Raw genomic sequence first — 52,369 nt, 5'->3', positions numbered from 1 at the left:
TTTCATGTCAAACCTGGAATGAGAAGTATTGAGCATTTAATCTGTCCCTGCTACTATTCTGTGTTTTTAATTTTCGTTTTTAGTAAACTTTAAATATAAACATTCAGCATGCAACTGGTGCGTAAAAGGCTCTTCTTTAAGCATGATATACAATATAAATAGAACAAAAAAATAAGGAACCTGTACATGGCTCCAACCAAGACAATCTTCATATTTCTGTAATTTCTCCCCTTTACTAACAGGAAGTTAACAGTGGGGGGGGATCAACAAAATATTCCACCATTCTGTATATCCACGCAATCATATTACCCCCCCCCCACACACACACACACACACACACACACAAATACATTTTTAATTCCAGTATTAATAAAATTAAATAAATAACCAAATAAAGCATAAAGACAATCAACCAATGTCAATAGGCTCACAACAATAACTACTATTCTAAAACTTAGAGAGTTCAGCTGAACAGTAATTGGCTGCCTGGGCGTCTTAAACACCCAAGTAATTTTGTTGTAACTTGTAACTTCAATAACTTGTTGCAGTGACAATAAAGACTATTCTGATTCTGCTTCTGATTCCCATTTGCCTCTGAGCTTATTAAAAGCCTGAGCTGCCTGTACAGAGTCAGTCCACATTGGCTATGACAGCATTGTTTTCCCAAATAATTACAATATTAAGGTTAATCAAAAACTGGCCATTTTAACTACTTAAAAGTGGGCAGCCAATTTATTTGAGCTATCAACTTAAAAATCTTGCATTTATTAAGTAAGCAGTACTTAAAATGATCTTTGACTGATGACAAAAAATGAATTCACCCAAAGCAATATAGTTTGTCGGTTCAATGTAATTTCTAATGAGGTTGCCATATCTTAAGAAGACTAATCCAAACTGCTACGTTGTTTTTTTTAGTTGAGTCTAGACATTTCTTTTTAGAGTGCCTGTAATCTGAAGGTGAGGACTCCACATTTTGTGTTATTAATTTCACTTTTAGATGATTTTTGTGTGTTTTTCACTGTAAGATAGATGAATAAGTAAAGTAAGATGCTAATGTAAAAATCCTGCTGTTAAAAAGCTCCTTCACTGCACTGAAGAACCAGATGTTAAAGAGAGCAATATCTCTCCAAGTCTCATCTCTACAAAGAAAAAGAATCGACATAGCCAACAAAAGCTAGATGACACTTAGAAATACACCTATTGGACAATTAGAAGGTTTCTTTCCACTTATCTTCATCCAGCATCAAGTCACATATCAAATCAGTTTAGCCGGTCAGAGGAACAGTGTGGGATGAGCATGGCTTGGTGCGGTGGAGTTACTGTCCCACTCTGTCTGTTTGGGAACAGACGCCCACTGCTGAATAATTATGTGTTGCATCCAAACAGTACCAGATGCTATAAAATCAACAGCGCAGAGAAACACAAATACTGGGAGCCAACAGGAAAGGCGGGAGCTGAACGGCGCGAGGGAAGGGCGGCGTGTTTGATGACGGGACGGGGCGGACAGGACATTGATTTAACTATTGATCGTCTGCAGGGTGTGTTGCTCCTCTGCCGCTGTGCTTTCAGCAGGCCTCTCATTACAGGGATTAGATGGAGGAAACACTTCAGACATGATTCCATAAAAAAAAAAAAAAACCCTGAAGAAATCCACTTACTGTAATACCCCCTTGCAGTTTTAGTAAGTAGAATTAAAACCGTTTTCCATCCTGATTATTTGTGATTTTTAAATGAAACAGCCTGTTTAACCAGTTCAGTATGATTTAGGTCACTGGTGAATTAGTACATTATCAATTAGTGAAACATTAAATGTTCAGCGCAGACATGAAGGGTGGCGGGGAGGGTCACAGGGACACTGCTGTTGAAGGCAAATTTAATCCACTGTCACTAGTTTGGTCTGCCGACGCAGGGTCACTGAAAACACTTGTTTTAAAGAAGCTTTACAACAATAATATGGTTGTAAAGGTATTTGTAAGAGTGGGGCAATCAGGAATCTGTTAAAAAATATTGTACATTTTATGAACATGCAGGAACTCTGCCAGTGACCAAAACGCTATGTTTCAATTTGATTTTAAAAATATATTTATGTGAAGTCTTTTGTGCCTACAGGTGAAGTAAGTTGAATCACCATACAGAGGAAATGCATTTCTAATCAACACTTTACTGGGGCAAGTCTAAAGTTTCTAATAATTAGAGAACAAAACTTTTTTTTTAATGTTTGATTGGGGGAGATGTTTTTCCCATTTAAGTACTGTATTACTTATAAATTATTGTATAATTTTGTCAATTTTACACTTTCCATGATATTGCTATTCCATATAAATATGATTTCTTTGTGTGACTAATGTAAAATGTAGAAAAGATTTTGGAGTGTTGAACATTTTCTTTTCCAAACAGTTAAATGTGTGCTCCATAAGAGTTAAATAGAAGGGTCAATAATATATAAACCATAAGATGGATGCATTTCAGCATCCCTTCCTCCCTTCCAGAATGGTTTTTCTAACCAAAGGAAGAAGACATGGTACGCAGACACGTCGATGATATTGAAGGTTAGAACCAAGGACTGACGGACTGTCCTGCAGCAAAAAAAAAAATCAACTATAAGCCATTCAAGTCTCTCTTCTAAGATTACAACATAGATCCTTACAAGCTCGAACATCAGAGACGTTCTCAAACAAAAATAAGTCAAAGTGAAGATGTGCTTCAAATCAACACAAAGGCTTAAGGAGAACATTTGCATCACTTTGCATCGATGACAAACATTCAGTCAAGAAAGGAAAATAGCCTGCCTCTTCAAGATTGTTGGCTCCCGCTTTGCATCTTAATCCAAGAAATTTATAGAATTATCTTTGACAAGAACAACGAAATCCCAGAGTTGACATTGTCAACACAGGATGTTGGATATGTTGTTGTCTGCTTTCTCTGTCTCGTTTTGTAGCCATTTATCACTGTCGGCCATCTGGAATGAAGGGTAACCACTTCAAACTTCCATTTTTTTTTAATGGAAACTATTCATTGCTGCAGGTTCCTCTTCCTCAGATGAAATGAGAACTGAACCAGGTGGTGTACAGGGTCGCACTCCTGCCTCACAGCAACTTGAGTCTCGGCTCCTGTGAGTGGAGGTTTCTGCAGGTACTCCAGTTCCCACAGTCCAAGTCCATACAGTTGAAATAAATTAGTCATTACAGGAAATAGTGATAGTGATGTTCATTTCAAGCAACAGGACAAACTGTCCAGTTCAGCCCATCATTTCCTCAGGCTTCTACACGGATCCTGGGTTCAGGGTGAAGGTCGGTACACTAGTAATACACAAGCAGCCAGAAACGAAAACACCCAGGAGGTAGCCTCATGACCCCAAGGCCAATGTGCTGCTCTGCAGATTCTTTTACACTGTGCTTCAGATGATTCAGCCTCCACCCACAAGTGTGAAATTGGAGGTGAAAGTAGAGAAAGTTGATTGTCTTAGAGAAACCAGATTCAGACCATCAGACCACCTGACCAAACGAAGAAACTGAGGGATGGATTGAAATAAAAGTTTTTTTCTAATCAGCCAATAAATTGTCATTCATTCGTGGCCTCCTTATTGGATCTACAATGCCACACATTTATTTATTTATTTATTTATTTATTTATCAGGGGCAACACAAATTAATCAACTCTTCTTTTTACAGCTGTGTAAATACAACAGAGTTAGCCATGAGCTAATTTTCATCTGTAGTCCCTGAGCAGAGTGGCCAATTAACCTAACATGCATTTTTTTGGACCATGGGAGGATCTCATCTCAGACTGCATGGGTGGGAGTGGGCAAGACGATGGATGCCTCAATCTATTTGATGATCATAAAATGTTTTGAAAGATCAAATCTCCCCTTCCGTGGCCGCAGTGCGGTGAAAAACCAAAGCGGGGCTTTTCAGGCCCTGGATTTGAACCAGGTTGGCCCCAGGCCCCGGTTCGGCCCGGGAACTGGTTTGGTGGAAAAGAGGCCATAGTGACTGCACGCATGTGTGGTTTCATTACAAAAACAAGCAGCGTCAGCATATCATGGAATTATTGTTTTCAGTATTTCTGCAATTTCTGTGTAAATGGGCATCGTTGTGGTTTTTGTTCAGAGGTATCCTAAATTGGCCCTTTGTGCGATTGTGTGTGTGCAGTTGTCTGCCTCTGTGTGTTTGCCTTTTGATGGACTGATGACCTGTCCAGGGCGTATCCTGCCCTCACCCATAGTAAGCTGGGATCGGCTCCACAACCCTGCACAGGATGAAATAGGATAGAGAATCGATGGATGGATGGATGGATGGATGGATGGATGGATGAACTCAACTGAAATGAGTTGAATTTGGAGGGCTGCACCAAATCATGGCATGCTGATCTGATGTTGGTTGAGCTACTGAATCATCTGCAACAGAATTATGCCTATCCATGCTAGTATTTCAGAGAAACTGTATTTTTTGGCAAGATTTAGTTTGCTGAAACAGGTAAAAACTGCATGAAATGGCCTGTAAAGATACTGTTGATGGGCTGCGTGCTTCATGGCTTGCAGTGGCTGTGTAGGTGGTGTGGTGGGAGAAACAGACCTGCTTGTTATAAAGTATAAAGGCTTGTAAAGAGAAAAAAATCAGTGTAACCCACACAGAGCTGTGTCAGCTGACACGAGGGTGAACTCAGATACGACGGCAGCGGCCTCGTGGAGACAGTTGCCACGGAGACCGGTGCACGTCATCCTGTAGCGGTTGCCATGGTCCTCCTGACGTCAAAGCCCCTTGCAAGGTGCTTAGTAAACCCCGCGGCGCGGTTGCCTTGGATACTGGCGGGGGGAGGGGTGGGGCTTAGAGGAAGCGGAAGTGTCAGACGAGGCGGAAGTGGTACTGCCCTGAATAGCCCGAGCAGCGAGCGGAGGACGGCTGGACAAACTCATCGTTCACAGAACCGAACCCGGACCGAACCGGACTCCTAGTACGCTCCGAATGTGAGTCAACGCGCAGATCGTTCGAGTTTTGCTCCATATCCGTGCCGAGCGGGGTTTTTGTCGGCAGCCCCGGCGGCGGCCTCTGCGGCGGAAGGTGCCTATTGTGGTTTGGGGCTGGGTGCGAGGATTTAGGCCGTGAATGTGACCAAACAGAAACGAGAAATAACCCACAAAAAACGACCAATACCCGTCTGCTCTGAGGTTGTCGGCGGTCTTTATATGCCGGCAGTGTGGTCACGGGCGTTTTAACGTCGCAGGCCCGGACTCCCGTCGATGCATGTTGCGCGGTGCTCGTGTGAGGGGAGGGTGAAGCCAAGTTTGGCCATTTTGACAGCTTAGCGGGAGCGGTGGGAGCCGAGCCCCCGGCCGCGGTCCGGACATTGCATTAAACGTTAAACACAAGCGTTGAACTGCTCCTGTATGGTGGGGAAAACACGGTGGAGTACACGTTTAACCGCATGAGCTGCTCGGGGGACTGGGTGCAGGTTGTGAGTCGTCTTGAGCCGAGCTCCGTCATGGCGTATTGAGGCGTTGTAGGAGCTAACATCCTCCATATTCCACGGGAGTTTGCAGTCACATCCCAGCTCGGGTTCCTCCCCGTACCACCCGTGACCTCTAATGTACTTTGAGCTCTGTCGTGAAGCATTTGATCGCGCACTAGCGGTTGAAGTGGGTCAGGTCCCGTTAGCCGCTGGAGCTAACGGCTAACACCGTGACGTCCAGCTAGCTCCGTGCTAGCTGGCGCTAATCTATCTCTCCATCTTAAAATTCCGCAGGGGAATGCGACAAGAGGGCGTAGCTGTTAGCACACTGACTCCACAAGCACTGCAACCTCAACATTTCACAGCCCTGCGGATGCTTTTTAAGCTTTAGTGTCTAAAGGTGGAAAATACATTTCCTCTGGCGGTGGATTTTTTTTTTTTTTTTTTTTTTTTTTTTTTTGTCTAGGCGGTGGGTGGATGCATGCAGCGCGGCCGTTTGAAGATGGTGTCTCCCGGTTTCTCCTCTCGGTGCGGACGATCCGTGTTAACCGTGTCAATCGGCACGATTTGAACGAAATATGGAAATATAATCGTAATGAAATAGATTTTCAGCGTTGTGGGTCGATCGTAGCTCGGCTGAAACGGATCGGTTTGAACCGGTATGTGAGGGCGGGGATGCGCTCGGGACCGTGAGGAGCGGCATTTTCCCCTCGCGCTAAATGCTAACGCGATGCTAATGTCACAACACGACTGTACAAATGACACGAACGGGCACAATAAAGTCAGATGTTTCAGATGCATCGAGGGATGTTTGCCAGTGTCTCATCTGATCACTCTTACAACCATTTCTTTCCAGTGAGAAGTATCCAGCACGGAATTTCTCTCCTTGTTCTTGTGGTTGAAAATCGTATGGAAATATGTCTTTGTATCACATTGATAGAAATGATTTCCCTTCAGTGTGTCACTTTTAATGATTTAAAGTCATCTTTGCTGAAAAAATGCGTATTTAATGGTTTTGTTTGCCCTAATCCCAGCTGTCTGTGATAATCCTAATTCCAATCCACTGTGATGTGAAATATTAGCTCCTGTAACACAAGTTCGGTTTCTTTCTTTTGATTCTTTCAGTCTTAATTCAAAGGGAAAACCATTTTTTTTATATTCCTCCAGTAGTAATCATTTTGTTTACACATAAATTCACTGTTTTCTGAGTATGTACAGACGTTGGCACACAAATTCTATATATTTTTTAAGGTTTATCACAGGTTTTTTTTCTGCTTGATGATGGAGGAAATGTAGACAGCATTTCAGACAACATAACTTTGCTTCTGTTGCACAGCACTGGTGATTCTTAAGGGATTTTGAATGTCCTGATAATGGACAGAATGGGTTTCTGAATTCATAATGACCCTGTGGCTTAATGGTCTTCCCATTTTGGGTTTTGGAAAACTAATGGAACTGCACTCAATATCGGCAGATAATTGATTTCTACTTTTCAGCCCTTGAATCAGCACTCGACATGTGCGATCAGTGCACTCCCTGCTGAGAGGCTATTAATTACTGGGCAGAGCCATTGGGGTAGCACTATAATCACACTGCAGTTCATTTGGAGATGGCAGTTTTTAGACTTGTCAAGTTGTCTTTTCGCCTTCTTCAGATCAATTCAAGGAAAACGGTTCCTCCAGTGATGCTGCAGTTCCCATGTGCAGGAATAAACGGGGTGCTATTTATTTGTTCGATGAGCAGATTTTTATGGGCCGTATTTTAGAGATGTATCTAACAAAGCTGGCATTTGTTTATGACCACATAAGAATCATGCCATGAACAGAGATTTGCCACCAACATGTATTTTAAGGCCTTATCCTGTAAATGTCAAATTTTAATTTGATATTTTTGTGGCTAAAACACTCAAACCTTAAAGCATATTTTGATATTTTAGTATTTCAGTGAGATTCTGGAAATACTTTGGAATTACATAATCAAAGAGAACTACCCCATGTAATCAAAAATAAAACTAACATGTCCTTCCCAGTTTGAAATGCCCCCCCCCCCCCTCTTGTGAGAAGTGTTTGTGAGTGAGGCTTAAATCAGTATTGATTGAACAGTGATTATCAGCAGCTCACAAGCATCTGCAATTAAACTGGCCGGGCATGAAAAACAATCTGTCCACTGATCTGACGCCACCAATTAAATGCAAGCTTTCCATCAAAGCCTCAGTCCAGCAACTTTTAATAAATCTAAATTGTAGCTCCTGGATACGCCACCATTAAATGGGCATCTGATCAGTTGCCATGGTTTTTTCGATGCCATCTGGTGGTGCTGAAGTAAATTTCCATTATGTGCTTTTCATACACATAACTGCACTGCCAGTGTCTGAATAAGACAAGATGTGCTGATTCCAGTTTCATCAGCACCCATTTGAAGGCTGCACAAATGCTGCTAAATCTTCAAATGACACCTATCTTAAAGAAACCACACAACACCTTAAAATAGCAGGTGGGGGGTAGAATCCCTCTGTATGCTTAAACTATAATACAGTGCTGAGCTCATATCGCAGTGTTGGTACGCTGCCCAGGTCTCCTCCCCACGTGAAAAGGGAACTCGTGAGTGAGGCTACAAAAGACCAACTGCAGCTTTCTAGAAACTGACAGTTTCCTGTGTGAAGGCTGAAGTTACAGTCTTTACACCACACAACTATTCTGAAGTGCTTCACCTGTTTCTGCTCAGGGAATAAAGACATCACACTCCCTGGTCGAACTGCAGCTATGGTTGCCACTGAAACATCTTCTTTTAGAATTAGATGGCCAAGCCAGAGACTTGAACAGACGGTTTAAATGTTGTGGATTGAAATGCAATAGAGCTGGAAGACGCTGCAAAGCACAATAAGGCTCGGTAGGTGTGTTCTGATTGGAAGAGGAGATAAGCAGTTCCAGGTAATGCAACTGTCTGCAGAAAGCTGACATGGTCAGCTACAAAAATTAGATTTTCCATAAACAGCGCTCATAGATGTCTTGGTTCCATCTTTTTTTCATAATTAACAGGTGGATCAATATTATCTAACTTCAATTTGAAGGGAACCAGCTGATTGAACTTAACGGGGAAAGTCCACATTTTCTTCCACTTAGCAGCTCTTGTATTGGATGGAAAAATTATCTCACAACAACTTTTACCCTCCATAGGGAAACATCTTTCTCACCCCATGCTCCCACAGGGAGGTCAGAGGTCAGGTAAGCTTCATGGATGCACGAACTCAGGTGGTGTCGTTTTTATTTTATTTTTTTTTTTTATTTTTTTCGTGTCCGTCTGGTGGAAGGCTGGTTACTGAACTAAACATCTAATGTCGCCTCACTCGTCAGCGGTGAGGCTGGTTTCTCGAGTGGGTGCAGGACCGCAATTTAACGCGAATGACGACGCTGTGGTCTTTTCTGAAGGACTTTAAATGGAGATTAAACAGCGCAAAATGCTGCTGAAAGCTGGCTGAGGAGTTGGTAGTGCGATGTGAAAGATTCGAAGGCAAGGCTGTGGCCTACTTAGACCTCCAGATTCATCTGGAGAGCAGAAAGCCCTCGGGGATGAAGTAACAGGGAGCAGCCATTTCACTGGAATCCAGTTTTTGACATTTTCTGATGAGCCGTTAAGTCATTGCTGTTTTTCTATACATGATGTGTTTTGATCATCTTTTGCTTACACTTTTACCACTTCTGTGTTTTTTTTGTTTTTTTTTTATAACCAGGGCACGATTTGTTTACCGATGGTTTAACAGAATATTTCTCCCAGCTCTGGTACTCCTGGATTTTGACATTCTACTGGCTCATCCTCCCTGTTTCTTCTTCCTGGTTCTGTAACATGCCCTACTTAATATCTCGGGCCCTCCAGGTTTCCACACCTCCGTTTCTTGCACTTGTTTTTCTACCGTTGGTGTCGCCTCTGTATTCTGTCGCCGCCTCTTACCTTCTGTTTTTTTCCCGGTTTAGCTGGAGCACAAACAGCCTCCCCAGTGACGTTCTGACTCTCCCCGGTCTGGTCGGACTCTAACTCTCTGCCGGCTCTCTGCTTCTTGCAGCCTAAAAGATGGATAAGAACGACCTGGTGCAGAAAGCCAAGCTGGCAGAGCAGGCTGAGCGCTACGACGACATGGCGGCTGCCATGAAGTCGGTGACGGAGCAGGGCACCGAGCTCAGCAACGAGGAGCGCAACCTGCTCTCCGTCGCCTACAAGAACGTGGTATGGCATCCGTCGACTGCGTTAGGTTTAGGCATGTAATCACTCCACTGGAACAGCAGGCAACCACACTTCACTCAAGGTTTTGTGTATTCGTGTGCCCGGGATGGCTGCTGCTAGCATGGCTAAAAGAAAATGACAGAAAAAGATTTTGTTGTCGACAAAAGCAGAAAACAGTTATCTCATTGAAGATGGGTGTTCCTGTTAGAATCCACGTTGTGAAGCAAAATCCCGATGTGGCATGAAGACAAAAGAAGTGAGGCTCGTCTGCATCGTGTCCTGCCTGAATGTTATGACTTCAAGGATAAATACGACAGGAACACAGAGCAGAGCCGTAACAAAGTTAAGAAAAATGGAAGTTAGCAAACCTCCGCTTGTTGTTGCAGCTCAGGACAGCTTGCTGTCGACCTCTCAGGGCTTCTGAGTAAACAGTTTACCTCAGCGATTGATGAAATTACGTATGCATGAAAGTGAGAAACCTGCCTGGGGTTTTATTTGAGTCAGACACTAAATAAATCCAGCCTATTTTTAAGGTAAACCTCGAATCTGGGGCAGGTTGTTAACTCTTTATATCAAATCTTGGCTTTTTTATGCCATAATAAAATATGGTATTGGACATAATTCACTCCAACAATGCATTAAATCAGATCTGTATTCCCTAAAAATCAGTAGTCACACATGACCAGGGAACAGATTGGTTGCAGTATGAGGTTGGGTTTTTTTTTTGTGTTTTTTTTTTTTTTTTTTTGGGGGGGGGGGGGGGAGTCTCAGTCTGTTTATCACAGCAGTGAAAGATGAAAACACTTAATTCTGTTCTTAAACACTACCCTTCTTTTCTTTATTTAAACACAAACATTTACTCGGCACGTTGGGGACAGCTGGAGAAACTGCAGGATGAGAAGACCCCCTCTAACCTTATCTTATCCTGGCAGCCATCACTCACTCCGTGCTGCACTGCAGAGACCGTGGCCAGTTGTGCTGTTTGGACCATTTTATAGTCAAACTTTGAGGCACAAATTATGTAAGAGTAGCCTCAGGTTTTCCAGCACTGCTGCTCTATTTATCATTGAGGTTTCTCATTTCTTTCTTTTCTCTCCCGGGCCTGCCAGCATCGAGAACACTGGGTTGATTTTGTGGCTTGCTTCATTATGAGATGAGTGTAGGAGGGATTTCATAAGTCACTCTGGGATGGATGTAGTCATACCAGCCTCAGCGGCTCTTACAGGTGATTGAAGTGGTGTTGGGGCTCGTTGGCGCGGTAACCATTTCCAGTCAAAACTTTCAGTGTTTTCGGTGCCGGTTTCAGAGCCACTGAAAATGAAACTTTTTGAAAATGTCTCCCGAGGTGGGGCTCTTAAAAAAAAAAAATAAATAAATAAATAAAAAAAACACTCCAGCCCAATCTCCATGGAAACAGGCGAAAGTAAGACTTTCTAAAAACACTCGGGCTCCGTCTCCATGGAGAAACAGACGTCGTTTTTGAAATGTTGCCTTGTAAACGTGACATTTTTCTGAAATGAAAATGCAAAATTAATCATTTGAAACGTGTAGGCATTAGTTGATTCCTGCTGCTATTTTGCGTGACGTGGATTTATATAAACACTCACAGCAGTCTTTGAACTCCTCACATTGTGTGACTGCAGTCTTTATACCATCATCAAAGATTTCATCACGACTTTAAATTGAAATGGCCGAAGTCCGAACTGGAGCCACCTTGGAGGAACAACATGAATTTGACTGAATAAAGCAGATTCAGCAGAAAATAGTTCACTGGTTGAAAAATGTTCTATTTCTGCATCGTTGGTAGTTTAAACACCAGACTTCTGTTCTGACACATTTTCATCAACCTATTTAGATTTATGTCTCTATTATATGGATGTGATTCAGTTTTCCAACGTTGAAACTTGATGTCTCTGATTTCAGCCGTGTTTACCCGACCGTATTTTCTAAGATCTTTTTTTTTTTTTTTTCTCCCCCTCCCCGCTGTGGTGGACGTTAGGTGGGGGCCCGCCGTTCATCCTGGCGCGTCATCTCCAGCATCGAGCAGAAGACGGAGGGGAACGAGAAGAAACAGCAGATGGCCCGCGATTACCGCGTGAAGATCGAGGCTGAACTCCAAGAAATCTGCCACGACGTGCTGGTATGGACGGGAGCGGGGACGCGAGGGGGTGGGAGGAGTGGGACAGACGGTATAGGAGGAGGGAGAGAGAGAGAGAGCGAGATGGTAGAAGAAGGAAGTGCGCTGTGGCCGATTCCTCCTGGGCGAGGAAGGAGCGGTCACATGGTGGAACTTGTGGAGACGGTAATAACGGCTCGCCGTGGAGCCGTCAAAGCTCACATTTTACTGTTTTCTCCTCACTTCAGCTAGTCAGCTCCGTTATTTATTTTTTAATATTTGAAGAGGCAGCGTGAGCTTGATGGTGTTTTGTGCATCAAGAGGTAATCAGAGGTGTGTGTGTGTGTGTGTGTGTGTGTGTGTTTTCATAATATGCCTCCGTCCGTTGATGCTCGTCCCGGACAGAAATAGAGCCGCAGTGGAAAACAAAAGCAAGAGTCCTCGTTAGTGGGCGTGTCGCTCTCACAGCTCATGGTTTCATTCTCTGTTTCTGACTTAGAAACAATTTAGATTAAGAAATCTGCCCTGGATGGGTTTCGTTTCTGGTCCGTGTTACTTATTTAAAAAAAAAAAAAAAAATCTTTGTAGAAACGTTACTGATGCAGACGGTGGGCTCATCAGTGTTTTTCCTGCATTTCACTCGATACGTGGTCACGTCAGCAGCCGATCTGAAGAAGGGAGAGGTTGTGGTGTAAACGGGTCCCGACGCTCGGCTGAGCCTGAACTCTCATCCGGCGCCTAAAAGAAGCCGTGTCGGAGGAATTGACCCCGTCAGTCATTTTTAAACGGTTACAAATGCCGCGGCTGTGATTTAGGCCTCACGAGCAACTGTCAGGTCCCAGGGAGGGGGGAGCAGCAATCGCTCAAGGTCACGCAGACTCCAGTTTTTTAGCGCATGAGCAGACTTCTAATAATATCTTGAAGGTCAAACTGGAGCCTCTGCAGTGATGTGTTGCTGTAGGAATGAAGGGAGGAGAGGACGGGTGGAGACGAGTCGTCCTTAAAGCAGCAGGAAGCCCGGATGGGCGAAGCTTTGAAGCATCTGCAGGACACGAAAATGTGTCAGCGACGCTGACCTCGAAGAACCGGGCTGCCGATCGCAGTCAGAGTAGGAAAACGGCCTTTCTCTTCCTCCACGGTGGAAACCGGATCGCCTGGCGCTCAAACCCAAAGCGATGAGTGGAGTCATTGTGAGAGTCAGCTGAAACTCTGCAGGTCAAGTCTTTTATATTAATATCCGTCTGCTCCCTCCTCCTCGCCACCCGCAGTGTGTGTGGAAATCGTTTTCCTCACAGGATTGTCACGGCGTTAGCTCTTCAAGGAAGAGTGGTGTCTGAGCAATCAGGTTGTTTTAACCCTTTTCTCTCTTTTTTTTTTTTTTTTGTGTCTTCTGTGTTTGGTTCTGTTCATTCACGTGCTGAAACGGACCAGAATGTGACAAGTGACCAATCAGAACCTCTGATCAGCTGAACTCCTGTCATGGGAAAGATGCTCCACCTTCTGATATGAATTATGACAACAATGTACAACTCTTAACTAATCAATGGACAACAATGGATTCCTGCAAATGATGAAGACAGATTTGATTTCATTTTCAGCGGTTTTCTGGATTCCTGATGAAACCTTAAACGCTTCATGGAATCCTCACAGGCAGCACAGCGGCAGCCCTGCTCCTGCTTTAGATGTGTAAAATAAAAAACAAGAATCCTAGATAACGGATAAATGATTAGAATAAAGAATCTTAATTCGGTCATGTGTTGTTTGGTAAATCTGAGAGCTTTTTATCCAAAATAATTCCATCGATCTTTTGGAAAATAAAAGTTGGCGACTACTGCAAATATATTTTGATGGTTGACTCACTTGGGTTGAGTCCGTGATCAGTTTAAGCTTCCAATCCACCCTCTGTGTCAATTCATTATTTATATTAGTAATAAACTGCTTGACAATCGAGTATCGGATGTAAAAAGTTCCGTCTCACTTCAGCTCGGACTTGATTTCTCTGAGTGGAGACAAAGCGACGGTGCGAAGATTTCACGGCTGGCGCCGCGTTTTCCCGGGACAGGTTGGCGGAGTCAGACGGCTCCCCGGCTGCGGGGACAAACAAAGCCGTCCTCAGTGAGAGAAGCTCCGGGGTAACTTCAGAGCCGATCACATGATCGGCGTAAAGCCCTCCCTGAAGTGATCACAGGTTTCAGGCAGGGTGACGAACCAGCTTCAAGAAGCTCCATTCTTTCTATAAATGCAGATTTGATGGAACTCTGTTGGAGCATGCTTTTAATTAGTCATTTTTATAAAATAAAGGAACGTCAATGAAGACGAGACTTTGTGAAACTGCTCGTCCAGTCGCAGCCTCGTCCACCTTGTGTGTCGTTTGTGTTGACGAAACCTTTCTGCCGGTCCGTCTGTTCCAGAATCTGCTCGACAAATTCCTCATCGTCAACGCATCTCAGGCGGAGAGCAAGGTGTTCTACCTCAAAATGAAAGGAGACTACTTCAGATACCTGTCGGAGGTGGCCTCTGGGGACTCGAAGAAGGGTGAGTGCCAAGTCCCCGTCTTCACGCCGTCCCGAAGGCAGAACCGCCAGACGTGTTGCTGCAGGTCTTCAGGGATTAAAAGACGATGGAGCAGAGTGATGTTCTGTTGACTCAGAGCCTGGAACTCGTTTAAAGGGAGAAGGTTTTCCTGTTTGTCAGTCTGCTAATCGCTGCCCTCTTCAATTCCTCGAACTGAAGTCGATAGTTTGCTGAGTCACGTACAATAAATACTTCTCTGTGTTTTTATTGTTGGTTTCTCAGGAAGTTTAGAAACCAGAGGTTGGACTTCGATTGTGACGTGGTGTAGAGGTGGAGGATCACTCACAGCCCAAACCTCTGCATGTCAACAGTTCGATTTGGTGCAATTAGAAAAAAAAAATAAAAAACTTGAGGAATGCCAGTTTTCATAGTAACGGTAGCAAAAGGAGAGTATCAAACTAGCAACCTGTGAGGGAGACAAACGACCACAAGGAGGAGTCTCTGAAAGATGAACTTTAAAGTGTAAAAAGGTTAAGAAGCGCGCTTTCTTTTCAGTCAGTTAATCATAAAAGGAGTTATAATTACAATTTAGGGTGAGAGTAATTATTTTTGTTATAAAGAAGGTAAAATTAAAGGAGTTAAAGTGTTTTAGTCACAATACTGGATTCTTTTTTTGACCGATACTGTATCTTATTAAAACGAGCGTCCAGAACTCCAAACGCTCCAGATGGGGAGTGGTCTGGTGGCGCCGGCCTTTTGTCGTCTATTTATGTCCCCTTGCTTACGCTGCTGCTCTTAATAGGCCGACCGACTCATTCAGACTGTTGCCAAGAGATTGTAACCCTTGGAGCCTGTTGCCAGGGTTATTAATCATTCCTCCTCCGGTTGTCATGGCGATAAACTGAAGCTACACACTGACTCAGCCGCTCCGCTGAGATCCCTCTGATCAAACCCGAACAAGGAAATGAACAGAGCTGTGAGGAGGTTTCAGGGGTGTTTTTCACGTGGAGGGAAGATGAGATGTTGAGTGTGTGTGTGTGTGTGTGTGTGTGTTGTGCAGACACGGTGGAGAACTCTCAGCAGGCCTACCAGGACGCCTTCGACATCAGCAAGAAGGACATGCAGCCAACACACCCCATCCGGCTGGGCCTGGCCCTCAACTTCTCCGTCTTCTACTACGAAATCCTCAACTCGCCCGAGCAGGCCTGCTCTCTGGCCAAGCAGGTGGGAGACGATTCCAAACTTTAGAGCTGCAAAGCAAAGCCTCTCTCAGTCGAGCGGTAATGAAATCTGTTTCCTGGAACGTCTGAGTTACAAAAAATGTGTTCAGTCTTGATTGTGAGGAAGTGTGTGTCAGCAGCAAGGTTTTTCCACAGGTGAGGAGCACAGGGGCTAAAAGCTGCGTCAGCTTGTTTCTTCCCAGTTTGATTCAAAAGAAAGATGCTTAAACATTCAGCAGCCCTGTGTCTGGAAATCGGTTCTCGCAGCCTTTTGCCTTCAGAGCGAAACAAGGAAGACAAACGGAGGCTCGAGGGGAAATGAATGAGACGCACATGAAGACGGCGTCCTGAGCCGAGAGCGTCTGTGTTCAGATCTTCTGACTGGGTTTAAAAATGTCTTGCAGGCCTTCGACGAGGCGATCGCCGAGCTCGACACCTTGAACGAGGACTCCTACAAAGACAGCACGCTGATCATGCAGCTACTAAGGGACAACCTGACCGTGAGTCGCGTGACGCGCCACGCCGCCGCACAGCAGACCGGGGACTCGCCTCAGAACGCTTCAGCGCAGATTCAGAAAGCCGAGCTTCCTCTCAGATCTCACACCAAACTCCACAGGCGGCTGGTTTCCGCCTGTAGCAAGTCCAGAATCCTTCAGCTCAAGCTGCTTTAAAACACGCAGTTATTTTAAATTATTTTCAGTTATTTATTATCTTTTTTTGGTACCTCAGACAACAAATGATACATGTTTATCAAGTGGCAACAAAATAATCCAACTGAAGCAGACTGACGTGAGCTGCCCCCTGGTGGCAGGAAGCAGTAACATGAAATGTGGAGTCATGTTTGAGTTTAGTTGCAGGAACTGGAGATTATTCAGTTTTCAGTGTGTTTTCCCACAAGTGGGATTAAATCCAGCTTCCAGTCAGTTAATTCACTGCAGGAAATATACGGGATGTTTTTATTAATTGAACACTTCCACATTTTTCTGTAGTTTGTGGTGTTTCAGGCATCAAATGGACATTGGATTTAAACACACAAAAAAACGATCTTTCCTTCTTCTTTTTTTTTTTTTTAGAATATGAAATACTTACGTAAAGAGTTGACCGAAGGGGAAAAACAGATCAATTTATGCTTGATGATGTGAAGGTGATTGAGAAAGTTGGGTTGACCGAGGTGTTTTTGTGTCTTCCAGCTGTGGACATCAGAAAACCAGGGCGACGAGGGTGAAACCGGCGATGGCGAAAACTAGAGAGCACTTCACTGTTGACCCATCCCCACACTCTTCCTCTCTCTCCCTCTCCCTCCTCCTCTTCCTCTCTTCGTACACATAAACAGCCCGTTTCATTCCCTCGTCCCACTTTTTCGAGCCCAGCCTCCCGACCTCCCTTCTGTATAACCTGCAGCATGAATAGTACCTGACCTCCAAACACTGATATTTAAAAAAAAAAAAAAAAAAAAGAAATCAACCGATGAGTGTGTGTGGAGGGTGAAGTCCTCCGTCACCCCCCCCCCCCCCCTCCTTTGTTTCCGCCCTCCCTTTAATCATGGCACTCCAGCGGACGGCTCCGACTCGTCTCCGAGCACGCAGGGAGGGTTTTTATCACCGACCACAGAAGAAAAAGATTCTCCTCGTCCGTCCCCCCCCCCCTTCCTCGTTTCTCCTCTCCCCCTCCCCCGCCTCAGTACGCTTCTCACCCCACCCACTCCTCCCCTCTCTAGTGATTTAATGCATTTATATAGTCGTCCACCCCTTCTCTTTTTGGCTTTTCTTAGTGTACTGGCAAAAAAAAATGGCTGGTTTTATTCCACTTTAAACAAAAACGAAAAAAAGGTTATTAAACTGTCCGTTTATTTTCAACAAACACTGTGATGCTTAGTTTTTCCTCCAGATTGTTGTTTGATGGCTTAAAAACTAAAGCGAAGGCCCACCGCGGAGGGATCTGGGAGGGTGTGTGTGATTGTGAGTGACAGTGTGTGTGTGTGTGTGTGAGTGTGTGTGTGTGTGTTGGACGCAGCAGTGCTGTTCTGCTGAGGTTTATACAGAAGGGTCCTCCTACAAGGCTGTATTGTGACACTGACGAATCTAAAAACAAGCAAGCAGCTGTGCGATCCAACACCAGGACTCCCGTTTCATCCAGCGTTCAGAGAAAGTGTTAAAAATACATTCCACCTTCACGTTCCGACACGGTTCTCCACCCAGTCCGGTCCGGTCCGGTCCGCCTCGTGTCCAAACCCCCGCCACAGAGAAAACTCCTTCACACATTCACCCCCTCCCCTCCCCTCCCCCTTTTTTGCAGTTGCTTTTTTTTTTTTTTTTTTTTTTCAGTTTTATTTTATTCTGTGTGTTTCTACAACAAATCAAACTTCTGGGTTTTTGAAAACTGTAAAATTGTAAAACATTTTTAGAGTTCAACTGTAAATCTGTCTTTTTGGAAAAACGGTTCGTCGATGTTGTTCGTGAACACCCGCTTGCAGAAGAAAAAAAAACAAACAAAGAAACCGTTACGGTCAGCTGCTCTTTTCATGCTTTTTCATTTTAATTTTTTTTTTAATTTTTTTGGTACTTTTTCTGACCCCGCCGCTCAGAGACGTCTCGAAGTTTCCACTCGCTGCTGAATGGTGCGATCGACCAGCCAGAATGCATGCCTTCATTTCTACTGCTGCAACGAGCGGGAAATTCAAAACACGCCCAACCACTGGTTCCAGACGTCCATCCTGGACCAGATCACTTCACTCTGGCGCGTAAAATTAATGAATTGGCAGGAAAATCATTTCAAAAGCAGACGCATTTATCCAACCCTCCTGAGAAATGGAGTCAAATTCACAGGGAGAAAGGTAGTTTATGAGAAAAATCGGGCTGAGGAAGCGTAACTTTGGTTCAATCCCAGAGAGAACAGGTGACGGTTCTGTAATCCCCATAAGTCATTTGAAAAGTAGCCAACATGAACATTCTCAGCCTGAAACCTGACGAGGCTGCGATCCCCATTCCCAGCTGGGGGGCCGCGACGGGTCCGCGTGTCGACGGCGCCGAACCGCAGCCGATCAGCCAATCGCGGGAGAGCACCTGTGGTTCGGCCGGCGGTCATCACCAGAACACGGACGTATCGAGGCTGCCGTCGGCAGACTGAACGGTACATTTTCCAGATCCGATGTCTTTTGCAAGTTCATTTCCTTAACTTTAATTTTTACTTGCAACTGGCAAAAAACGTCTCCTTGCAGTTTCTCTCGTGTTGCATTCACTGCACACTGCCAGTAACAGATACTGCACCTGCTCCAGAAGCTATTGCAAGTCCCAACCTTGTAGGAAGATCGTTGGATGTCTGCAAAAATCTTTATTTTTCCAACTTTTTCTACTCAGTGTCACAATAACCTTGTCATGAACCATCTCAACATTCCACTCTGTAGGTGTAGAAAACTCATGTGTCTCAGTGTTTTGATTTTTTTTTTTCTTTTTTGCTGGGGACAAAATGTTTTCATGCACTGACGTTTAAAAAAAAAAAAGGTTAAAAAAAGACACCTCCCTGCCGCTTTTTTTCTTGTTAGCTGAACAAAAAAAGGCAGTTATTCTACGCATTCTAAGGAAAAAATGATCCCATGCAGTAGTGAATGTGGCACCGAGCCTGTCTGTATATCTGGTATCTGAAATCATTTTGTTTTTACTGACCAGTATTCTGCTTAAAATAAAAAAAAAAGGAATAAAAAAACAACCTAAAAATAATGAAAAAAAAGTTTGCTTCTGTGACGGATTTTCTTGCTTAGCGCACGTGGTTGTGAAAATTTAGAGTTAGCTTAAGGACACCAATAAAAATCAGAAAATGTCAGAAAAAAAGACCCCCCCCCCCCCTCTTCGATACCACCCCTCCCCCACTCTGGTTATTGACGTAATACTAGATTTGTGTATGTCTTTTAAAAAACAAAACTAAAAAAAAAAATCCAACTCTAGTTTCACCTTACATGTTATAAACAGGACAAAATGTAAAAGACGATTTAAAGTGAAATAAAGGTTTTATCAGTTCCGAATCAGCACTCCTTCTGTTTTTTGCTGCATGTCCTCGGTCTCCACGGTGATAGGGTGGCGGAAATAGTTCGCTTTTCACACGATGCGAACAAATTACGCTGTGCTGTAAAAGCGTTTGGTGCTGAGGTCTGGTGGATTTATCACAGTGTGGCACATTGGTAAGTCATCCTGGAGCCCCGTTTGGGTGATTACTCGTTTATTTGCATTTCCGTTTCAGGTTTACGCTGCAACGTTTTGAAAACGATGTCGGTTTACACGGAAATGGTGGAAAAGCTGACAATGATATAGTTTTCTTAATGAAAGCACCAAAGTGTTGCAGAGAACAAAACGCTCTAACAGAACAGGGGCATTCGGTGGATTGTTGTTTCCCACTGGCCAGAAAACCCATGTAAACCCGCTAAAATCGGCTCCTCGTGGCAGTGGGGAAGGGTTTTAATTGGCTCGCCTCTGATCAACTTCAGTGGGAAAGCCACATCAGAATCGAAGCGGTAATTTCCGTGACAACGTCGACGTAGCAGTCCTGCGTTAGCGCGCTTGTTTTTGGACACAGCAGTGAGATATCCTTCGTCAAGATGACCCGGCGTTGGTGAGATCACAGAGCTTCTCTTGATCCGTGGGGAGAAGGAGGTTTGTTGACAGGTAACGGGACTTCTGTCCATTGTTTACTTCGCTGTGCTCCGTCGCGCTGATGATGTCATCAACGTGGGACATCATCAGCGCGGGAGACCGAAACCGCAGCAGCTTGGCTGCAGGCAGTGGGACAGGAGGCAGCTGCCGATTGTTTCAGTAGGAAAGGTCTGTTGGAGTGACTGTCAACTGAATCTGGACCTGGACCAGGACTAGGAGAATCTGCCCCCGGAGTCACGACCCTCAGGAAGAAAACATCGTTATTTTCCGCCGTTGAGCTTGTGGAGAAGCCATTTACGACCGTGGCGGTGTTCATGTGCAGCAACGCAATGCTCAAAACACTCTACTTGGAGACAGAGCATTTTCCAAAAGTTCCACCTGAGGAGACGTTGTGTGAAGACACTCCAACAAGGAGATTTCACTTGAAAACGGGCCTTCGCTTCCCCAGACGGTCATGATTGGTGTTTGTCCAGAGCTGCTCCAGGCCCGTTGGAAACATGGCGGACTTCACCGCCCTCCAAACCCTCACGGTCAACTCTTCCCCAACGAACAAACTGACAAGGACAGAAATGGAGCACCACGACACAAATATGGTTCAGATCTCACAAAGATTGTCTTTACCTTATACCAAAGGGTGTCAAACATATGGTCCATGGGACAAAACTGCCCCCCTTAAGAGACTCCAGTCCGGGACGACTTTAGTTAGTCCTTAGTTTCTTCAGTTTAATTACAAAAACCGTATAAAGCTGAGTCAATCATTCTTAGTTCAATTTATTTCATGAAGGGAGCAGAGACTCGGGTACAACATGCGACATAAGGTATCCCGCTGTGATATTTGTCAGCCGTTTGTTTCTATTATCACATGAGGCCAGCTGGGAGGCTGACATGATGGAATTCTGGAGCCAGAGATGGGGAAAAAAAGACAGCAAGGGGGCGGGGCTGAGAGCCCAGGACTGCGGCGTTGTGTGATCATGTGATGTTCTGCTGTCAGTGGTTCCATGGTGTTTGCATATCATTTACTTGTCAATAACATTTGCAGTGTTGATGCATTTGCGGAGCTTCTCTCCGGCTGGGTTTTTCTCCGACACCTCAAGCCTGCGGATTTCCGAACCGAGCCGTGATGCTGAGCGTTGGCCGTGGTTAACGAGCCGTGGTTAACGAGCCGTGGTTAACGAGCGCAGCTGGTTTGGAGCCACATGTTGTACCCAGGTCGTACCCCAGTGCCTCCACTCATCTTGTCAAATTTTAGAGCAACATTTTTCCAATCTTTTGTATTCTAACCATTCTTCATGTGAGCCAGACTTCTCTAAATCGGAACTAGTTTTGATTTGCTGGAATCAATTTTCTCGGAATCTGTCTTGAAATTAAGTCAATACTGCAATGCAAGCCAGTACTATAAACCGTTTCTGCCTGAAGTTTCAAGTCAAGTTTACCGAGCGTGGAATCCCGCCTCATGGATGTTCCACACCAAGCCCAGCTTCATTCTGGGAAAATAGTCAACCTTTAAATTTAAACTTTTTCTTTGATGTGGTGAGTGTATGTGATGAAAATATCTATTCTCACACCACCAGCTCGCTGACGGACCTCATGTTTGACCGCTGTGATCTGCGAGGTGAACCGGGCTCATTCAGAGGCGCCATGTGTCTCAGTGGCTGCAGCATGCTTTCTTCACTCTGGTGTTGTAGACGTGGCGAGGAGAGCTTGAACATCATCCTGCGTCTCTCAGCGTTTAAAACTCCTCTTCAGCCACGCCTCCCCACTGCCGTCAGATTTTTCACCCGTTTTCATGAAGGAGCCGGCGAGTCCAGTCAGGCAGATGTCTCACTTTTATTTGCAGTTAAAACAGAAGCAGGTGACAAAATGTAACAAATAAAATCCAACAGGACTGTGATTAATCGGAGTACAAACAAACATATATATTGGTTTCCCATGCAGTCTCGGTGTGGACGCCCAGGCCAAAGGTCAGCTGGGCAAGCGTGAATGAAGGAGCACGCCAAGTCTGATCGCTCGCCGGCAGGAAGTCAGACCGGAGACGCGGCGGGCGCGTCAGGCAGGATGGGGAGCGGCGGCAGGTTAATAATGACGGTACTGAAGGTTTAGACGACGCCTCCTGACGATCAGACGACCAGCTGAGCAGGGAAAACCGTCGCTGAGGAGAAGTCAACCATCAGGGTTCAAGGTTCAGCTCAGACTGGCCCCGGAATGAGGAAAACCTTCCGTTCAGCATAAAACCTTCACAGCTTCGCTCACAAAAGGACAAAAACTTTTTTCCCGAAATCAACAAGACACATTTTTCATTTTTTTTCGCGAGCGGATGCTTCAAAAGTGAACTCTGTAGCATCGAGCCGCGGAGCCCCGCTTGCTGGCAGTGAAGCCGGAAGCCGGTGGACACTGTTCCGGGTGAGACCTCAGGTCTGTGGCGTCGCTCCACCGCTCACTTCAAACACAAACCCAAAGTCCTCACAGCTCAACGTGTGTCTGGCTAATTCCAGCGTTTGTTTCTGTCCCCGTATCTTTTCCATGTTCCCAAACCTCAGAAGGAGAATATTAATAAGTTGACTACCTGAGAGGAAAACATGTAGAAATTGTCACAAACTGAATAAAACCTTCACCAAAGTTTGAGACGAGACAATCGTTCCAGTATCAAATCAAAGTTTGGAAATTTTCCGCTTGCTGTTACAACTAAATCTGTCACGCCTGCTTCCATTTCTCACACACACACACACACACACCAAATTAAGGATGTGAAGGTTTCACCTCGCTGTAAATATAAAGACTGCGTCAGTTTTTTTCATATAAATAACCATAAATACCGACTGATTTGCAATTTGACAAATCGAATGTGGTCAAAATGTTCCTGTACACACACTCGGTACTGACCAGGGGAAGCAGAGTGTGTGTGTGTGTGTGTGTGTGTGTGTGTGTGTGTGTCTGTGTGCAGGAGCTTCTGGGGCACAGACCGGGTGGAGTCGGTGGAACCCCCCTCTACTTCTTCTGCACCTCCTGCAGCAGCTTGAGGGCGGCGCCGTTCTTTGGTTCCTCCTTCAGGAGGCTGTTCAGGTCGTCCACGCAGGCTCGGAGGTTCTGTGGAGCGAGCGCAGGACTTTAGGAGGTGGAAGCTGCCCTGAAACCGTCCGGACGCCGCGGTGCGGCGGATGCTCGCAGCTCTTACCTGGAGCTCGCGGTGAGCCTGAGCTCTCCTGTAGAGGGCCTTCACGTTCCGGCCGTCCATCGTCAGAGCCTTGTCGCAGTCTCTGACGGCGTCTCTGTACTGCTTCACCGACAGGTAGCACAGCGCCCTGACACACACACACACAGGTGTCATCATGCTTTCCAGGCCGAAGGTGTTCACCTGGCCGTGCTGGCTCCTCACCGGTTGGTGTAGGTCGTGACCTCTGTGGGGTTGTGCTTCAGGCTCTGGCTGTACTTCTCGATGGCCTTCTTGTGCTCGCCTTTCTTCACCAGCGCGTTTCCTTCCTCTTTCAGGGCTTGGGCTTTCTTTACGTCTTTTTCACTGGGAGCTGAAGCGAGAGGAGGATCGGACGAACTGAGAGGTTAACAACAGCTTGAAGAAACCGACGACCCCAGCTTTATTGGTCTGAACGGCAGAAGACCTGCCGGAGGTGGGCGGCACCTGGTTTGTTTGGCTTCGTGGTGCCGTTCTGCTGCTCTGTGGGCTTGGGCTGCGCGGCGCCGGCCGCAGTCTGGGAAAGCTTCTCCTTGACGGACAGAGGCACTGTGGGGATGGGAGGAAGCTTTTCTCTCCACGACGGGCCGTCTGCTTCTGTCAGCGCCTTCGTCATCCTGAAACAAACAGTTTGAGGTAGCATTTTTAAAAAGTTGCATTTTCAGTAGATCTGAGCACTGCTGTCTTGTGAAACCTTCCCGGGGCAGCGCCGAGATGTTTCCCCAGTGTTTCCTCCACACCGCAGGTCACCGGAGCTCGCTCACCTGTTGGTGCCGTCCTGTGCGGCTGTGATGTTGCAGTCGATCTGCAGGGCTGTTTTGTAGTCGATGTACGCCAGCCTGTAGCGCTCCAGAGCTTCGTACGCTGCAGCGCGACGCAGCAGAGACTTCACATTGAAGGGGGACAACTCCAGGGAGCTGAGACCGAACACACACCGTCACATTCCACACACACTTCCTTAATATGCCACTGAATGAACAGTCACAGCTGCCTGCAGACACATGCAAGTTTCATTTTAATCCCAGACTTTTAATCTGATCCAAAAGTGTTTCCCCCCAATAATCTGATGACTCGTTGATTAAGACATATTGATCTAATTTAGTTTAGTCTTTTTTCTAATTGTCATGTTTATAAAGAAGACTTTCAGAGACAGAAACAGAAGATAAAGATGCTGAGGAATTTCATGTTAGATAAAATGAAATCTTTCAGCATAGTGACTCTAATCAAAACCATGTCAGCAACACAAGGATGAGGTGTTTTAAAGGAAAAAAGAAAATTTGGATCTTGCAGGGGTTTTTCTCGAGTGTATTTGAATATGTCTGAAGTGATGATTCCAACTATCTGATCACTCCCAGCCAGAGTCCTGCACGGGGTCGGGTACCCGCAAAAACAGCTGATTTGCGGGTGGTTTTTAAAATCTTTTTTTTTCTCGGGTTCGGATCTGGGTGGGAAAAATAGCTTGCGGGTCGGGTCGCGGGATGTAGATTGACTCATGAGAATCAATATAAAATAATAAAAAATAAAATAAAAACGTTGTGACGTGATCCATCTGCTGCGACTGTCTGCAGCACCGCCGCTCTTCTGCATCCATTTCCGGGCTTTTCAGTGAGTTGAGCAAACTACAGAAAACTATCTTGGTCATTATTTACTCTCTGAGGGTCGCTTCCGCTATTTTGTGACAGTCATTGGCTCAGCTGTTTAATCGCGTTTTGCCATCTAATAACACAATTTGTGATTGGACGAGAGCATCAAACGGTCTGCCGCCATCTGACAAGCACCACTTCCAAAACAATTAATAACTATGTATTTAGAAATTTGAGAAATAAATGGATAAAACGTAGAACTATCACTTTGTAATGTTCCTGAAGTGTTCAAACATTACACAGTGTTTCTCTGATGGATTACTTTTCTCCTCGATGGATTCTAAATATGTCACGGCTCGTAACTGCTGAACGCCGCTCAAGTCTGGACAGACAGTAAGTCTATTACACACGTAAAGTTCCCTTTAAGAGATTAAAAGTTTAAAAGCATTAAACGTAACAAACGAGTGTTTTTACAGTTGTATGGGAGAAGAACAGCAGGGCTGATGATTCAGGACTGAAGTCAGGCTTTTATAGGAAGAGCTGCTTCATTCAGGCGTTATTTAGTCCCTGGCAGCTGAACTGTGGCGATATGCTGTATGCATGCAGACATCGTGACCCAAAATGATTACTTTAAATACGGGTTACGGGTCGGGCTGCGGGTCGTGTTTCAATGGGTCGGATCGGGTCGCGGTACTCATCGGGCTGACGCGCGGGTTTGCGGTTCGGTTGCGGGTTTGTACGTCCCCGGGTCGGGCCGGGGCGGGTCTTGAAAATTGGACCCGTGCAGGACTCTGCCCCCAGCTATCGGATCTTCATGGTCATCAATACTCGATCACACTGATGAAGGGAGTTTCGACTGACCAACAAATGAAAGTGATTCAGAAGATCAAACTGGGATCACTTGATTCCCTAAAAGTTAACAGAATAAACTGACAGGAACAGAAGCGCCGTACGAAACCGGTCAAGTCGAATGAAGCACTCACACGTTGCAGTCTTTTATACATTCCCCACAGTTTCCGTCCTTCAGGTAGCTGGCTGCGCGGTTCGAGTACAGGATGGCCAAATCCTCCGGGTTCTTCTTATCTTAAATCATAAAATCCACAACATCCAAATCATCTCCAAACAGAGCGACATTGTTTTGAAACTAGAATAATACTCTAATGATGACAGATTCAAAAACTACAAGACATGAAAATATTCCTCCATAGTGACATGATCGTAGCGATTTGCCTGAAGCTCAGTAATGAAGTGAAGATGAGAAAACTATGTGTTTTCATTTGAAGACCTTGTCATGTGAAGGGGCCGTCAGCCGGCGGCGTGACTACTCACTGGATTTTTCCAGCTCCTTGATGGCCTGGTTATAGAAGTTGGTGGCGTCTCCATACTGACCCGTCTTGAAACATTCGTTACCGGCTTGTTTCAGCTCGGACCAGGACCGGGACTTGTGTTTCTGAGGCATGTCTCCTCCTGAACTGGGAACAAAACAAACACCTGTTATCATCTTTGACAGAGAATCACAGAGTAGAACGAAAACTAAAAAAAGATGCGTTTTCACTTGACATGGTGTCATGTAAACTACGCTCGAGTTGACTTCAATGGTGGTCTGACTTGAATTATTAAATACCTGTTAAAATATTGTGTATTTTTGCATCTATAATGGAGTTAACCATGTTTAAGTATCCTGTACACTTCAATCAACAAAGAGAACTTTAAGCTATCAGAGTATTAAACTATTAACTAACCAGCTCGCTGGTAGAGTAGTTTCGGTTTTCCTTGTGACATCAAGTCGAAAGCAAACAGTAAAATGTTATGTCGAGTATTCCTGCTCAGAAACGACATTTATACTATCAAGAGCAGCTCGATTTGGGGCGAACCACGCCGGTGTTTCGCTTTGACTGGTTTCACTGTCAACTGGTGACCGACGTAGCTTCTGCCAGAAACAGCAGGTTTATAGTAGGATACTTCGTGAATTGATTACAAATAAAGTTAGACGGAGCAGTCGCAGATTTTTTTTCAGTTTTTTTCACACTTGCTGTTAAAACACGAGCAACTGCGGACGCCAAAGGACGTCGGCCACCAGTTCAACAGGGAAACCAGTTAATCCGAAACACCGGTGCTAACCATGCTAACCGGGCTAGGCTAACGCTAGCAGCGCTTCTTACCGGATATTTGCTTCCTCTTCTTCTTCTTCACCCAGACGACTACCGGCTCTGTAAGCTGTCTGTACCCTGAGTGAAAGCTGTCAGTGTGTACATCACTCGGTGTGCTGCCCCGGCTCGCTGTGTGCCTGCTGCCCGGCTCTGGAAGCTCTGAATGCGGGGAGACGCGGAGAACTCTCCCGAACTTCTCCGACTCTTCTCGACTGCATATCGGTTTCGCTTCGGCTGAATGCTGCGTTCAAGACTTCCGAAAGTGTGGGGTTTTTTTCCACTGGCGGCATGAACTCTGCCGCTACAATCGTATAACACCATGGTAACTAGACCTGATGACTATAAAATCAATTCTGAAACTATAATATTATATGGAATTATTTTTTTTATCATTATTTGTTTGTTTCGGTTCAATAAAATGAATCTGACTTCACCTACCTCATTTGTACCACAGCCTATAAACACACCACCAGTCAGAGCGCTGCAGTTGTTCGGTTTCTATTTTAATTTCCAAACTCTCGCGTTGATTCAAAAGAACTGCTGTTTCATGCTCTAATTTACTCATTCTCTTTTAGAACGTCTCTGGGGCTTGTTTCAGGCTTTACCGTACAGTCCATTAAAAACATCATCCTCAGTTATGAAACAATTAATGGTGCTTTGCATTGACATCATTTGAAATAATAACCCTCAAATATGCGTAATTAAAAAAAATCCCATCACTGAATCCACAGTTTAACTCTCTGAAATACATCTGTATGTTTAATCTGTTTTCAGATGCCATTATTCAAAATCTTTAAATGTTCATTTCAATTTCTGAGTGAGAAAATTTGTTTATCAGAATTTTCACCCATTATTCCAAATCTCTACTCAAAATAACAAATATGAATTTACAAAAAATCCTTGAAAGAATTTAAATCTTTTTTTTTTTTTTTTTTTTTTTTTACTCTTTCAACAACAGCTGCAATATATATTGTGAAAAACAAGATCAGAACTTTTGGTTGATAGTCAATATAATGAAACTTTGGATAATTTTGGTCAGAAAATGCTTTCACACTTTATCGAGTCTTCTAAATTGCAGATTTAAGAAAAGAAAATCTGGGTCTGTGGAAGACAATAGCTAAATTTTGGAAGATTTTCTTCCAACCTTCAAAGAGAACAAGGAAGATAAAGGACATCTTCTGCAGCTAGTTGAGCTTCTAAACTCTAAAAATCTCTGAGATATCTTTTAAATAATTTTGTTAAAAGACTAAAAAAGACACAAGCGACTCTCAGCTCTCCAGAAACCGTTTTATTTATTTTCCCAATCCATTTAGAAACAGAGTAACCTTGGAAAATGCTTTTTTTTAACCACACGGAGGCACTTTAACACCAGTTCACTCACAGCTACACACTCCAGAACTTTAACGTTGAGTGAAAAAAAAAAGAACTTAAAAAAAATCACTGATGAGCACCATTAAGCCTCTTGTTAGGAAACATGCATCAACCCTGAGTATGAAAATATCTGTGTGAGGGTGTTTTCTCTGCCTCCGACCCTCTGAGGGAACAAGCAGGCAATTCAGTTCAAGCTGCAGGTTTGGAATTTATGCATACAGGAATAGAGAGAGGTACTGCATGTGTCTTCTTCTTTCAGGTTTAGCTGCATTGTTCTGCGGTGTACTGTAATGTCTGATTTGTTCTGTAATGTGTGGTTACTTAATACTGGCGTTCACACGTTCCCACAAACCCCAAAATGCAGATTCAGAGTACAAGAGAATGTTTCTGGGCTTCATTCCTTTGGTTTTGTTGGAAAGCAGCAGACAGCAGCAGTGAGACACATATCTAGAGAAGCTTCGTCCACAGTGTTGGAAAAAACCAAAACATTACAGCCAGAAAATACATCCACAGCTCCGTCCTTTACACGTCCATGCATACAACACATTTTATTCTCCCGGAAAGTCAGAAAGCGTGAGGGGAAAGAGGAACAGCAGCTGCAGCGAGACGTCAAGCCGCTCAGATTATGACGTTGATGGCGGCGCTGGCCTTGATGTCTCTGAAGTGAGAGCAGTCAAAGTCAGCCAGCAGAGTCTTCTCTCCTCTCTTGTAGGGAACAAAGAACACCTTGACACGAACCCTCTGGTTGGGCCTCAGATTTGGAAGGCTACAGGCGATAAAGACAGGTCAGAGGAAGCCAATCAGTAACAGTCTGATGATGATTATTGCATGAAAACATAGCAGCTGATTTTCAGATTTGAATATGGTCTTTTTTGGATTTCGGGCCATTCTTCAAGCTTCAATGGAAAAATTACTTTTTTTTTTGCTACTGTCAAATGTCAAACTGGATCAACTTTGACCCAATGGGTAAATGAGGGTTGAAATGACACTCACTCGCAGTTGAATTCATCTCTGAGCAGGCCGGTTCCACTGACAGTCAGAGTGCAGTTCGTCAGTGTCTCCTCAACCGGGTTCTCAAAGATGACGTCCACAGAGGACTTGCGGAACAGTTTGAACTCTCCAGAGACCTGGAATACGCATTTCACATCTTTATGTACTCAGTCCACACGATAATGCAGTTATATTGGTGTTTGAGTGTGCATATTGACAGGGTGGATGCAGCTAAAAACCCTGAAGTGTTAAAAAAAAAGCACAACGTAACAGCAGTCCATTTAACATTTACAAAATGTTAAATGCACCCTCACCAGTGCACGCAACTTACTCCACCTAACTACCAGCACTATGCATAAATATGTATTCTGTATCAGCTGACCCTCTGCTACACCAACCTGCCATGACCACATCTACCTACCTCTACTTGACCCAACTACATTTACTATGCTATCCCTATGTTTATTATAACGACCTACATCGACTGTGCCAAAGTCCTGACATCGGACTCAAACCGGGACTTTCCTCACGGTGTTGGGCACAAACCACTACACCACACGCAGCCTGTCCGTCGTCAAGCTGGACAGGCTGGTGGTGATCTGCTCACCTCGAGTTTCATGTCCGGGTCCAGCAGCACCACGTCACACTCGGCCAGGTACGTGTTTTCTGGAACGTCTTTCTCCGTCACGATGGCGTCGATCTTCATGCTTTCGCTCCTCACCATGTGTTTGCCATAGACCGAGTACGGGATCACGATGGGGACTGTCAGTTCTGCAAGACACAAAGACAACCGGGACGACGTAGAGTTGGTCCACAGTCCTCGGTACATTACAGAGCAGGACAGAAAGCGTGTGTGAGAAGACTCACCTTGTCCAGGCAGCAGAGTTTTTATGAACTTCTCGCTCTGGATGTTTACGGTCGGCACGCCGTTGTATTTCATCGCCTGGACGCTGATGTTGATGGTGAACTCTCTGGGGTCGGTGCTCTTACTGTTTATCACCAGCTTCATTTTCACATCTTTGCCGTTTATCGGCTGCGTCTCCTAAAAAGAGGATGGAGATGGGAAGAACGACGGACCGTCTCACAGAAAAGAGGAACTCTGGGATAAGTGTGGCGTACCTCTTCAAACCCTAGGGTCAGTTCTGGCGGCGGGGTCAAGTCAACTGGCACTGTGACTGGGGTGTCCATCTCATCTTCAGTATCTTCTTCATCTTCCTCGTCCCACTCTTCGACCAGGGAGTAGTCTCTGGTCATGGCGTAGCGAAAGACTTCCCTCTCTTTCGCCGTTCCTGTGGAGTTGATGGGTTTTCATGACCATGGTGCTCTTTCTTCATCGCAAGTGTTCTACTCTTGATCCACGTTAAGTTTGAAGTGAAACCAGTGAAACGGCTTGGAGCACCAGAAAAGTCGCTTCGAGGATGTCTGGATTTGGGTGCGTACACTAAACGCGTACTGCGTGAGCCCAAAATGTAGCAAGAGTGGAAGTGTGTGTGGGCGAAGTGAACACACCCTCTTTGAACTTGTAAGTGTCCGTGACGTCTCTCCTGTGTTTGGATCCCACCGTTTTGGTGGAGATGTTCTGGCCGACTCTCTTGGTGTCGGAGAAGACCTTCATTATCGCGTTCTCGCCTTCACCGAAGACCTGAGAGGACGAGCGGGACACTGAACCGTGAACGACTGGCGTTCCGTCTCGAGGTGAATGTGAAGCCGCAGGCCGCGGCTCCGCTCACTCACCAGCCAGTCGATGCAGTCCGCGTTCACCTCAGCGAACACAAACGGGAGGTCGTAACTCAGGTGTGTTTCGCCTTTCTTGATGGCTTTAACAGGGGCTGGACCACATTGATAAACCCCTGCGGGACGAACAAGAGCCAACAACATGCATGAAACAAACACAAATTACTGAACTTACACACACAGAAAACATTTTAGTATTTTGGATGGGAAAGCTATTCATGAAGGCTACACAAAGTTATAATTTGTCTAATTTTAAAATGAAAGAAGAAAATTTACCTTCACTGGTCTCCTGAGGTGTTGGATCCAGAACCTGCCAGCCACCATAATCGCCGTGCGCTGACAGATCCGGTCTGGTGAACCATCCCTCCACCCAAACATGGAAATTCCTTCAAAAACCAACAAAAAAAAGCTTGTTTTTAAGATCCCAATGAACATATATATCATGGAAAGGATATTAGAAACACATCCATATATTTAGTCTGCTGAAACTGTCTTTTTTTTTTTAAAGATTTTACTTAATCTCCATTATACTGACAGCATATCTCTGATCAATAAGTTTTAACCTGGCTGTCACGTGCCGGGGTTGGACACATTCATACTGTAGTGCTGATGGGTTGGTTAATTAAAATTTTTTAAGCCTCACCAGACGCTGTCTGGACTCGGTCTCTCTTCTATCCCTTTGGCAGAGTAATACGTATCGATGGTCAGGTTCCTGTCCACGTCATGAGCAGACACGAAGTTGGTGATCACACGGCAGGGGATTCCCAGCAGGCGCATCACTGCAATCAATCAATCAGTCAATCAATCAGTCAATCAATCAATCAATCCACCTTTATGTTGCTCAGAGAAGCGGATTACCTGAGCACATGACCCCGGCGAACACCCAGCACTGTCCATATTTGACCGGTGTGCCCCCGCGCTTGTACCACCTGCTCAAGATGGGATGGCTGCCACTCCAGTGAGTCGGCGATCGACCGTCTCCATAGTAACCACTCCAGTTTCCTTCCAAGATGCCCTGATCATCTTGACTGTTGATCTAGATTGAAATGGAAACCGTCAAGACTTTGGCAACGATGCTGCCACTGTTTTGCTGAGACCGGAACATCAGTCAGGAAAGATTCCACTTTCCCTCACCACATAGTTTTAACTGCACTTCAGAACTTAGCAGTGTCATTTCAAATCGAAAGAAACTGAGGTTGGGTTGAAGATGCAGTATGTCCTACCATGGCGCTGATCACACGGCCTACGTAGCCAGGGTCACCGCGAGAAGCGACGTCACGAGCCGGGTCTTCCTTGTGGTGCAGATTGCTATCCAGGATCTTCATACAGATGTCCACCATGTCGTCCTCAAACTGGGTTCAGAGACAAAAAAAGAGAAGTTACTCCACAATTATGGTGTGTGTGTGTGTGTGTGTGTGTGTGTGTGTGTGTGTGTGTGTGTGTGTGTGTGTGTGTGTACCTGCCCAAAGTCCCAGTCCAATGACATGATGGACCTGGCGCTCCCTCTAAAAATCACTCCCTGTTCATTTAGCACATATTCTTTGATCTTCCTCTCGAAGGGCAAATAAACGGCATCATCTACAACGAAAGTCAATCGTATCAGCTCAGTGGATCAATTTTCTTTGCAACTCAGACACTGAACTCTTCCCCCTGGTTAAATAAACCTGGAGCAACAGAGATGAGAGACCTACCAGGACACCAGGGGTTGAAGAGGACCACCAGGTCTGCCAGATCAGTCTCCTCCCCCTTGTATTTGACGAGCAGCTTGTACTTCCCGATGGGGCAGTTGGCCGGAGGGGTGATCATGACAAGCAGGACGCCCCTTCTCACAGGGGAGTACCTGTGCAGCTCTCCCTTCCACACCACCTTCGCTGAAGACGATGCCCCCGCTCCAGGTGGGATGTTGAAGGAGGATTTGGTTCCCAGGTCCTCGCTTGGCTTATCTCCTGGAGAACGGCGCCAACAGGGACTCAGTCACCCGTGAAACCAAGGCTGCCATCAAATATACACTCAACGCAACTTGATTTATAACAATCACAGCTGAAACAAAGGGCTGTACACAAAAACAAAGCACAGACAATATCTTGACAAAAAGCTGTCAGACATGAGGAGAGATGCTGTGCCTTCTGGGAAGGGAACCGTGAGGATGTACGAAACAGGACCCTAAAAGTGAGTCCTGTGGAACCCCACATTCATACAATACAGATAGGATGCCAATAAGAGTAAAAAAAAAAAAAGCCTAATACTGCATTTCAGTAACCTCAGATTTATGAGGGAAGACAAAAAGTACTTTCTTCAGAGAAAACAAGCTTTACCTCAGGCCAGTAACTACCATGTAAATATTAATATATTAATACTGCCAAATGACATGCACTGAAAAACAGACAGATGTGGTATAAGAAGGATAATTTTCTGTAATCAACATCACTACTATTAGCCTGAAAAGGCCAGTTCCTAGTGACTCTTTGTGTTTGTATCACACTCAGAGGCAAATCATTAACTGAAAAATGTACTGAATCAGTAAGAAAGATGAACAAAATGCCTTCTTTGGAAATCGTAAAGAGAACAAACAGCTCCTTTGTGATTCTTGTTTTTCCACAGGATTCCCTCCAGACATCAATCAGTCCTCACCCACTAAGTAACCAGCTCCAACTCGCTGTTTAGTCACCTCGACTGGTTTCACATTATGCAACCTGCTTCTTTATTAGCTTGAAATTCCCACCCTTTCTTTTATGTATTAAAAAAAACTGTAATGACTATAATCATGTTTTGTGTGAATGAGCGCTTATGCTTCATTAGGCTTAAACCACAGTGTCATCTGCAAAGAGTCGTAGTTTGATCCATCCAGTCACTTTATTACTCATGGAAATGAGAAATACCCGGCTTTTCCCCCCATTGTGCTCCTTTACTTTAACAGTGAGTTGCAATACATTTAGTCATATTTTCTTTCTGCAACTTGAGAACGTTTAATTTGTCTTTGCATCAGATTTTTCAAAAAGTGCTGTTGATTTCTGACAAACCCTGATTTAAGTTTCCCATCTACCAGGCACACAGGTCTTAAAAAACATTTACGACATTGCGCTCATGGGTGTGTCGCTAATAAAATGAGGTGTGTTCGAGGTGCATTGCGTTCATGTGGGAAATTATGGCATGATTCACCCAGAAAAACCGGATCCTAAAACAACGACACATTGTTTAATAGTTTTTTTTTTTTTTTTTTTTTTTAGGGATGTTACCTGTATTTAAGTAACAACACTGAACGGTACATAAACAGACCACAAAGCCTTCAGGGCTGATACGAACAAGACAGGAGAAAGGAGAATGCTACAGGTGAAAATGGGTCAAGCTCTTGTCGTGCCAAACACACACACCCAACTGAGCTAATTGTACTCTGCCATACATTTCAAACATGCACCAAGCTCGTAAAAAGCTGCAGTGTTTCTATTGTTTAGTCAGGGTAAATGAGTTCACTTCTCCACTGAACCCGAATTACTGCAATTGGCACAAAACGGACTCAACACTCCGACCAAATGCACAACAGATGAATGACTTTCATTTCAACTCTATTCATAAAGTTGGAAATGATCTGCTGCATATTGAGAACTCTGCAAAAAAATAGGATCTCCTGTATCATGCATCACTTATTCCACATTATATCTAAACTAACTATATCTACATTAGAATACTAACTCAAGCTCATAGCTCATCACATAAAACAAAGCAACAGTGTTACGGTAAATCATGTGGAAAGTGTCAATCTTTTTCACTTCAGAGTATTTAGTCATTCACGACTGTTGAGACCGATAAGCAGGGAAATGTATCGTTTGTCTGATTGTCATTGATCACTAAGGACGGCTGTGTCCAGTTGAACCACTGAGACTCAGATCAGATTTCCTCCATTTTTAAAAAAGTATTCATAATATTTAAGTATGTACTGTATCTATCACTTAAAGTTCTTTTTTCTTACCTTTATGCTGTGAAGCTGCTCTGATGACTGGATTTCCGAATGCATAATAAAGACTTTTTTATTCTGTCCACTTCTCACCAATTATGAAAAGTTTGCACGCTCTTTTTTTAATGTGAAATAATGAAATAAAATAACTTTGATATACAAAAACTAACTGTATTTATAGGACTAAAAAAACTATACCATCCAGTTTCAAGCTGTCCTTGCAGAGTGTAAATGCGTCAGCTAAATTAAACTTTACTCGACTTTTCAAGTGAAAAAGCTTTTGTGTTTGAGAACATGATCAAGTTTACACGGTGCCTTTCTGAAAACGGCGTCCAGAAAGTGTCGTTTTCGGGTGTTTACACGACGACGGACTCAGAGCGTTTTCCAAAAGTTGAGTTTTTCATTGGCTCTGAGCGCCGCTGTCCTGTAAACGGACCCTTAAAACACAACGACAGTTTTGTGTTTTCTCTTGAAAACATTTTTGTGTGAACAGACCGTCCATCGGATTCAAGCCGTCTGCATGAACATGTAAAAACCAGCCGTATGTGTTTATCTCGGAGGGATTTGAGCAGAAACAGTGTAAGGCGGGCTGACCGGTCTGAGCCGTGATGGTGAGCGGGTTGAGGAAGGGGTTGAAGGCCTCGTTCAGCCTGATGGTAGCGATGAATTGTTTGCCCCGTCGCACGATCAGCTTATCGACGGCGATCTCCTCCGTGTGGTGGGCCATGTTGTTGGACTCGGTGTGGAGATACACATTCTTCAAAACTGGAAGAAACACAAAAGAAAGATCACAAAGTCAATTTGTGCCTCACTTCTGGTTTTAACCCATGCAAGTGAAGCGCCAGTGCCAACCACTTCTCCACTATGTCAGATCAGTCAAACTGAATGTTAGCAGACTGTTATTACAATATAATATAACAATTACTCATTATTAAATCATAGTTTGAATCTGTGTTGCAGTATGGCAAGGAAGAAGAGTTGGAATTAAATAATCTGACATTTCTCTTTTTCAGACATACAATCAGTAAATATAATGATTTAGTTGCTTTTTAATAAACACTAACAATGGAGAACAACAAGAGAACTATTGCAGCCTCTCTTGGAACCGCTGTGTAAACTGAGCCTGAGAAGCATCACTACAATAGGATTTCTGTGCTTTGTTGTTTGTCGTTCTCGGCCCAGATATTGAGTTTGGATGAAATTTGCCTTGCGGGTTAAACCCTGAATCCTTTAAGCCACTTCTTCTCCTGCCAAAGCAAACAGAGCCGTGGCGAGGGCGGGGCCTGCCGGGGCATGTCGGGCGTGGGGCAGAGGGCAGGTTAGGGCGAGGCGGCAGAGTGTTGATGAGCCTGGCAGAGCGGGACCGGGACCGAGCCTGCGGTGCAGTTACAACATGGCGGAAGCCTGCTTTGTGTTTGTGCAGCAGGGGATTAAAACCTCACAGATCATCTGACGTGACCTCATGCTCTTTTAACATTTACGCAATAATCCCAAGTTTCAGATTCCTTTGTTTTTACTGTGCATTTTATTATTTCATGAATATTCTGATGAGGAGGGGGAAGAAGTTTACTTTCTCCTTTCAGGATTCTTTATGATCATCTACATTTACACATCTCCACTATAAAGCAAAACATGAAGAATCTGGAATTAAAATTTAAAGTCAACGTCTATTTTAAAACCCAAGTTTAAAACTTTGGGTTTTAACATTTGCAGCCAACGGGCCGAAGCCCATCCAGGTTCACTGGCTTCACCTGCGGGGCGAGAGAGACGAGGGAGTCGAACCGGTGAACATCACATTGATTAGCATCAGATTTATGTGAATAGTGCATTTTATTAGATTAAGTGTGAAACACATGATAGAAAGCATTTTTAGTTTTAAACTGACATAATAAAGTCTAAAAGAAGTGGCCCACTGATGCTTCAGTCATGAAGAATCAGACCAAGTTTTGTTTCCATACATGTCGTTTACCTAAAGAAACTGGGACAAATTTAAAACAGCAGGAGAGATATTCAAACTGGGACAATATCTGCTGATGTGTTTCTTTCATAAGTGTGTGTGTGCGCGTGTGTGTGCGTGCAAGCTTCAGGTTTGATGGACAGAAGAAGCCATCCAATATCTTGTTTCCATCGCTGGGTGTGTTTCCCTCGGGGCTTTGGTGTGCATGAGACACTCTCATAAAAACCTTGATGTTGCAGCTGGTATGTTGCTTTGATGTAACCGGTTTTCTCTTCCTGCTTTTCTCATTTAGGTCACACATCCAGTGTTTCATAACTATAAATATCAGACAGTTACAGACGGTGTCCAATGCTCCTCTGAGGAAATGAAGATCACTGAGAGGATAAAGACTCAAAAAATTAATACATAAAAGATCTCAGCTCTGTGAAGCATCATTTATTAAATATGATAATATCATAGTTTTCAAGAAATTACACACAAGCGACTATTGTTTAACTGAATGACATAATAATTGCAGAGAAATGTCAAAGAATGCAGAAAAAAACTGATGATGTGATTTTAAGGTGTGTGTGTGTGTGTGTGTGTGTGTGTGTGTGTGTGTGTGTGTGTGTGTGTGTGTGTGTGTGTGTGTGTGTGTGTGTGTGTTTATGTGAATGTTTGCTTTAAAGGTCATTACAAGTGAAAGCAAGTTGGTAGAAACGGTAGGAACCCCCCCCCCCCAGCTTTGTTCAGACTCGTTTGTTTTTCTCACTTCAATTTTCCCTTCACTTCAGGATTTGTGTGAATGCTTGACAAAAAAAAAACGAAGAATAAAAAAGCACCTTTACAGTTTTTCTTTGGCGCATTCCTCACTTCTCTGTCAACATTTTCACAAGAGTTGAAGCTCATTTGTGCACATCGCAGTATCGGTTTCTCATTCCTGCTCTGCAGGAGAGACTTTCCTCGCTGCAGTGAAGAGATAACGTTCGCCCCGATGGAGATGAAAATGTGTCCAGACAGGAACGTCTGGATGCACATGAACGACTGACAGTACTGTGTATGTTAGGTGTTTAATTCTAGTATTTACTGCTGTACTGGCACAGTTCTACCCAAAAGGAGTTTGTTTGTTGTAAATAGAGGTGTTTTTTTTTTTTTTATTTTGCAAAATGCTGTGAATAAATTAGAATAGCAGAGTGCAAATGCAAAAAGAACATGAAACATACATATTCAGTGTTTTCTGCTCAGTTTGTGCTGAGCTGTGTGATACTGTGTGACGAGTCTCCGGTGTCGCCTGCAGCGTTTTCAGGTGGTGAACAACACTTCTGCAGGTTATCTACCAGGTTTTCTACTAATTGTTTTGAGAAATGCATCAGCTGTGGTGCAAATGTAAAAAGTGGTGCGAGAAATAAGTGTGATAAGGTGCAAAAAAACATCAACAAATTGAGACTAAATTAGCAGTAATTTCCTCTTTTCGAAGAGGAACTATAAATAACATGCTATCATGTACAGTTCACCCTTCTTGGCTGCACAATCCTCTTTCATTTCCTGCTGAATTGAAGATTTACTTGATTTTGTGCACATCCCGTGAAAAATGAATGAATGATTTCCTCTTGTAAGCAGCTCTACTGAGAAACCCTGAAAGGCCATGTGACCCTTGACCTCTCACTCCACCCAGACATTCTGAATGACACTTAAAATAGAACCTTTTTGAAATATCCTGCAGGAAATCAGAAAAGCGTCCTCCTTTTGCATTTGGAGGATGCTGCAGTCAGGAGTGGAGGTTCCATTCTCACACCTGATCTGGAGTTGTTCTGAAGTCGGGGTACTCACAGGTCGGTCTGGACTCGGTGGCCATTTTCGCAGGCTGGTCGTCTCCCAGAGAGAAGCAGTGTGTCCCGTCCGGCTCTCGGCTTCGCTCTCAGGTGACTCCGCCACACCGTGACCTTAAAACACCTGCCGGGGCCCAACCCAGCCGGGAGAGCATCGGCGGTTAACTCCTTCCTCGCCGCTGCTGCAGCCAGTCAGGACGTTCCAGCCGAGGCGACTCCCTCCTCGCCCATCACGCCCGATGCAGCGGAGTCTCAGAGGAAAGCCTCTTATTTCTGACTTCAGCTCAGTTTACAGTCATTCTGGACCCACAGAGGGGAACCGCTGCCTCAGGAACTGAAGTTCAGTGAAAGAGTCACGTTGGCGCTAAAGGCAGAGAGGAACGAGAGGAGCTCCCTCCAGATCAACGCAAACTATTTCAATTTACAACATCTGTATGAGAAAGAACTGAGCTCTGTCAACACGAACACTGCAGAAAGTGGCAAACCTCCTACAGTAAAGAGGAGTTTACTCAAATAGTAACAGATTTGTTCTGTCAGTTTTCAATGGAAATTGTTCATTTTTATTGCAGCATTGAACCTGCTACATTTTGCTTTTTCAATAATTGTCACTGATGCAACCGAGCTGAAGGGTTTAAATGTTTCACCGGGAACGCGCCGAGGGCGGATTCACCCTGCTTTTCTTATGCAACACGTTTCATGCCAACCGACTGGCCCGTCTGCTTTTTTCTGTTCTTTTTCTTCAGGCTGCGCAGGAGCTGCAGCATCTGAGGAAAACTACTGCCGGTCTGAGGAATGAATCGGTCTCAAGCCATCATTTCATAATCTGAAACACAATAAAGTTTGCAAAACCTGCATCAACCAGGAAGAGTTTGTGGATTAACTTGCATTTTTTTTGCTATGAAATTACAGTGTAGTTGTGAATGTGTCTGTACTCGTCCATCATTATGCTGACATGCCGCCAGTCCGGTTCAGCTGAGATCTACAGTGGCTTTAGCTTTTATTCCAACAACCTTTTTCCAACATATTAAAAGTTCATTGGCTGTTAGAGGAAACACAGTAACTGTGTAAATATAGAAGGGTATATATAAAGTATTATTGTGTAAGTTGGGAAGAAAAAAACAATGACTTTACATTCATTGCAGTTGATTAAATGTAGATCGAGTGCCTCTGTGATATTGAAATGTGTCAGTCTGCATTGATTCATGACTCAGGTGTGGGAGGAGAGCGATCTGCACCTTTAGGTTTTACTCCAGGTGAAAGCAGCTCAGAGGGCGGGTAACGTGACGCACGTCAAATGACCCAGAATTCTGAGTCAATCACTAAAAATCAGCAAGCAGAGGAAAGATTTCATTTCTGGCAGAGGTCTGCAGAGTTGTGCAAGTTTCCTGTAAATACTGAATACTCATTTAGAAATTTTACGCTTCAGTTCAGTCCTTCATCGGGAATTCATTGAAAGATGTTTAATTCAGTTTCTGATTAACATCAGGAAAAATAGATATAATCACATATCTATTTGAATTTGATTAAAAAACCGACCAAAGCTCATGTTAGCTGAAGCTACATGAGAGGGAGGAAGATGCTCTATTGTCTGGATGTTGGCACTGAATTAGAGAGAACCAAATGATTAAGCAGCAGTCTGCATCTCTCAGGAGGAGATCCTGCCACTCAGAGCTGGAGGCTTCAGTCGTCCGAGTGGTTTCCAGCCGCAGACGCCATGAGGCCGACCTCTGCTCGACCACTGCACGGTGCCACGGTGCAGGAAGGGTCGGCCATTTCCTCTGGAGACCCGTTATGCGCTTTGCATGTGTAACGGTGAGCAGGTGGATTTGGATTTGGCAGCAAGTGGAATTCAGCTGACTGTGATGGGAAAAAAACTAAACTGGAATCGGCCAAATGAAGCAGTGAGATGATGAGAGATGATCTGCGCTCAAGCTGAGACATGAACGCTACTTTTATTATCTGCATGTATTTGGGTTGACACTGTTATTCTCTTAGAAAACCGCACGCACGCACGCACGCACGCACGCACGCACGCACGCACGCACGCACGCACGCACACACGCACACACGCACACACGCACACACGCACACACACACACACACACACACACACACACACACACACACACACACACACAGTCTAACTGTCCTCCTGGATCAGGTCTCTGGCTTTCTGCAGGTTGTGGTCCACGGCTCCATCTAAGAACTGGATCCAGGTCAGTTCAGACTCCCCACACACATGGCTGGACCTGCAGGACCCACAGAACCGGATGAGGAGGTGAACACAAGAACCGAACCTCTGCTCATTTTTCCCAATCACTGATTACAAACTTACATGTTTCCCAAACTTCATCAGAAACACCAAACAAAGTTTCTTCGCCTGAGGACGTTTGGCGTTCCCTGCTCTAAGTCCCCCCACCCCACCCCACCCACGTGTCCTTACTGTGACCCCGTGACCTCGGCTGCCTTCTGCGGGTTACTCCTTCTCACCTGATAACCTCCAGAACCTTCTTTAAGAGTGCAGCCAGTTTAGACACCTGAGGAAGAGAAAACGTCTTTTAAGTGCTTTAATTCTAATAATTAGTGTTCCTTAAAGTGAATGAAGAAAGCAAACTCTCCTGATGAAGGAAGGGAAGTAAGCCTATACCTGATGAGACACAACACTCATTCACCATGTCATTTTTAACTTCAGTTTTTCTTTGACGCTTTATGCAAAGTAGTTTTTAAGCTACTTCTTACAAGCTGGACATTTGTGTAGAACAGTAAGAAAACCTCTAAACTGGGGAGATGTTGTTCTTTACCGAGCCACAAAAAAATAGATTTTCTAGTCTGGTTTGTTGAAGACTGAAATCAAAACTGAAAGCACACACACAGATTTTGAAGTTGCAGCAATTATCAGCTGGAAACTCATCATTAAACTCAATTAGCAACTGGAATCATAATGCGAACCCACACAGAAAACCTGAGTAATGAGCCGGGACGGGCTGAGGAGATCACAGCTTGGCGTAGCTGTGGATGCTAATGGCCAATCCTAATGGATAATGCTAACAGCTGTTAGGCCTCTTGATGGAATTCAACAGTATGTCATTAGATTGAGGTCTACTTATCTTCACGGTGGACGTGACATTTGGAATAAAAAATAAAAAGTTCAAGCTGAATTTGAGTGATCGAGGAAGTGAGGCGGATGTTGAAACTCCGACGTGAAGAATGTTCCAGAGCGGGTCAGAGTAGAACCGTGGGCGGTCAACAAGGTGGGGACTCGCCGGAGGCACAACTAAAGCCACGCAGCTCCGGTCCGACGGGCCCGGGCCCACTCCCGCGCTGACTCAGGGGTCAGAGGTCGCCTCCTCAGCCAGGTTTCACGTCACGGCTCGTTTGGGGGGAATGTAAAAGACGTCAGCGGAGCTCCCTTCTCCTGACGAAATCCTGGATTTCACAACTCGTGAGGACAATGATTCGGTTCTACTTCTTTCACCTCATGACTTCAAAGGAAAAGCTGGGAAACTTTCACCACTTCTGGTGTCGCCGCTTCCTGAATTATTATCACAACCATGAAAGTCTCCATCTAAATAGACGAACCCAATCCTGCATCCTCACAACAACAAAGCAGAACCCAGAGAACTGGAGTGCGGTGCACGCTCCCCGCCGGTGAGTCAACATGTTGGAGCGTGATAAGAATGTATGGGAGGTGAACTCAGGCCAAGACGGGACGGAGAACAAGGTGAAGAGCTGTCAGAGAAGGCTCTTCTTAAGGCCTCAGTATGCTTCCCCGTCGCCGCGACGTCGTTCTTACGACGTCTTCGCCATAGCCCTACGTCGGGCTACGGCGGGGCTTGACGCGCACATCCCAAAAATCCTGACTTCACGTAGAGGCGACGAGTGGCGACGTGAACGTCGAGGGCCGTGATTGGTCCGCTTTCGCGTTGTTTATAGAATGAAGTAGAATTCACCCCGAATGCTTTTCTGATCCGAACAGTGCTTCGGGAGGCATTTAGATCCAAAATGGATCACTCCTCCACGACAGCCCGGTGTCGCCTGATATGTCATATATGCAGATATATGTTTGGTAAATGCACGCGTGTCAAGATATCTATGTCTATAGATCTAAGGCGGAGCTACGGAAGCCGCATTGTTGTTGTGACTGCCGATTGTGAAACAAAGACACGCCACGCCCGCCTAGCGGCTTGGCGGTGAAATTGCAGAGGAGGGCGTTCCCTTGACGCAGAAGCAAGATATCTTCAGTGGCGGCGCAGGGTTGCCGGCGTAGGAACGACGTCGCTGCGACGAGGAAGCATGCGGAGGCCCTTACACCTCGTGTGTGTCTTACGTGGTTTTCCACTCCGCTGTAGTCCACCGGAGGGTAGAGACACAGAGCCAGGTCGTCAACGCTGAGGGGGACAGACAGGTCTGGTGAGACGCCGGGGCGGCGTGGAGCGTTCACAGCAGGTGTGTGTGTGTGTGTGTGTGCGCCCACCCAGGACTGATTTCCCGGACCACGTCGGACAGCTGATCGAGCTGGGCCACGTTCTGAGGCGCGCCCACGTCGCCGTTGGCCCTGATGGCCGAGGCCAGCTTCCTCATGCAGGCCGCCGCCGCCTTCATGAGGCCCTGACACGGACCAAGCAGCCGCCGGTCCCGCTCCGACCAGGCGGCGTCCCCGTGGTCGCCGGGGTCCTCGTCGTCTTCGTCGTCCCGGTCGCCGTCGAACGGGTCCTGAGCCTCGGTCAGCGCCTGTCCAGGTTCCACAACAGAACTGAGAAGCTCGTGGTGCTGAATTTCATCTCTCAAAGCTCGGTAACAAACTCGGTTTTATGGCCACGAGAAGCAAACATGTAAAAAGCTGCCCGAGGCCAGACGATGAGAAAATAAAGGCTGTAACCAGGCAAACATGAAAATGAGTAAATAGAAACTCTGGGATCTGACTCTTCATGGAGGCAGGAGATCAGCTTCCAGTTCTGTTTTCACGTTTTCAGTTTTATTCTCAGTCCTGAGGAAAAGTGAGCGACCAGAGCGTCTCTTTGAGCTTGAGAAATAAATTTCTTGTTTACCTGCTCGAGCTCCTCGATGGCGTCTTTCACCACGCCGATCTGAGCAGACAGAGCCGCCAACGCCGCCGCTTTATTATCTGAGGAAGACAGTTTCTCTCCGTCAGTGAAATCCTGAGAGAGCTGAGAGACGTTACGACGAGTGATGAAGACGCATCGTGGATTTAGGGTCAATCTCATTAAAACAAAACTGTAACACCAGTGAAAAAGAACATGATGATTGGGATAAGAAGCAACTCAATACAAGTTCACCCTCATAAATGTATATCAAGCGAATGTGACGACGCTTGTAGATGATGCACAGTTTGAAATGTCATGACTGACCAGCTGAAGGTCGTCTGAAACCGAAGGTCATTCGGACCAAAAGACGAAAAACAAAAGCGGCGGATGACAAACTGTCTGCGCAGCTTCACGAGTCACACGGTGGACGTGTGTGTAATCCAGAGTGGAGTGATTCACCGCGGGAGGTTTCACATCTAATCCACATCCTTCAGTCTGGTTCTGATGAAACGAGACGACGACGCCTCAACAAGGTATTGTTGATGTTGTTGGTATTTTTTAAACAACATGTTGAGAGTGGGTATCTGGGCCGCACCTGCGCTCACAACGAGGATCAACGCCACAAAACCTGGTATTGTTACTGGGAAGAGGACATTCATGCTGGAGCTCTCTCCAGAAATCACTAAGATTACAGGAACTTCTCACCAAGGATGATTTGAAAACTCCTGTTTCAGAAATTTTAACGAACAAGAGGAGTGTGTGTGTGTTTTATTGTGTCATCATATTTTGGTCTTCAATCTCGTTTCCTAATTCAAACACTGATTCAAATTTCAGGTTCTTGATGAGATAAAATCCACAGAAGAAAACACTTTCAGAAGTTAGAGAGCAACATCGCCACCTGCAGGCCGCCTAGAACAACACAGCTGCTCCCAACTCACACGACCTCTGACTGACATCTGTGTGTGTGTGTGTGTGTGTGTGTGTGTGTGTGTGTGTGTGTGTGTGTGTGTGTGTGTGTGTGTGTGTGTGTGTGTGTGTGTGAGAGAGATGAACCGACCCTGTGGGAGGTGGAGGAAGTGGTCGCATGCGGCCCACACCCCTCCCGTTGAAGTCAGCTGCTCCTGGCTCAGGCTGAAGAGAAAGAAACACGACGGACGGGATTAAATTAACATTGCTTCATAGTGTGTGGCGATGTGGGAAGATCTGAACGTTAAGGGAAGGTTGGTGAAAACATCCCCTCCACACTGTTGACCCGCATGTTGACTGATTTGCACTGTTTTGTTTTGCCGGTGTGGAAATCGACTCTGCAGCTCTGAGATTTGTTCTTTTCTGAACATTTCCTTCATCTGCTGTGGATTAGTTTGATTTAAACAGGAGTGTAAAACATGTTCGACTGCGTGGTGATTACGTCTGTAGAGGGGAGCTCAGGATCGTCTCCAGCAGCCGCATGACTTCCTCCAGGACTTCCACCGTGGCGTCTCGGACCTGCCGGCGCAGACTCAAGCCTGAGCGGAGGAGAGGAGGGAAGCAGTGAGACACGCCTGGAGGCGAGACCAAGACATCAGCTCTGCTTCAACACTGCGTCAACCTTGACTCTTCGGCAGCCAGTAATACACCGTGGACAAAGTGAGAACACTCTTCAGGGCTGAATCGGACAACTTCTCTGCATCCTGCAGACAGAGAACGCACAAAAAGAGACAATTTTCTCAACAGACATACAGCTTCTTCATCTCAATGAGTCAGTCTCATGCCGTGTATGGAGCAGGGGTGTCATGATTGCCAGCGGGGAAAATCTAGTGCGTAGATTGAGCTGGACACAGTTGCCCAGAGCTGACCGAATAGTTTCACTCTATTAGTTGAGATATTTCAACAGTGAACTGACCTGCTGTGAAGGCACTGGGGCTTTAGAGAAAGCCAGGCTGAGTTTGGTTGCTTCCTGGGACACTGCCTTTGCTGCCTGGTCTGACAAAAAAAAACAAGAGTTCAGTTTATTTAGAGTTTAACTAAAGATCGTACACTAACTGCAGCCGATAAAACAGCTGGTGAAAACTTTTATCAGAGGTGGTCCTCAACTCAAAGTGTCCCAGAAGTTGGAGAGGTTGAAAGCTCCATCGGACTCGTTTGATTCCCCATCTGTGGTGAAAAACAAGCATCTGGTTGTTAAATGGCCCAAAACCAATGTCAAGGTTATGAAGACATACTGGCCTCAAAGCTGAGAGATGCGCCAAAATAAAAGATGAGGCAATTCCTATATAAATCAATATAATTGATAAAATCTTGATTTTAAATAAGGACAATATTGGAAAAACAACTTCATTGTGACAAAGCAAACTACGTCAATGTTTTCTCAGTTTTTTCCAATTTGTTTATGAAACGCACAAATATCTTAGGAACAGCGGTTAGCTCCGTCAGCTCACAGTGAGAGGGCCCTGGTTCACAGGATGGATCTTTCTGTGTGGAGTTTGCGTGTTCTTCCTGCATGTGTTCCCTCCAACAGTCCAAAAACATGCATGTGTGACTCTAAATTGTCTCTTGAGGTGAATGTGAGTGTGTGTGTGTGTGTGTGTGTCTGCCCTGTGACGGACTGGAGGAAGGATGAAGTGGTCTGGAAAACAGATGATAGTGGGTGGTAAACTGAGAAACTAAATGAGGGTTCTGTTTTTGTACATATTTCCACGGAACCTACAATGCTTTTTTTCCAGATTCTTTTCATGTGCTGATCTGCATTGCTGTTTTTTACAGTTTAATTTCTTTTTTTTCTACGTTTAAGGATCTCTCACATTACTTTTTTGTACAGAGGTGAACAACTTTAATATATTTAGATCCCACAACCACAAGCATCAAATGCAAAACAGGTGGTCAAGTGTTGACCTTCTTGATTACTGTATCTGTACATATTCAAGCCACATGAGGATAGATACAGAAAGTTTAAGACTTATTCCACCTCCTCTAATCTCTATATCTGAACATTGAGCCTTCATTACGGGACCATCTTTCTAACTACCTGGTTACGGCTGCTCGTTCACGATATAAGCCATGTAAAAGTGTGTATTTCAAGTTCTTTTCAGAGAGGCATTTAATATGATTCGATAAAATAAAATCAGAATTTTTAAAACTTACTGTAAGTTAAATAAGTCAAATTTAAAGACTTAATGCTAAAGTTAGCACGGTCAGCTAGCAGTGGCTAACAGCTAACTATACACGCTACGTGACAGAGAAATGTGTTCAGTCTACCTCTTACTCGGTCTCGGACACACTCGACGGAGTTCAGCAGATTCCGCAGAGGCACAGAAACGTCTCCAGCACTGCTGTCAGCGCTCATCTTGTCAAGAGTTTGAGGAAAACCTCGCTGTGTTTACATGCGTGTAGTGGAACGCAAGACAAGACCGGAAGTAGAGTGGGGGACGCTAAATGATGACGCACGCACAGCCGGCTATTCTTAAACATTATTATTATTATTATTACTATTATTATTAATATTAAACATTATTATCATTATTGTTATTATTATTATTATTATTATTATTATTATTATTGTTATTATTATTATTATTATTATTATTATTATTATTATTATTATTATTATTTATTATTATTATTATTATTATTATCTTTATAAAATCCTAAAATAGGTATTTAATTGAAGCTAACATCAACTAAATGAAAGGCCCCATCAAAAAACAGCAAAACTAAACAAAATATGTTTATAATATGTCTATGTATATGATATCTGTACATCCATGGCTGTATCTCCCTCTATCACCGTATCACTTTGCACCAGTATGGTACCTCTTTCTGTATGATGACGTCATGTAGAACGTTCCTGACTAAGGAGTTGCAACAATGTATCTGTTTAAATGACGTCATTGTCTAATTTGACCTCGACGTGCAAATAAGCAGCTATGCAAATGAGATGACATCATTCAAAACTTCCCTGACTGAGGAGTTAGCAACAATGTATCGGGTTTAAAGCAACACACAGTAAAGTGCATCATATTTACTTTCACGGTCTGTACTCATAGTTTAATTCAGCTTTATTTATATAGCGCCAAGTACAACACAGTCAGTTCTACGAACCTTTACAGACAAAAACCCAACAGTTCCACATGAGAAAAAAATCCCTTTGAAAAGGGAGAAACCTTCCTTTTAAAGGAAGGGGTGGAGACTGTACGGGAGGTTGGGGGGTGTCTGCAGGAGCGCGAGAGACTGGTTGTTTAGAAGGCATTTTTAAACCTAAATACACCTTTTGCTACGAATTCCTTTTGTAGTGTACACAAATGAACTAATTAGCTCGCATGTGCGTGTTGAGCAATTCAGAGGCATAACTTAGACTTCATAAGTAATTCCAAAATAAGCAAGTGGAGCTCGATTGAGTCATTTTGCACACTGTTATTTCGTGATTTGTGTGCGCAATTTTACAAATTATGCCACTTGAGTCTGTTGATGCATGCAGCCCGCAACTTTAATCAGTTTGCAAGAACAAGTCAGTGAACCGGGAGCAGGAAGTGCAACTGCAGACAATCTATACATGTCCTGTTACTGATTACTGATGTTTGTATTGAGTGCATTTTTCCTTTCTTGTTTATTTAGCGTCAGCTGATCTAAAACACGGACTCCTGCGGCTCATTATTGGATCTCGGTCAACTGAACCGTCTCATTTAGAATCAGAGATGAAAACTGCAGTTGTTTCCTGATATTATCTTTATTGATTGCGCAGTTTTGTTCTGTCTGAGTCTGTTTTCCCGGATGAATCAACACAAACAAATGTTTTAAGTGACCAAATTGAAACAGTCTGACGCTTTTTTTTTTGTTATTATTGATTTAAAATTTGAAAGTCTGCATCAACTTTTTCTTATAATCTTAAAAGGACCAGGAACTTCTTTTGAAATGATGTGAAGCAGGTGTTGGAGGTGTTGATGCAGTTACAGGCAGAATCCTCTGGAGGGCAGTATGCACCTGTACTGTCAGCACACCACACTGACTGTTCTGTACAAAAACTCCCAAATTCAAATTCAAACTGCAGGCTTGATACAGAAATGGACAACACAGACTGTTTTTCAGTTTATACAAACACAAGCCTGTGTAATAGGGCTCTATTTGATAGAAATTAGTCAATATTTAGATTGATACAGTAGAATTATTGCTCAAAAGATTTTTTTTCTTCTCCTGGTTGATTGTTTAAAAAAATGATTGGACTATTTCACACTTTCATCAACATGTTATACAGATTAAACATAAATTACAAATAACAGTGATTCAATGTGTAAATTTATTCACAAAAAACTAATTGTTGGCTTAAAGCAGCAAGCCAACAATTCCTCTTTTGTTTTGTTTTTTGACAACAGAGAAGTGTTCTCGTTCACAAAAAGCTAATTTTCTTAAAACATTATTTCACTATGAGTTAAAGCCTGAAACATTTTGACACTGACGAACAGGAAGCAATGATTCCATATTAAAATAATCAATCCATAGTAAAACAAAACTGCACAGAGACTCTGTGTTGTTGAGTTATTGCTACACTGTGTGCATTATTTCATGAATTTTTAGCATGTTAATCTCTTCACTAGTGTCAACAAAAAGCACTGGAATTAACTTTCCCAGCAGATGAAGATTGGCATTATGGATTCTGAAAATAACATCAAACACAGCTGGCGGCTCCTGCAGAGAGTCTGGAAACCAGCGGACTGTTTGAAGTGCAAAATGCTGATTTATTGCTTTTCGTTTTGCTCATCAGGTCGGTGAGCTTCATCACGATCTGGTGATTTTCAGGGTTTGTGCAAGGCTAAAGTGCAAAGATGCTTGTCTTTGTGGAAAATTTTCCCAGTCATCCATTAAATTGTGAATGCTAAACAAGTTTGAGGTTTTTGCGGCCCTGGCTGTACGTGAAGGCAGGCCCCATTTACACAACAACGTTTTCACGTGAAAACGCGTGCTTTTTGAAGACGTAACTTTTTGGAAGTGTTTGGTCTTGATCTCTGTAGCCAGAGGAAACACGGCTAAAACTCGTTCTGTTGCACATGCATCAGTTTATGAAACTTGTTTCATTTCCTCCAGGGACTGAGGAGTTTTATCGTGGAGAGTCGTCAGTTCCCAGCCGTCAGGTCCCTGCATGGACACAATCCAATCATTGGCCCTGCTGCTCATCCCACAGATGCATCCCTCTTATGTGACACATATTAAAACAGAAACAAACAAGCGTAACAATTCTTACATTTTGTGTGTAGTTTCATTAAAGACAGTGACGGAGCTAACCTAACCCTGGAACCTTATGTGGTTGATTTATTCCAGGTTTCATTTCCATGACATTTCGTATCGTTTCAGGTTGAGGTGTTTGTTCACCTACAGCACTTTGTTGTTATCGTGGTTCTTTTGAAAGTGTTAAAAAACAAATGTCCATTTACACAAAAAAAAGCAAAAACCTTGAAGATGATGTATTTTTCATGTTGGGCCACTGGTGGGTTCTGAGGGTTTCTGTAGAGAAACATTATAAACATTAACAATGGAGAACACTGACATTCATATGGACAGAACATAAAGTTGGTTTGTTTTTAGGTTGACTGTCAACTCTAAAACTATCAAGTCCAGGAGGATCTGGACTGGAACCAGGACCAGGACCAGGAGAATCTGGACTGGGAGTCCCGACACTCAGGAGGAAAATATTGTTCCTATTGTCTACTGAGCATGTGCAGAACTTCTCGTGTGCATGACGAGAGAGACGGAGCTGAAGTGTTTCCACAAAGTTGTGTTTTGGCTCGTTTACACAGAAACAGGACGTTTTAAAAAAGTTCCACCTTGTTGTATTTTCACTGGTCCTGAGTGCCACTGTCATGCACACAGACACTCCTTCTGCACTGTCTCTTGAAAACCCTGCTGTGTAAATGTGGCCTTGATAATAAATCATGTTATTATCACTCTGAGTGTCGGCCGGCACCTTGACTCATCCTGCTGGCGTTTCTGTAAACGCCTGAATGGTGATGGGTCCTCACCGCAGTGCCTCCAGTGAATCAGATCACTTCAGTGAGTATAAATTAAATGAATCAGGTTTACCGCCTAAAGTGGCATCAGCCTTCTCATCCCAGCGTTTCCAGACGGCTCGCAAACAAACTCACCATGTGGAAAGCCGGTCAGACCAAAACCCCACCAGGATTCTCCTTTTCCGATACCAAGTCTAGCTTGTGGTTTCTATGGCGACGGTGAAGACAAAACTAACCTGAACCCCAGAGCTACTGGAGATTTCAGCCGTTCCAAAACACAGTCGCCTTCAGCCGACCAAAGTTGAACCACTTACTTTTACAGAATTGATTTATTTTTAAGAAAGGCGCAGACGCGATGTCATCCGGGCTCAGAAAGCGGCTACGTGTTGATCTGAAGGGCAGATAAATAAATAAGAATACATAGCGGTTTACTTTAAAGTACAGTTCCACTTCTTTTCCACACGGAGAAACTTTGAAAGTCAGAGATCTGAAAGTACAAGTGGAAACACACTCCTGAGTAAATCAAGCAGTCTAGACTACAGTGGACAAAACTAATGAGTGTACGATTCCTCTGCAGATTCCTCAAGTGTCTGTGTGGGTTTTCAAATACGTCAGTATTTTTATCACTTCTTTTCTTCCCTCTTTCCACCTCTCTCTCTCTCTCTCTCTCTCTCTCTCTCTCTCTCTCTCTTCCTCTCTCTCCTCCAGTCACTGGGTTCAGACAGCCTTTTGGAGAATTTCAGGAAAGGCAAATCATTTTATCACCTCTCTCTCTCGTCTGTCATTTCATTTTTTGCCTTCTTTCTTCTTCCGCTCTGTGTCTCTCTCTTTTTCTCTCCCTCCATCTCGCTCTCTCAGGTGTGATCTGTGTGGGGAGTCACTGTCTAGACAACCGATTATACCGAATAATGAGGCAGCGGGAGGAGGGATAGACGGAGCATTAAAAGGGAGAGCGAGGGAGGAGGAGGAGGAGGAGGAGGAGGAGGAGGAGGAGGAGGATGTGAGGAAAAGAGAGGTGCAGTGTCAGACAGAAGAAAGGGGGAGGAGAGGGGGAGAGAGAGGTGTAAAGGCGAGGGAAAAGTGGGAGGAAAACCGACAGGCGAGGGATTACAGATGAGAACAGGATGAAAAAAGAAGAAAGGAACAAATGAGAAGCGGAGAACAAATGAGGTTTGAAGAGTCAAGCAGAGAGATGAAATGATCAGACAGTGAACTAAAAGACAAGCCGGCAGGAAGGGGAAAGGGAGTAAAAAAGACAGGAAATATGAAGAGGCAAATTAAAAACATGCTGATGATAGAAGGAAATAGGTCACTGGACTCTCCTGTTTTCAGGAAACCAGAAGGAATCACAGAAAGACAGGATCTGACTGATTTAACACTGAAAAACCAGGAACTTGGCTTATAATTGAAAATGTGAAGATTTATGCTACAATGTAGCTTAATGTCCCTGGAAAGAGGA

General features: G+C 44.4%; 4 protein-coding genes across 4 annotated transcripts; 1 reads left to right on the top strand and 3 right to left on the bottom strand.

The window, feature by feature from the left end:
• The first annotated feature begins 4,818 nt into the window (after positions 1–4,818).
• On the top strand, positions 4,819–19,317 carry ywhaba (tyrosine 3-monooxygenase/tryptophan 5-monooxygenase activation protein, beta polypeptide a). The gene is made up of 7 exons (XM_030090895.1): positions 4,819–4,966; positions 9,509–9,669; positions 11,666–11,806; positions 14,194–14,317; positions 15,357–15,520; positions 15,921–16,016; positions 16,707–19,317. Exons 2-7 carry the CDS (start codon positions 9,517–9,519, stop codon positions 16,761–16,763), a joined length of 735 nt encoding a protein of 244 aa, XP_029946755.1. The 5' UTR covers positions 4,819–4,966; positions 9,509–9,516; the 3' UTR covers positions 16,764–19,317.
• Positions 19,318–21,967: 2,650 nt separating this feature from the next.
• tomm34 (translocase of outer mitochondrial membrane 34) lies at positions 21,968–27,296 on the bottom strand. The gene is made up of 8 exons (XM_030090894.1): positions 27,092–27,296; positions 26,259–26,401; positions 25,913–26,012; positions 24,111–24,263; positions 23,794–23,963; positions 23,533–23,680; positions 23,332–23,458; positions 21,968–23,243 (listed from the first exon to the last, which is right to left on the bottom strand). The coding sequence occupies exons 2-8, from the start codon at positions 26,386–26,388 to the stop codon at positions 23,145–23,147; spliced, it is 927 nt and encodes a 308-aa protein (XP_029946754.1). The 5' UTR covers positions 26,389–26,401; positions 27,092–27,296; the 3' UTR covers positions 21,968–23,144.
• A 1,056-nt stretch (positions 27,297–28,352) lies between these two features.
• Positions 28,353–38,996, bottom strand: tgm8 (transglutaminase 8). The gene is made up of 15 exons (XM_030092747.1): positions 38,893–38,996; positions 35,721–35,891; positions 32,866–33,120; positions 32,634–32,752; positions 32,398–32,526; positions 32,033–32,210; positions 31,818–31,953; positions 31,451–31,560; positions 31,175–31,290; positions 30,950–31,082; positions 30,560–30,729; positions 30,308–30,482; positions 30,048–30,211; positions 29,444–29,577; positions 28,353–29,216 (listed from the first exon to the last, which is right to left on the bottom strand). Exons 1-15 carry the CDS (start codon positions 38,915–38,917, stop codon positions 29,069–29,071), a joined length of 2,163 nt encoding a protein of 720 aa, XP_029948607.1. The 5' UTR covers positions 38,918–38,996; the 3' UTR covers positions 28,353–29,068.
• Positions 38,997–40,689: 1,693 nt separating this feature from the next.
• Positions 40,690–47,319, bottom strand: ccndbp1 (cyclin D-type binding-protein 1). The gene is made up of 11 exons (XM_030091875.1): positions 47,171–47,319; positions 46,010–46,069; positions 45,819–45,898; positions 45,525–45,606; positions 45,345–45,441; positions 44,994–45,067; positions 43,940–44,016; positions 43,366–43,622; positions 43,219–43,279; positions 41,382–41,428; positions 40,690–41,140 (listed from the first exon to the last, which is right to left on the bottom strand). Exons 1-11 carry the CDS (start codon positions 47,256–47,258, stop codon positions 41,032–41,034), a joined length of 1,032 nt encoding a protein of 343 aa, XP_029947735.1. The 5' UTR covers positions 47,259–47,319; the 3' UTR covers positions 40,690–41,031.
• Between the last annotated feature and the right edge of the window lie 5,050 nt (positions 47,320–52,369).

This window comes from Salarias fasciatus, chromosome 5 (assembly GCF_902148845.1).
Source record: "Salarias fasciatus chromosome 5, fSalaFa1.1, whole genome shotgun sequence".
Classification (NCBI taxonomy): domain Eukaryota; kingdom Metazoa; phylum Chordata; class Actinopteri; order Blenniiformes; family Blenniidae; genus Salarias; species Salarias fasciatus.
This window is presented reverse-complemented; position numbering and strand designations above follow the sequence as displayed.

Bases quoted from the DNA above. Each gene is read 5' to 3' on its own strand.
- ywhaba (XM_030090895.1), top strand. From the start codon at position 9,517: ATGGATAAGAACGACCTGGTGCAGAAAGCCAAGCTGGCAGAGCAGGCT. The intron at 14,318-15,356 runs GTGAGTGCCAAG...TGTGTTGTGCAG, and splicing joins CTCTGGGGACTCGAAGAAGG to ACACGGTGGAGAACTCTCAG. The intron at 16,017-16,706 runs GTGAGTCGCGTG...TGTGTCTTCCAG, and splicing joins TACTAAGGGACAACCTGACC to CTGTGGACATCAGAAAACCA.
- tomm34 (XM_030090894.1), bottom strand. From the start codon at position 26,388: ATGCCTCAGAAACACAAGTCCCGGTCCTGGTCCGAGCTGAAACAAGCC. The intron at 23,459-23,532 runs GTGAGGAGCCAG...TGTGTGTGTCAG, and splicing joins GTCACGACCTACACCAACCG to GGCGCTGTGCTACCTGTCGG. The intron at 23,244-23,331 runs GTAAGAGCTGCG...CTCGCTCCACAG, and splicing joins AGGCTCACCGCGAGCTCCAG to AACCTCCGAGCCTGCGTGGA.
- tgm8 (XM_030092747.1), bottom strand. From the start codon at position 38,917: ATGGCCACCGAGTCCAGACCGACCT. The intron at 31,954-32,032 runs GTAATCCGCTTC...GATTGATTGCAG, and splicing joins CGCCGGGGTCATGTGCTCAG to TGATGCGCCTGCTGGGAATC. The intron at 31,291-31,450 runs GTAAATTTTCTT...TTCGTCCCGCAG, and splicing joins ACCTCAGGAGACCAGTGAAG to GGGTTTATCAATGTGGTCCA.
- ccndbp1 (XM_030091875.1), bottom strand. From the start codon at position 47,258: ATGAGCGCTGACAGCAGTGCTGGAGACGTTTCTGTGCCTCTGCGGAAT. The intron at 44,017-44,993 runs GTCGGTTCATCT...TGTCTTCCTCAG, and splicing joins CTTCCTCCACCTCCCACAGG to ATAATAAAGCGGCGGCGTTG. The intron at 43,280-43,365 runs GTGGGCGCACAC...TGTCCCCCTCAG, and splicing joins GTCCGGGAAATCAGTCCTGG to CGTTGACGACCTGGCTCTGT.